Source organism: Zootoca vivipara, chromosome Z1 (genome assembly GCF_965207765.1).
Source record: "Zootoca vivipara chromosome Z1, rZooViv2.hap1.1, whole genome shotgun sequence".
NCBI lineage: Eukaryota > Metazoa > Chordata > Lepidosauria > Squamata > Lacertidae > Zootoca > Zootoca vivipara.
The window spans coordinates 11917488-11989576 of record NC_142583.1 but is presented as its reverse complement, the minus strand read 5'-3'; positions in this window follow the sequence as shown (position 1 = coordinate 11989576).

Genomic DNA, 72089 nt, shown 5'->3' with positions numbered 1-72089 from the left:
GATTGGGCGCCACGCGGGTGCCTGCTGGAGGGGGTGGCGGCACTCGGGGCCATGCCCCCACCCTGCGATTGGCACCTGAGCCTGGATGCTCCATTTAGGCTCAGTTTAGGAAGTTGCGGGGGGGGGCGATTCCCCTCTACGTAGCACGCATGTGCAGCGGGATGCTGCATATGCGGCGCTACGTAGAGGGGGATCACACACACACCCCGGCGACTTCAAAACAGAGCCTAAATGGAGCAACCAGGCTCCTGATGTGCTGGGCACGCCGCGCCAGTGGGCTATCTACCTGGAGCCTGGACGCTCCGTTTAGGCTCTGTTTTGAAGTCGCGGGGGGGGGGTTGTGATCCCCCTCTATGTAGCAACGCCGCACCCCTGGGGGCATGGCAATTTGCTGCCCCGGGTGTCGCGTCGCCTCGCTACGCTCCTGCCCTAGATTTCACAAATGGGAACTGGTGTGGTTTCTACGATTTCAGCATGCAAGCGAGGGTTCACAAAATGATTGATTACTCATCCCAGAAACCTGAACTTTAGATCTCTCACAGAAGGAAGGTGAAACCTGACAACTCAGAGTCTTAGTCAGTTGCTGAAGCTCAGTGATGTTAAACAAGCAAGTTGCTTAAGATCTCTCCATGGGAGCAGAGACAGGGAAGTTTATTGAACTGGGTTAAGGACTAAAAAGAAGAGGAGACCACATCACTTGTTGTTGATGAGCAATGTGTTACTTTGTATACTGTAACATTTATTTGTAACCATTTTAAGACTGTTTCCAGTAAAGCTTGGAAATTCATTGTTGTGACCGAGAGCTAATTCATTTTCTACTCTGCACACGATCCAGATCAGTGATTCTGCTTGCACCAACTCTAACACTGAGAGCAGGGAATTACCAGGGTAGCACGCAGGAATACAGTGTTTGGATTTCTGGAGTCACAGAATCAATATTTTCTCTGTGGTCCAAAAAAGGTGCAGAACATATGTGATAATATATCAAATATATTATGCTTGTCCAGTCAGAACTTATTTTGCAGAGGCCTATCAGAATGATCCATGCTTCAACTTTCTAAACCATGGCTGTTTCACTTTGCAGCAAAGCTCCCGAACTGCTTAGACACCTGGCTTCTGCCTCCTGGTTTTGATGGGTTTCATTCCCTTCCAAAAGCTATTCAAAATCAAGGCAATCTTTTTTTTATGACTGACACAGACATTGACTGTATCTACTGCCTCTATTTGGTTTCACAAAGTCATTTGCTGATAGATCACCACAGTCTTCAATCATGTGGATAGTGGCATTTCTGAAAGATCCACTTATCTGCTATCTATTCTACTAAATTAATGGCATTAGTTACAAAGCTTCTGGCTGGAAGGTTTGGGGAATATGGTCTTAGTAGAGCATTAAGGGTTTTACCCTATACATGGTAATATTTCACATATCCACTAAGTATGTTCATTGCATTTTCCCTTCTTGCTGGATGATCACTCATTTGTTTGAAAATCAATAGTTGCCTCATTTCTATTTCAGGCTCCTGTTACTTGTCTTAAGGCGCTCAGCATCCATGGATGGGGGCCGCCTTATCTGCAGGACTGAAAATATAAAGGCTTTGAAAGCCAAGGAGATTTTATGTTAAAATAATTAGTAGTCAATTTCTTTGTGAGAAAAAACTGGGAAGTGGTAAATGAATGTGAAATCAATCAGCAGGAGGGGAAATTAATCAGCAAAGTTTCCCTGAAAAGAAGAAATTATTTATAGTTCTTACAGCTTCTATGTGCATGTCTTTGTGTTAGGAAAGAAAGAGAGAAAGAGAGAAAGAGAGAAAGAGAGAAAGAGAGAGAGAGAGAGAGAGAAAGAAAGAAAGAAAGAAAGAAAGAAAGAAAGAAAGAAAGAAAGAAAGAAAGCTTTTGAGCATTTAAAATGGAGGCTTCATCAATTTGGCAACTAGATGTTCCAGGGGAACATCTCAGCTCCAGGCCCCAAGCATGGGTGGACAGACGTGGACCTTCAATGCTACTAAAAATAAAATCCTTCCCTGTTAAGAAGATCTTGTGCATAAAACCCACAGTCTGGAGATATCATGTGTCTAATGTTTTGCTCCTGTGCCAGCAGTGTTCAAACAGGCGGAATGTGCTGTGCTGTGGTAGGCTGCAAGCACAAAGCCATGAAGCTGCAGTGGTTCCAAATTGTCTGGTATTCTGCCCTCACTAAGTGCCTGGCCAAGCTGATACAGTCATACCTTATGTTGCATCCGCTGCGGGTTGCGTTTTTTCGTGTTACAAACACAGTGGACCCGGAAGTGTTTACTTCTGGGTTTTGCCATGCGTGCATGTGCAGAAGCGTTCTGCGTGCTTCACGCATGCGCAGAAGTGCTCTATTGCATGCGCGAAAGCGTCACTCAGATGGAAATTCCCAGGTTTCAAAAAAGGTTATTTATGTATGCCACGACTGCAGCCTGTGTTTTGTTAGCCCCAAAACGGAAAACGAGCGAGGTCCCAACTAAAGAAGAATGGCAACTTAAGCAGATGGAATACAGTATGAGCAGCTTGTGGACCTAGAATATAGAATATAGAATAAGAAAACAAGAAGAACATACGTTTAGAGAAGATTGGAAAATGTTTATTTAATATATGGGGGGGAATTGTGTACACTTGAAAACGTTGGCAGTGTTAAGATAAATTCAACAGTGTAAATTACTTTTGATGGATATAATTATGGAATACTGAATGGTTTAGTTTATGTGAAATATGCAGGGATTTGTGATATGCAAAATGAACCATGGAAAGAGAAGAAGGGAAATCATTGATATTTTAAGGATGTTTAAATGAGTATTCTAAATTGTAAACAGAAAAATTACACACACACACACACACACACACACACAATGTAATAATACAAGATCACAACATCATTTTTTTAAATGACAAGCTAAACACTAAACATCATAGCAGGTCAAAGAGACATGACAACTTTCATATATTTTGCACTTTTAAGTTCTATCCTTATGCTTAACATTGGGTGGTATTCAGTGTAGTCCCATTGAAATGAATGAACATGGCTGTTAGGTCCATTAATTTCAACAGGACCACTCTGAGTAACATGTAGTTCAATACCAATCATCATTTTGCTAATGCTCAGTTTGCTTGAGTCACCTGACTAGATTTTAAATCAGCTTCATTCAAAGGCTGCTTTCAAAACATTGGCTGTGCTTGAATAAAATGCCGCAGTTACTTATTTTCTCCTAAGTAAGGTAGAAAAGGCTAAGTGAAAGAGCAATTTCCTCAACGAGTTTACCCTCAAATGTGTAAATATGACCCAGGAAATCAGACTCTGCCAATCTGGAGCCTGATTAGTAGATTCTCAACCCCCTTCCCTTGAGTCTGCAAGGATAAAAAAAAATGTGGCTTATACTGTCACTCATTTGGACATCATTCTCCCTCTTGAAAAAATGTGTGATCCATGTGGCCGCATAACATTTTGGGATCTCTCTTTAAGACTGTCTATATTTTTCGATATTTTCAGAACTGAAGTGGTTGATTTCATTGTTATGTCTAATTCTCTTATATCCTTTATCTATAGGGACCCAGGTGGCGCTGTGGTTAAACCACTGAGCCTAGGGCTTGCTGATCAGAAGGTTGGCGGTTCGAATCCCTGTGACGGGGTGAGCTCCTGTTGCTTGGACCCAGCTCCTGCCAACCTAGCAGTTCAAAAGCACGTCAAAATGCAAGTAGATAAATAGGAACCGCTACAGCAGGAAGGTAAACGGTGTTTCCATGCGCTGCTCTGGTTCGCCAGAAGCGGCTTTGTCATGCTGGCCACATGACCTGGAAGCTGTACGCCGGCTCCCTCGGCCAATAATGCGGGATGAGCGTGCAACCCCAGAGTCGGTCACGACTGTCTATAATCTTAAACCCATACACTGGAACCTGATTGCTCATACGTCCATAGTCTATGGAGAGGTAAGGAAACAACAAACTGGAATCTGCCCGGTAGTGACCAGGAGAGTTTGCTAAGATTTCTTCCCATCCTAGGTGGAAAAAAAACCCAGAAGTTGAAGTTCTCTCACCACTAGCAGCCAGTTCTGGGATGAAAAGGTGGTAACAAACCCCACAGCCAAGAAATGATGCATGAAGCCAAATTGCCACAGCATCAGGCTAATAATATCCCTTCTCTCTCTCCCCAAAGTGCTCATTACTGTTCAAAAAGTATGTGTTGAAGCACAGATTACAAAATAAACTGGAACATTAGGGATTTTTTAATTGCATAACGAAATTCAAAAATCACATAGGTTGTTTTTTTTTGCTTGTTAATACTGCAAGATGGTTCTTCATTTCTTTTTCTTTTTATCCCAAACCTAAAACAACAACAATGGTAGTAACATTAAAGTGCAAGATTGTGGGGCCGCATTTAATTCCAGTTTCAATGTGCCCTTGAGCTTCACTATCTATAGTACTTTTGGAATATATTTTCTAGATACTCTTTAAGCAAAGATTAATGCTACAGTGCTTGACTTGACAATCATGCAGAGTCAATTTCAAGGAACTTATTATGCGCTGTAACACTTTGCACATGGAAATTGCAGCAAGTTGCTGAGTCCTCAGAAGCCTGTCAGCACAACCAGGCATTTGATCTAAGGCAAATGCTGCCAGGCTGAAGTAATGTTACCCTAGTTTGATATGGAATATAAATAAGAGTACACTTGATCTAAAAATAAGAACAACGGCATGAGATTTGCATTGAACTTTTCCATGCATGAATACTATAGTCTGTCTGGGGAAAGTGAGGAGAAAGGCAGACTTTGTATTCTTCTATATTTATTTGAAGTTTTAATGCAAAAGAATTCAGCTCAGAAAAAAGAAGAAGCTACAAAGCACTGGAGGGAAGAAAGGTTTGCCCAAGCTTTGGAACATATGTTTCTATACTATCCACACACCCCTTCCTCTGAGGGACTAGCATCATTAGATATCAGGCTTGGTTAGGAATAGGTCGTCTGTGGTCAACACAGAGCCAAACTTGAATAACTGCAGATCAGGAAGGAGTGAATAGCTGTTGGACCAAGAGTCAGGTTATTAGTCAGGACCACAATACCTCAAGGACTGCCTCTTTCCATATGAACCTACCTGAACTCTGAGATCATCTTCTGAGGCCCTCCTTTGTGTGCCTCCTCTTTGAGAGGTCCGGAGGGTGGCAACACAAGGACGGACCTTCTCTGCAGTGGCTCCCAGTCTGTGGAAGGCTCTCCCTAGGGAAGTTCACCTGGCACCTTCATTGCACACCTTTAAGTGCCAGGCAAAAACGTTCCTTTTTATCCAGGCCTTTGGTTGATCTGTTTGACACCCTATGCCCTTTTAAAATGTGGCTCTTTTCTGATGTGTGTGTCATAGCTGCCAAGTCTCCCGCTGAAAAATCTGGGATCAGCAGCGGCGCGGCACTGGAGGTCGCTTCTGCTCTGCCCGATTTCTGGTGCCCAGACATGGGCAGAGTGGCACCCAAAAGTGGCAGCTACCTGGCAGGTAGGAAATCCGGGGACTTACAGAATTTTTTTCTATACGGGATAACAGCGGGAAACGGATTAAAATCCAAGGGTTTCCCGTGAGAAACAGGAGACTTGGCAGCTATGGTATGTGTGTGTGTGTGTGTGTGTGTGTGTGTGTTATTGGGTTGTTGTTTTTATTCTGATTACATATGTTGTGATCTTTTCTGTGAACCGCCCTGAGACCTCCAGGTATAGGGCATATAAACTCAAATAATAATAATAATAATAATAATAATAATAATAGCCAGAATAATAATAATAATAGCCAGAAACTGCCTGTTAGAATAGCCATGTATCCTACTTCACTCTATTTGAAGAAGTCCTCTGTTTAACAGACTATCTGGCCCCAGTCCAATTTAATGATAATGAAATTATCCTGAAAAATTGGATAATTTCTTCCACCTTCTAATACATAAGCAGCGGAGATGTCAACCCAATTTTTGCAGCCAGCAAGTGGGACTACAGAACTGGGGCAACATTTTCAGCCTAGCTGTAGTCCAAAAATTATTTGGAAACTTAGATTCAGGATGCAGGCAAGACACCTGCCTCCCAGCAGCTTTTTCCTCTTTCCTTTCCTTGGGGCTACTGAGATGCTGGAGCTATAGCAAGCAGCGACACTGACATTAGTGGCCCCTTCAGGTGTGTTTCTATTTCAAGGCATGGAAAGGCATGAAGAGCAATTTTTAAGGACCAGTACCAAGTCTTTCATTGAAACCAATGATTCCTCCCCGAGAAGTGAACAAGTGTGGAAACAGAGAATTTCTGCTTTCCTTTTTCTTCTTCTTCATAGGGGCAGTCTGGCATGGTGCTGAAGTTAATTAGACATTCATTTTTTTACTCTTCAGAGGCTTGAAACATGTTGTGATTAGCTATAGCTGTTTTCTATAATTAATGGAATGAAACCCTTTAAACTCTTTTATAGACCTTGTGCACACAGTTACACTGTGAGGATTCCTCCCCCACCCCATGATTGCCTCTCCCAGACTTTGGGTTATGGGGTGGCTATTTCTGCAGCTTTGCTTTTTCATATTTTTTTTAATCAAGTGGGTTCAAACTATTAGTTATGAATCTATTCTCACAGTGCCCTGGCTCATACAAAAATAGCCCAGGGGTTATTTCCACTAACCTGTAAATAATAACCACATGACTTGGGGCTCCCCTGTGAACGGCCAGTTGAGTGGTGGTCCTATTCACATGGTGGGTTGTACAAATGGGGATCCCGTGGAATCAGGTTATCTTATTTCCATGTTTCCTTTTGGTCTATAAGTCCCCTCCACAGCTCACAAAGGGCAATACCACTTGATAGTATTAAAACAAGGCAACAAAATATCACTGACAACAAATGTAAAACAGCAGAATGTCAATAGAACCATAGAACTGGCAGGGACCCTGAGGATCAGCCTGCAATGCAGGAATAGGCAGCTGTCCAATATGGGGATCCAACCTGCAACCTTGGCATTATCATCACCTAGCTCTTCATCACCATCATTTCAAAACTAAAACCCAAAGTCACCTGCCTTGCCTAAGAGGGGAAAAAAATGTTCCCAGGAAATGGTCAGGAAATATTGGTCAAATGGTGTGATGAAAGCGTCGGTCTCATACCATGCTATTTCAGCACTGCTTCCCAGTGAACACAAATATTTATATTTTACTCATTTTTAATGTATATTGGGTTGGATCCAGACTGTTAGTCATACATGCCCCATTGTTTTTAATTAGAACTAACATAATCTGGACCAAGGCCATTTCATTTCTCTCCTACCTTCCCTCCATGGAGTTTAGGGGAGTGGACTTGATTCTCCCTCCCATTTTATCCTCATAACAATTGATTGGTCCCAAGTCATCCAGTCATCCAAGATGGCCACCGGGCATGCGTAGAAGCAACTTCTGGTGCCGCTCTGCCCTATTTCCGGTGCCCACACATGGGCAGAGTGGCCCTGGAAGTTGCTTTACACAACTTCCGGTGCCGCGCCACTGCTGATCCCACATTTCTCAGTGGGAGACTTGGCAGGTGTGGGCGTGTGTAACTTGAGGTACCACTGTAATGCAAAATGGATTAATCCGTTCCAGACTTTTAAAAACAACCCTTAAAACAGCAATTTAACATGAATTTTAGTATCTAACGAGACCATTGATCCATAAAATGAAAGCAATCAACAATGTACTGCAGTCACACAATCAATCAATCAGTAGCTGAACTGGGTTCCACACAGTCACAAAAACAGAACAAAAAGTGCCATAAAAACTAAAACTCAAAATAAATAGCAAAAACAGACAGACCTCAGCATAATACTCAAAACAGAAGCGTGGCTCTCAAATCGGAAGTGTAATACTCAAAAATGGAAGTGTGGCACTCAAATTAGAAGTGTAACACTCTTACGGAGCATGTTTGGCTTCTGAAAAAAGTTTACAAAGGAACACTTACTTCTGGGTTTGCAGTGTTTGGGTTCCAAGTTGTTTGAGTTCCAAGGCGTTTGAGAACCAAGGTGCCACTGTATGCATCCTATTGTAAGCTTAGATTTTTTAAAAAATAAATGGAATTGCAATTGTTAAAAAGAAAGAAAAGGGTGCATTTAAATTTCAATTGAACAAAATTTCTCATTCTTGTTCTGCAGCTGGGAAGAACTCATCTGTCCTTGAGCCAGACTATCCCTGGGTATGCGTAAAAGAACAAACGTTTTATCCCTGCTCCCTCCTGCTGCCTTTCCTCCTGCTGTTTGCTTCTTTCCTACCCAGGCAGGATGGCTGGTTGGGATAAGGAGTCTGCTGCAATGGCTTCCTGCCCACAGTTCCTGCTGCGGCCACTGCTGTCCATGTACTATTTCACCACTAACTCAGAATAGGGGACTTCTTGTCTCTGCTAAGTTCTTCTTTCCTCAAAATTTGTCCAATTCTCTATGTGGCAAAGCCTCCAAAAGAAAAAGAAATAAAAGAAAGAGAAAGTTCCAGTTAGGCATTCCCACCACAACTAATGTGAATTCATCCATTTAAAAAGTAACACTATTGACTGAAAAGTCACATGAATTGAAGCCTTCATTTCAGTGTGAGCAATCAAATCTCATAGCCTCCATTTCTCCGATGAAAATGGGGATGTTCTACTTAATAATAATAATAATAATAATAATAATAATAATAATAATGTTATTATTTATACCCTGCCCATCTGACTGGGTTGCCCCAGCCTCTCTGGTCAGCTTCCAACATATATAAAAACACAACAAAATATTTAACATTTTAAAAAAGTCCCTATACAGGGCTGCCTTCACATGTCTTCTAAAGTTGTATAGTTACTTATTTCCTTGTCTCAGGGTTCAGATAACTCCATAGCCTCCAATATTTCTCTGATGACAATAAGGACATCCTAAGGAAAAGCAGGACATTCTGGGATCAAATCAGAAACTTGGACAGCTTCTGTATATCTTGGACTGTCCCAGGAAAATAGGGACACTGGGAGGGTCTTAAGCATTTGGAGTGTACAGTTAAGTATCCAACCACCTTTAACGATTCTCTAATGCACACATCCTGGCAAGAATGGTTAGTGTTGTTTTCCGAGTCCCCAAGCAGTGTCACCCCTCTTAGCTGCCTCTCAAGAGTCCTGGGAAATAGATTGAGACCCTTTGTTGACGCTGGTCTGAGGTTGTTGTGAGATAACATTATGGCCAGGTCACATCATTGGCACAGGTGATTTGCAGTGATTTCAAAGGGGATATATATTATTGGGGGGGGGGCTGTGCCTGAGGAGTCCATGTTGGAAGTGAGACTTGAAGCCAGATGTTCTAGACCAGGCACTTCCAACTCCAAAGAGACTGCGATCTACTCCCAGTATAAAATAACTGGCAGTGATCTACCCATTGTCACTGGAGGGAGGAGGAGCGTGCGTTTTTTAGGGGGGATTGCCCAGAGTTGTTGAGCTTTTTTGGGAGGGGGTATTGGCCACAGCTGTTGAGCTTTTGGGGGGCAAAGTTGTTCAGCTTTTGGGGGGTGTGGTCAGAGTTTTTGAGTTTTTTTGTAGGTGGTGGCTAGAGTTGTTGATCATCTACCAGGATCACATAGCCGATCTACCTGTCGATTGCGGTCGACCGGTTGGACATCGCTGTTCTAGATCAAAGGACAATTCTGGTTGATGCAAGTTTTGGCCCCCAATCTCTGTCCTGTGAGATATGTCTATTGAGCTGAGTTATTGACTTTATTTCTAATGGCCCACCCACCCACCTCACTGCCATACTTACTGACACAATTCTTAATGGCTGGGTTTATTTTAACACCAGTATGAGCTTATTTTGTTCTGCTCAGAATCATGATTCAAAGAAATTTGGCTTCTGCAATAGAATATGCTACACCTTTTGCCTCCCAAATCTGTGGATATTAATTCTTCTCACCTTTCAGTCAAAAACTTCAAATCTCAGGTGTTTTGTGTTATTCTGTGTCTGGCTAGACTGCATCTAATTCTGCCTGCCACTTGATTAAATGTAGCCTATTGAGGAGTAAATTTCATGACTTTAACTGAGGTAGGGAACTGTAAGAACTAGATACTTATAAAAAAAATTCTGCAAATTGTTTTCTGGCGACTGGTGCTGACTGTTCATGCATGTCTAGTCATATAATCACTTGAGGACCTGGAATGAACTGAACGGTGAGGTAGGGGATGGGGATTCAGAATTGATATATCTCCTGAAAAGTCTGCTTCTGGGCAGAACAAATTCACTAGAGATCTGAAAGCTCAGAGTTGATCATTGAGGCCAATTAAACGAATTACTGTAGAAGAACAGAAGATAATTCATGAGTGACATCTAATCTATTCTAATTTAATTGCACAAAAACTTAATGTGGGTAAAGCTTTAGTGTCTCACATGTGTTGGGTTAGTGAACAGCATTCAAGGAAATGATCATTTATATTTGATTTTCAGGTTTGCATGATACTATTGATATTGGCTCTCTTTTTATTAATGGATATGGTTCATAGCTTCGGCAGATTCTTACGTTATTTTCTCCAGGCATGTAGACTCACACTCGTATTCGAAAAGGTGTGTGAAATGAAATGTAAGAAGAGGAATGCATATATAATCTGATCCAATATTACTTATCAGAAAATTGATTCCCTTTGTGACCATTCATTCATATGGAGGCCTCACTTTTGTGATTGTTGCCTTTGCTTTGTTTGAAGAAGAAAAGGCACACAAACTGGGCTTATGCTCACATGGAGGACTCAGTTAACACAGAAAAAAGATATATGATAAAATGGGTGTGAGAAAACAGGAAACAAAGGAACTGGATTTGGGACAATTTCCATTCTGAAACAATTAAATAATTTTAAAACGCTCTTAGCAATGGTATTTAATGTCTTATAAATCAAATTAATATATAAGTTAGATCAGGTAAATGTTAGAGATGTGGATTCAATTAAGCAAATTATATGCATATCTTTTAGAATTGTTCTCAAATAGAAATATTCTGGAAATCCATTCTGGCAAATGTCTCTGATATGTTAGGATACCTGGAACCTAAAACATGTCTGCTTGGTTACCTAAAAGATTTTATTCCTGAAAATGATCAAGAAATAGTGTTCAACCTTATAACTACTGCTAAGATTATAACAGCTTAAAAATGGGGGGGGGGGAGCTTATTGCCTACCATATCTGAATGGGTTGAGAAAACATGGTCTATAGTAACTATGATTAAGCTAACTTATTACAAAAGAATACATATAAACCAGTCTCACAGGTTGATGGGAAAATGGGCATTTTCTGTAATGTTTTGTACAAAGTTCAGCGATAATGTCCAACCGTAAGCTGCTTTCAACCTACTCTAGTGGCATTTCTTAATGTGCTTTATCTTTGGCTGCTTTTGTTTATTAATAAAATAAAATTTATATGAAATACACACACACACACACACACACACACACACACACACTAAATACTATATGGATGCCTGGAGGAGAGGACCACTCATCAACTATGCTATTGCAGTGCAACCTCAGTGTATGAATTGCTGCTGCCTGTAGAATTAAATCTGTGATGGTCCATTCATAAAACCAAATCATCATCAGTGTTGTGCAAAACATTCTTTGATAGTCTGCAGACAGAGACTTTTAGAAGTAGTGAGAAATCAAGTAGGTGTTCAGGTTTTTTAAAAAAATGTATTTATCCAGGTTTTTAATTAGTTCTGCATTTTAATACCTTTGCAGTCCTGCATTCTGTACCATCTTCATGTACCCAGCACCAGACACAGTTTCTGGACAGTTTTCAAGGGCAGGTCAACACAGAGCACAATGCAGTAGTCTAGCAGTGAAGTGCTAGAAGTATAAGCTGGCATATGAAACATACATTTTATGAGTTATTTGTAGGGCATTACAAGAGCTTGTTCACCCTTGACTATGGACAAAATTGGGTCCGAACTGTAAATTGTATTTTTTTATTTCTTTCATCTACAGCTGAAACAAACCTTTCTAATACAAACTTTCATTTTATATCATAGAGATACATACATTAATGCTGCTTGACAAGATATGTATAATTAATGCCTTTAAGGTCAATGTCATCATTCAGGTCTCAGCTCCCCCCCCCCCTCATATGAATCTTACCAAACCGCCTTTAAAATATTCCTCAGAATGGTTTTATATCTGCTTGAGAGCAGTAGATTTCAAATGGTTTTGATTTCTTTAAATTTTGGTACTAAATGATGCCTTATCACATGGGTAGGCAAGCTAAGGCCCGGGGGCCGGATCTGGCCCAATCGCCTTCTAAATCCGGCTCACAGACGGTCCAGGAATCAGCGTGTTATTACATGAGTAGAATGTGTGTTTTTATTTAAAATGCATCTCTGGGTTATTTGTGGGGCATAGGAATTCATTCATCTCCCCCCCCCCCAAAAAAAATGGTCGGGCCGTCCAAAAGGTCTGAGGGATTTCACTGAGAAGATGTTTGATGAATTTTCTAAGGTATGGACAGGTCTGGTGTCATCACCCAGTGTATTCGGGTGGTTGGCAGCTGTAAGCAGTACCAACTGGAGCCGCATGAAAATGCAGGTGCTGTTAGCCGTGCTGGGGGGGATCAGTGTTGGTGCCAGGCTATTTTGCACCCTTGGCAAGGCTATCTAATCAGACCCAGTGAAGGCAGTGAAGGCCCTGTGTGAGTGCCTGGAGGCGGTTGGAGGATGGATGGTGGCTAACAGATTGAGGTTGAATCCTGACAAGACAGAAGTACTGTTCGTGGGGGACAGGAGGCAGGCAGGTGTGGAGGATTCCCTGGTTCTGAATGGGGTAACTGTGCCCCTGAAGGACCAGGTGCGCAGCCTGGGAGTCATTTTGGACTCACAGCTGTCCATGGAGGTGCAGGTCAATTCTGTGTCCAGGGCAGCTATCTATCAGCTCCATCTGGTACGCAGGCTGAGATCCTACCTGCCTGCAGACTGTCTAGCAAGAGTGGTGCATGCTCTAGTTATCTCCCGCTTGGACTACTGCAATGCTCTCTACGTGGGGCTACCCTTGAATGTGACTCGGAAACTACAACTAATCCAGAATGCGGCAGCTAGACTGGTGACTGGGAGCGGCCGCCGAGACCACATAACACCGGTCTTGAAAGATCTACATTGGCTCCCAGTACGTTTCCGAGCACAATTCAAAGTGTTGGTGCTGACCTTTAAAGCCCTAAATGGCCTCGGTCCAGTATACCTGAAGGAGCGTCTCCACCTCCATCATTCTGCCCGGACACTGAGGTCCAGCACCGAGGCCCTTCTGGCGGTTCCCTTGTTGCGAGAAGCCAAGTTGCAGGGAACTAGGCAGAGGGCCTTCTCGGTGGTGGCGCCTGCCCTGTGGAACACCCTCCCAACAGATGTCAAAGAGGAAAACAACTACCAGACTTTTAGAAGACATCTGAAGGCAGCCCTGTTCAGGGAGGCTTTTAATGTTTAATAGATTATTGTGTTTTGTTTTTTTGTTGGAAACCCAGCCAGATGGGCGGGGTATAAATAATAAATTATTATTATTATTATTATTATTATTATTATTATTATTATTATTATTATATCTGCATCCTCCCCCACCCCCAAATTGCCAAGTTAGATTTTCAAAAACAGAGAGATAGCAGAATCAATGACTGCATTCTCTATTTTGTATTCCCTCCTCTGTTGCGCAATGGGTCAATGCCTCTGGCTGTTAACAAGAAGGCTGGTGAATCAAGCCCACCCAGGGCTGGCTATGGACAGGATTCCTGCAGTGTAGGGGGTTGCATTAGAAGACCCTTCCAACTCTACAATCCTACGATTCCACGATTCTCTGTGGTGTAGAAAAAATGAAAAGCACAAAACTTGAAACTTGATTTATTTTAAATTGCAAGAATAAGTAATGCAGCAATCTTTGATTATCCCTCTCAAATACAAGTAAAATGTTTAGGCACACAAATCATTCTGAATAACCTCATGAACTGTGATGTTAAAATGTGAGTCTTTCAAAAGTTTCCATTTCCGGCAAATCAACACCTCGCTTTGCCTGTCTTTTCCTTTGCAAATGTTGCCACCAATTCCTACGGGTCAAGTGCTAATGCATGGGCATGTTCAACTAATATAGTTGCCAAGCCAACTGGTCTCTTTTTGCAACATCGTTGAGCATATGTAACTTGTAATAAGTTTGAGCTTTGAGTAACTGCGTTCAAAATATAAAAAAGCAGAATATTATCATAAATTTAATAAAATGAATGCCAGATGCAGAGTGTGGTTGTTTATTGGCACCTTAGGATGCAATGGGGAGAAATTTAAGTCTTCCCACCTACAATCTGAGCAAAAATGGCCCTTCCCATTAATTCCCCCAACATTTGCTAGGTATAGAAAGTGAGGCATCACTAAGAGAAGTGGAGGGGGGGTGGAACGTAATGCAGACAAGAATATTGAATGAGGAAATCTATTCTCCCTTGCTTGAAGAATCAGAAAGCAAACAGAAAGTGGAAATGAACCCCAGTTTCTATACACATGAGGGGAAGTATGAGAGCTTTCTAGGTAACTTCTTATGGGAAGATGAGGGAATAACTCTTAAAATCCCAAGAAGGATTCTCTATTAAACTTCTTATATAGCAAAACACATGCCCACACATGATATAGTGAGCCACTCACAGTCAGCAGGCTGGCTCCATAATTACTTAATTAGTTATTCAACTTAATTGCTTAATCCCTTCTGGCAACGCTTAATTGCACTTGGTTTCTTAATTTCGCAATGCAGGGTAGCTTACAACTAGAATGCTCAGTCCCTGCAGAATTATTATTAGTTCTATCCCAGTCTGAACAGAACAACTTTATGCTGTTTTTGATACAGCCCTGCATCTGTTGTGTGATAGTGTCTGAAACTTCAAATTCTACTATGTAACTCTCTGGGCAGTGATTTCTCAGGACTGAATGAGAATTCTCTTGCCTTCATCCTCATCCTACAGTCTTATCTTTTTTGACTTTGTTCCTACATAGGCTGGTGTAGCTCCAGACATGAAGTGTGAGCCCTGATGTCATGGGTCAGCCAACACCCCAAGATTGAACACACATAGAGGGCATGGAAGAGGGGGCCAGCGAAGGCAGGATGTGCAGAGGTGCTTCAGGGCAGCAGGAGGAGACTAGCACTGAGAGTAAGTATCACCTGAAGAGGCTTGCTTTGGGAAAAGTGACAGCAAGGGTGGAGGGTGCCCTACTCCAAGTTGCCAGAAGACAGCAGCAGCTGGGACTAGGGAATGAGCACTAGGGAATGACTGGCTGGAGAATCGCCAGTGGGCCTTGAGGAAGAATGGTGGGAGCCACCCCCTCCCCTGATTCCGAATATTCCAAGGAACAGGAGGACAGCATAGATTTAGAATAGTGGTTTGCAGAGGGGCATAGTGAAGAAGGCAGAAGCTGGGAAATACTGGATGGGAAACAGCTAGAAGAAGAAGAAACACTGGGAGAGAAAAGGTTAACAGATTCACAGTCCTTGGACAGCATTCCTCCACCGCCCTCCCCAAAGTCGAGAAGAGCTCAGAGAGTTTCAGAACAGAAAGCTCAGAGGGTACAAGCTCAGATTACGAGACTTGGGGCTGGAGGTGGAGGTGGAACTTCCTTGGACTTGGACCACCCCCATCTCAACCCTGCACCAAACACCAACCATTACACCTACCATATGTGCTTGCCTTGGATGGTGGGAACTCCAAACTGCATGGAAACCTTTGTTCATATAGCTGTACACGCAAATGTACACAAGTGTTCACAAGTAGATGCCAAGACTTGTTGGGGGCCACCATGCTGGGGTAAGTCTAGTTGGCACATCCCTGCTTCCCCTACTGAAGAGGGCTTCTGTGAAGATCATTTCAAATCCAGAAGTAGCTGTTTCTCCATGAGTAAGGCATTTGAGTGCACCAGCTTTTTTGTGTCTGCATCCAATATGACCTTAAGAGATTGGAGCACTGGGCCAAAACTAACAAAATGAATTTCAACAGGGGCCTGATGACTGAAGATGAGACAACAGTGTGATGCAGCAACAACAAAAAAGCTAATGCCCTTCTAGGCTGTGTCAACAGAAGTATAGTGTCCGGATCAAGAGAAGTAATAGTACCACTCTGTTCTGCTTTGGTCAGACCACACCTGAAGTATTGTGTCAATTTCTGAGTGCCACAATTTGAAAAGGATATTGACAAGCTGGAATACGAGTAGAGGAGGGAGGCCAAGACAAACAAGGGTCTTATGAACCAAACTTTATGAGGAATGATTGACAAAGCTGAGTATGTTTAGCCTGGAAAAGCAAAGACTGAGAGGAGATATTATAGCCTCTTTCAACTATCTGTCACATAGAGGATGGAACAAGCTTGTCTCCTCCTGCTCTGGAAGCTACGACCCAGACCAATGAATTCAAGCTACAAGAAAGGAAACACACTGAGGAACTTTGAGACAGTAAGAGCTGGAATGTACTCCTTTGGAAGGTGGTGGGAGTCTCCTTCCTTGGAGATTTTTAAGCAGAGGTTGGATAGTCATCTATCAAGTATGATTTAGTTGAGAATCCTGCATCATAGGATGTTGGGCCTGATGACCCCTGGAGTCTTTTCCAACTCTACACTTCTGTGATTCTATGTGCTGCAGCCCAGAATCTCCTTGAAAGCAGTGAGCAGGGACTCCTGGAAATCCATCCCATCATGCCTTATGACTCAAATCCAAGCGATAATAGAATTCACCAGGGTTTTGCTTCGGGAGCAAGGGAAACAAATACTCACGGGACAGGAGAAACTGCAGCACACTGGCTGGTAATACTGAATATCTGTGTTGTTAACATGGTTGCAACTCAAGTAGTCCCTACGAGAGTTGCTGGATTCTATAGATATTAGTTTAGAAGAGGTAACACTCCAAGGGCCTCTCCACCATATGGGATATATATTTCTTGTGTTTACACTAGCCATTTTGAGAAATCCACATTATTCCACTCCCTTTTGGCACACAAGTCTTATAAAGAGTACCCTCCATCTCCATTTATATTTTAATAGGGTCACAGACTATGTGCAAGAGGCATCCTCAAGGTACAATTGTTCCATATTGGATACTTACTGTATATTACTGTGCACCCGGGCACGTTTTTTCTACCCAAAGTTACTGAGATTTTTTTAGGGGGAACAGCCAAAGTTGTTGAGTGCTGGCACAGGGCCCCAACCTAAAGAGCTTCCAGAACACACCAAAGAGGTGCCAGAACACACCTAAAAGGTGCCAGAACTCAGTTCTGGTGACTTCCAACTGGGAAAAAGCCCTGCTGTGCACATATATCCCCTAGGAATGTCTGTTGATAGAGATGTTTTTAGTTGAATAAGCATCTGCTTCTTCAGTTGATTAACTAAAGGCATTTTTCAAAGAGGCGTAAAAACCACAACCACAACTCAATACGGGTACTATTGAGTTACTGAAGGTAATGTGAGAAAACTTACAATTTAATAAACAAGGTCAACACCCATTTTTAAAAAGGAAAAGTCATATTTAATTTTTTATATTGCATTGCATTTTACAATAACAGAACCACAGCAGCTTCCAAAATTAAAAAAGTGCGCTCTTAACTTTCAGCTTTATAGTTAAAGTTCATCCCTATGTTCTTGTCAGCGGATCTGATCTATCAGTTAAAACTTTGCAGCCTGTAAGATGCTGCAGGTCTTGAACCAATCTGAGCCAGGCACTACACCTGTGTGCACATTACCATTTACTCCAGCAGCCCAAGTGCTGCTCCTTGGCGCTGCGATCTAAAACCACCGAGCCTCTTGGGCTTGCCAATCAGAATGTCAGCAGTTCGAATCCACACGATGGAGTGAGCTCCCGTTGCTCTGTCCCAGCTTCTGCCAACCTAGCAGTTCGAAAGCATGCCAATGCAAGTAGATAAATAAGTACCGGTGCGGCGGGAAGGTAAACAGCATTTCCATGCGCTCTCGTTTCCATCACAGTGTCCTGTTGCACCAGAAGCGGTTTAGTCATGCTGGCCACATGGCCCGGAAAGCTGTCTGTGGACAAACACCAGCTCCCTCGGCCTGAAAGTGAGATGAGCACTGCACCCCATAGTTGTCTTTGGCTGGACTTAACTGTCTAGGGGTCCTTTATCTTTGTCTTTTACCTTATATGTAGCATGAGCCTCAATCCATATGTAGCCTGCGGTTCATTTATTTATTTCATGACGGTTAGACATTGCTTTGTTAAAAAACACAAACAAAACTCAAAGCAGTTTACAATTACTCCTGCTTGAGCCGGTCCCCCTCAAACTAGTTTCTATCCAGCTTGAAAACATCAGATGAGGTGTGTACACTTCATACATCTGTTGCAATGTGCATATGACTTTAACAGGAGTTCAGTATGGGGAAACAATGTACATCAAGGGAAGACAGACCTGCCCCCTTCTCTGGTGCATAAAGCAACATAAAGCAGGGGGAAATGTCAATATGGCATGATGGTTAAAGTATTGGACTACGACCTGTGAGACCGGGGTTCAAATCCCCACTCAACTATGAAGCGCACTGGGTAGCCTTGGGCCAGTCACCATCTCATAACCTAACCTACCTCACAGGGTTGTCATGAGGATGGAACGGGAGGAAGAGAAGCATGTACTCCACCACCTTGTGCACCTTGGAATTTAACGGTGGTGCAGAAATGTAATAAATAAATAATAAAATGGACAAATAAAATGACCTCGCTCTGCTTTATGTGAATAGCCTTTCTTCTATGCATCAGCATGATGGCTGCTTGCCATCTCTCAGCAGTGACAGGCTGGAACAAAAGAGACACAGAGAGGGGCTTTTTACTGTTCTTTGAACCCAATGGATACAGCCAGGTCCGCCTAGGACGTGAATTCTTTGTGATCCCTTCATCTCAGTTCGGGTTGTATATATGTGTAAATAAACCATGCTGCGCATTATTCCCAAAGGCAAGCACAAAACTTGGGACCCCTGAAGTCTCTCAGACCAGCACGTAGCATGTCACAATATGGAAGAGGCAAGTCTGCTTCTGGAATGCAAGGCTGTATTCTGTAGGAAGGAGCTTGGATGACTGAATGCTCACCCGTGGGGAGACCCACCTCATAACAATGAATGCCTAGAATGTTGACATGGTTGTGACATAATCTGCATACATAACTAAGGTTTTGGTTGGGCATAATGTGTTTTTTTTCAAGGACAGAGGATAGATCTAGTACTTGAAAAGCAATTGGCAAGTGGCCAACTGCAGCAAGTCCTGCCCCATTGCTGTACTTTTCAGGATCCCTATTATACCTGCTTCCTTTTCATCTGCATTTATCCTCCTCCATAACAGGAGCTTGTGAAAGAAAGGGTTATATGAACAAGAGGCATATTATTCTATTGCCAGTCTGGGTTTATGCTGAGGTTTGCTCTCCGTTTTTGCTTTGTTTTTGCTTTGGTACCACTTCATACTACAAATAAAGTAATCACTGCTAAAGCATGGGGAAGGAAGCCAGCACCTGGAAATAATACAAAAGTATGTGAGCAGTGAAAGACAAAAAAAATTGAACATCTCTCTGTTACATGTGCCCATTTTCACTCAGATTTGCTTTTGTTTATCCAAGAGAGAAAGAGCTGCTATTTTTGGCCAGAGATAGCACTGTACGCCGTAAACTCATTACACGATGTACAATCTTTTGCTATCAATTCAAGGTGTCATCTTATCAAAACTCAGCTCCTTGCCTAGAGATTCCATCATGTTCTTTCTGATGTCCATTACCATTTTTATTTGCCATCATCAGCATCCCCGAGGCAGCCAAATTATAAGGAAGGAAGAAGTTTGTGATTGCGGGACCTCGGGGTCATTAATGCAGCCCAGTATCAAAACCTAGCATCAGTTCATTGAACAGAACTGTAGCTAACGAAACATAAATTGGGAGGATTTGTGTAGATGAGGGGCAAATCATGAGAGAAGGCAATCACTGTGCAGAAATCTGGGATTACTTTAAAGCTTTAGCAGGCAAACATGGAACAGCATAAAAACAACGGGTTTTTTTCTGGTTATTTCATGAACTGCTCGGTACCAACTCTGCTTTGCCCCCTAACCTACCATCTTCCCACCAGTACTTTTTATCTTTTTTTTGAAAAAAAATTATGTACCACTCTTAAAACAAAAAAAAATAGCAGGGCGGTGGACAACTTGACAACTTAAATTAGTCAGCTGAAACATAATTTTCTAAAAAATCATCTGCCATGTCAAAGATCAATAGAAACTGGTCGGACGCCCAGCAAGAGATCCTGAATCTTGACTAACTGACAAAATATCAGGACTGGCTGTGCCTGTTGGATTTCACAGAGAGAGTATTCCTCAAGGTGGGTGCCACCAGGGAGAAAGCCCATCTCCAAGTGCTCATTAGATGAATATCTGTAGGACACAGCATAATCAATTCATCCGATGACTACAGTAGCTTGGTAGATCTATATGGGGTTTCTGTAATGTTTGCAGCACGGATTAGAAACCTGTGGCCCTCCAAATGTTGTTGGACTACAGCTCCCAACTCCCCTGACTATTAGTCATTCTGACATGGGCTGCTTGGAGTTGGGAGTCCAAAATCTGGAGGGCCATAGGTTCCCCATACCAGTCTAAAGCAGCTGCAAAGGTTCCTCCACTGCCACACACACACACACACACAGAGAGAGAGAGAGAGAGAGAGAGAGAGAGAGAGAGAGAGAGAGAGAGAGAGAATAGATCCAACTAAAGGACATATGGAGGTAAATGAAAATAATAAAGCTGAATCTATTGTAGTCACACTTTAGATAGATAGATAGATTCATTGCAGCTTTAAGCTCATATATGTAGTCACGGTTTCTGAAACAATGTGTGACCTGAAATACAGGTACCCTTCAGAATTTTCACTTAGCTGAATTTTGCGATGCAGTTTTCCAACCAATGTTTACAAAAATGCACTTATTAGGGGGAAGTGTGCATGAAAGTGAATATTTTAAATGAAAATAGCATCCAAAATTTGATAGTATTAGGGGGAATTGCTTGCAAAAATGTGTACATTAGTCAAAACTGCATATTAGATGTATTTATGAGGAGAAATTTGCACTAAAATTCAGATATATTTTGGTGATTTATTTATTTATTTATATTTATTTGATTTTTTTTTTAAAAAAACACAACAAGATAGCTAATTCCCGCAAAAATATGAAGAATGAAATTTAAGATTAGAAAAGGAGAAACTGAGAGAACCGGAATGGAAATATCATTTCACCCCCCCAAGGACCAGGTATTTAGCATCCACTACCTCACATTTTATAGGGACACGGGTGGCACTGTGGGTTAAACCACAGAGCCTAGGGCTTGCTGATCAGAAGGTTGGTGGTTATAATTCCTGCGACAGGGTGGACTCCTGTTGCTCGGTCCCAGCTCCTGCCAACCTAGCAGTTTGAAAGCACGTCAAAAGGCAAGTAGATAAATAGGTACCGCTACAGCGGGAAGGTAAACGGCGTTTCCGTGTGCTGCTCTGGTTCGCCAGAAGTGGCTTTGTCATGCTGTCCACATGACCTGGAAGCTGTACGCCAGCTCTCTCGGCCAATAATGCGAGATGAGCACCGCAACACCAGGGTCGGTCAAGACTGGACCTAATTGTCAGGGGTCCCTTTACCTTTACCTCACATTTTACACCCACACCACCATCAGCCTTCCCATTTTGCAAAATTAAGAGATGTCTAAATGTTTCAGCAAGACTCTTTAAAGTGTCAACTTTAGCAGATGAGAGGTGCCATTTGGGTTCTGCTTCTGGCCAGCACCGCCAAAGCAGAATTCATCCTATACCTTAGTGCCTGCCACAACCTGTTCTCGCAGTCTTAACATCTGTTCTAACTTAACATCTGAGTTCCAACCTTGATATTGCCGTTTATCGGTCTACTTTGTTATTTAAATTTATTTATAGGCCACCTTGTTCACAAAAGGCAGGACAAAGGGAGAACATTTCTTTCTTTCCCAGCCAAATGTGAACTTCTACAACATGGCTGCCTGTTCAGAACTGGTAAAGGGATTTGGAACCTTCTGCCCTCCAGATGTTCTAAAAACTAGTGGAAAATGTAATTCGGACAGCGATTCCACACACTGAGCATGGACTTCTTCAGCATGCAAAAGCCTACACATGAAGGTTTTCCATACAATCTGGAATCCTGACTGTCAGATGCCTACTTTCAACAATGAGGAGGGGGAAGCAGCATGATGTGGGCTGGAGGTAGGGCCAGCCCCAGATTCCAATTTGCCTTTAGTTGTGTGGAGCCTTCTTCACACAATTAATGTACAAAGAGGGCCATGACTTCTAGTTTGCTTAGGCCCTGCTCCCCACTGCCTCCTGTGTGGGACCAACTGTCATCAACATTCTGTTTCCTGTCAAATATATATCAATGTCATTTTTGTTTGGTTCACCAAGTTGTGTTCTTCTGCATACTAATGGAATCTTTTGCATATGTGCTAGCCACTCTCTATTTTTGGGGTGTGTGGGGTATGTGTGTGTGTGTGTCCATTTTCATATCTAAGCTCCCCTGAACTATATATGAAAAAAAAATAGAAAAATTGTCCAGCAGCACATTAGAGACCAACTAAGTTTGTTTCTGGGTATAAGCTTTCGTGTGCATGCACAGTTCTTCAGATACACTGAAACAGAAGTCAAAAGACCCTCATATATAGTGGGTAGAGTTTTTCTTAGGAGGGTAGTAGGTGATTGATTCAATGGGTATGGTAAACCTGTTGACGATTGTTAACGACTGCAATTAGTCCTACAGGAAAAACATTAGGGTGTTCTGGGAGGAAGTTTATAGGGAATTAAAAAAAATAGTGAAATACTCCTTTAAGAAAAAACCGGAGATTTTCCTATTAGGCATGTTAGGGGAAGATATTAGGCCACAGGACAGATGTTTGATAAGTTATGCTACAGCAGCAGCAATGCTATTAATAGCAAAAGAATGGAAGTCTCAAAAGGTACCAACCAAGGAGGAATGGCAAATTAAAGTAATGAAGTATTGCAATTTGGCTATGAAATATGAAGAAGTAAAGGGAATAAAGAAAGAAGATAGTGTGAAAAACTGGAAATCATTTATGGACTATATTAAGTGCCAGGCGGAAAAACCAAACCTATTTCAGGACTGTTAATTGCTCAAATAACAACAAGACAGAGAGAGAGGAAAAAGAGAAGAGAGAGGGATAGGACACAAAAGGAAAGAAGAAGGAAAATAGGATAGAAAGAACGCATAAAAAGTGTAGAAGATCAGCAAAATAAATGGTATGTTGTTGAAAAAGAAATTAAAAGGTGCAGACAGAGATAAAAAGGAAAACCGACAAGACAGTTTAGTGAAGGTTGAGAAGAAGGGGAAGGGGTGGGGGGATGGGGGGAACTCAATAAAACAAATTGGTAAGGATTTGATGAATTTTAACTGTTGATTAACTGTATGGAATTTCATGTGTATGCATTATTTTTATTTTTTTGTTTTTTGATATACATTTTTTTTCTTCTCTACATTTGTAGATCTTGTGTAATGACTCGTAATAATCAAATAAAGATATATATATATATATATAGGAAAAAGCAAGGGATAGTGTGCATATGATTAGCGTATGTAATGAGACAGGAATCCAATCTCTCTATTAAGACCAGGTCTCCCCTGAACTAGTTATTAAAGGGACATTTCTCTTCTACGATGTTCTGTTCTTTCCTTCACCAGTCCATCTTCATTGGGGTTTGCAATCAGTTAGGATAGGACTGGAATTCTGCAGCTGATCATAAAATATTCTTATGTAGAAGCATGTTCCACGGAGTTCAATAGTACTTACTCACAAGAAAGTACGCATAGCATTACAATCATATGATAATTATCTAAAAGTCTTGAGTCTCTGGCACGGTTTATATCACCAAAATCTGTTCTAATCTTCCAAATCATCACAGCAAGTAAACCCTGTGATTGCAAGGCAATATGATGATCCCTCCTGATTGATCAGGCTTTTTGCTTTTGCTTGTAGTGCCAGCTACTGATGTCATGGTTCTTTCCACTCTAGATTTGGGTAGCACATACCTCTCTTCAGAATCATGAACTTTGCTGAACTGAAACAGTTTCTCCTATCAATTTATTTCCGGTGCCTCTCCCCAAGATGTTTATGTGCTTTTAATTTCTCAGACAATCTGCTACTGCTATGGACTCCTCACACGTACGAGGAAAGTTAAAATTAAAGCCTAATAGTATCATCTGACAAAAGTTTTCCCTCTAAGTTGGTAGCTATCTTCAGCAAAGAAAGGGCAAGTCTGATGGTACCATGACTAAATTTCCATCTGCCACCATTTCTTAAACATTTGGCTCCCTATAGGCTAAATTTGGGAAATAGTAACAAATGCTTTTAATATCCAGTTCAGTCTTCTCTTGTCTCTTAAATGGAGCTGTGAGAAATGTCAAGAGGATAAATGTAAGAATTAGCAAACATTTTTACCCTTTTGGAAACCCTGTGTCTGATCTTGTAAATGCAGGCAAAAAAAAGGGGGGGGTTGCTGCTTTTGTAAGGCAATCCTGCTAAAGTGTTTTGACTTACTATTTTTGTAGACTTCTAGCAGATAGTGCTGTCAAAAAATAATATATCAAATATTTCTTAAAAGCATACCGTTCCCAAGCAGACTCTGTAGAGATGTTTACAAGCAAACTGACAGACAATTAAATATCATTGTTTGTGGAAATAATTTCACCTGGAGGAAGATTTGTAACAAGTTTGTGTTGTTTTCTAAGTGGGTGTCGGTGTGTGAGAGAGTTTAGTTAAGGAAAATCTATTGGCAATGTACTAAAAAGCAAATACCAATATGAAGATTAGATCCTGTACATATTGCTCCTGTAAGCTCTGAAAATAGGAATCAATATTTCCCCCTTTCCTCTACCTTTTAGATATAGGAAAGCTGCAATATAACCGAAATCATTTTCTGACAAGCAAATCTTTATTGCATTACCCACCCTGGAATATATCTATAGGATTTTTTTTCTGAGCTGGAAACAGTAATAACCCAGAGAAGAACATTTCAACTGTGTTATCCTGTCATCAACATTTCAGGAATATTTTCTAGAAAATAAAATTGTATTATTGTTTGGGCTGCTGCTGTTGTTTTCTCCTCTCTTATTTGGAAGGGTTTTTGTGATTGCTGTGGGCCATATCATTGCAGCCTACACAATGCACATTTTACAAAGAATACAGGATTATATGCACTTAAATTTTATTTGATGGGATTAGGTCCTCCATGTCTCATTTCCCCTAAGTCTTATTGGCCAACAAACAATGGGGCTCTGCAGTTCAAGGCAAGTTTGGTGCTTTCATTTGCAGATAAGTATGACATCCAGCCTGCCCCATCTTCCTTCACTTGGGAATGTAGTAAAGAGGCATGTTTCTAGCATTTGTCTAAAGCTGTATAGTAGGCTCCTTGGCAAGGGAAAGCCACAATGTAGGGGCTTCCACAGAGAATGCCACTTCCCAAAACTTCTGAGGGTGGTGGAACAAAAAAGAAAAAAAAAGAAACCAGAGGAACTCAAGAGCAAAGAACATATGTAGGGAAGGAGGTGACCTTCTTCTATGCTCCTCCACATGCAGTTGCTGGATGAGCTTGGGCTAGTCACACCTCTCTGAAGTCTTTCAGTCCCACTCACCTCACAGAGTGTTTGTTGTGGGAGAGGAAGGGAAAGGAGAATGTTAGCTGCTTTGAGACTCCTTAGGGTAGTGATAAAGCAGGATATCAAATCCAAACTCCTCGTCCTCCTCCTCCTCCTCCTCCCCTTCTTTCTCTTCTCTCAGATATTTAGGACTTTAAGCACTAGTGTGAACACCTTTAATTGGGTCCAGAAATGAATTGGCAAGCAGTATGCAAGCCACCACCTCACATCCAGACACAGTTCTTTAAATCCGCAAGTAAGAAGGCAGCCATTGCTTCCTTAACCGTGTATTATCTGCCCCACCTCTGTAATAAGAAAGAACCACTATTGTACTACCAATCTTACTGTATGTTTGTGAAACATGGACTACTTATAAACGCCATCTCCAACACCTCGAAAGATTCCATCAACAGTGTCTCCTGAAAATTTTACACATCACTTGGGAAGACCGGCAAACTAATGCCAGTGTACTGGAAGAAGCAAATATCACCACTGTCGAAGCAATGATTCGTCAACATCAGCTTCGTTGGACTGGTCATGTTGTGCAGATGCCTGAATTTATCATCTTCCAAAGCAACTACTCTATTCAGAACTTAAAAATGAAAAGCATAATGCTGGTGGTCAGCAAAAGAGGTTTAAAGACTGTCTCAAGGCAAATCTAAAAAAAAAAGTACTATAAACACTGACAACTGGGAAACACTGGCCTGTGAGTGCTCCAATTGGAGAACAGTCTTTACCAAAGTTGGCATGGGCTTCGAAGACGCTCAAACTCAGGACAAAAGGGAGAAACATGCTAAGAGGAAGGCATACTTGGCAAACCCTCACCGTGATCAACTCCCGCCCGGAAACCTATGTCCCCACTGTGGAAGGGCAAGTGGATCCAGAATTGGCCTCCACAGTCACTTAGGGACTCACTGTTAAAACCGTGTTTATGGAAGACAATCTTACTTGGCTATGAGTGATCACCAACGAAGAAGAAGAATATGCCAGGGGTTCGATTTCAATTTAGGACTTTTTTTTTTGGCACAGTAAATATAGCAATAAGCAACTTCAGGAGGGGGCAATTCAGAGCAGAGGAGCCAAGGATGTTCCACTAATCTTTTCTTTGTTCTAGGGTGATTCCCTGCTCTCACATTTCAAAATACATGTTTGGAAATGGAATAGGGGGAGGTGACTGGATGTTTGAGGCTTTAGACTGGAGAGGTTGCAGGAGGGGAAAGTGTTGAACAAGTTTATGTACCTGTGGCAGCTGCTCAGCTCTTCCTCCCCTTTTTCTTTTTCCTAAGGAAAGCACCTGTCAGGCTTTCAGTATATACACATGCAATGTAGTGTATAGCTCCACCTGCAAATTGCAGCATATATTTCCTAGTGTGTGGGTGCGTATACACACACACATACATATTCCCCATTCATCATTATCCGCACACACTGTTCGCCTAACATAATTATCCCAAACAGATATTTTTATAATAATTATCTTCTTAGGAATCTTTTTGCTACCATACATCTTATAAAACAATTTTCTAAAATTAAAACAGAAGTGACAGTCTTAATGGTCTAGTTCATAAATTGGTGAACTAAGTGTTTCTATTTAAATAAATTATCTAAGTACATATAATTTTAAATGCAATTATCCTCACAAGTCTGGATTGCTTTGGTTTCTCGGTATAGAGAAGTTCATCCTCTGACTCCCTTCAGTCCCAGTGACTTTTAGGAGGACTGCATAACAGAAGGAAGGATTGCTTGGCAAACTGTAACCTTAGGCTCTGGTCAGGAATTAGTCTCTTTCTTTGGGCTGGGGGTACTCTGTGTGTCTGGAGGTGTTGTGAGATTTAGAGCAGGAGGCCTTGCTCAAATTCTTCCAAGCAGAATCAAATTTTCATCTTGGGAAAAGTTATGGAGGGAGGATTTAAAATTTACAGCATGCTCTGCGTTGAAGGAGAACTATATGAAAATAATGCATCATTGGTACTTAACACCTACAAAATTAGCAAAGATGTATAGAACTGCTTCAAATGTATGTTGGAAGTAGAAGGGAAAAGAAGGCACATTCTACCACATGGGGTGGACGTGCAAGATAACAAAAACATTCTGGGAAACGATATACAATGAGTTGAAAAGAAAATGTTTTAAATAACGTTTGTTTAAAAAAAGAAGAAGCTTTTTTACTAGGAATTTTAGATGCAGAGATACCAAAGGAGCAGAAACGATTATTTATGTATGCGACGACTGCAGCACAGATACTACTGGCCCAGAGATGCAAAGAAGATAAAGTCCCGACCAGAGATGAATGGCTGATGAAGATGTTGGAATACAACAAAATGGCGAAAATGCCTGGGAAAATCAGAAACCAGAAAGATAGAAACTTTAAGAAGGAATGGATTTTTTAATGATTTACTTAAGAGAACACTGTAAACAACTAAAAACTTTGGCAGGGTTTGAGTAACGCTTGAAATGTACTAAAAACTAAGGTAAAAATGGACTATTGAAAGAAAAATAGAGAAATTCTGTGATGCAGCAGGAAAAATTTGATAATGGAAACTATGGAGGGGTGGTGGGAAGTCTAAGGATTCAGGGAATGATTATGATTAATGTTTGAATTCTAATGTAGAATGTAGAATATAAAACGGAATAAATAATAATAATAAAAAGAACCAAGGCTGCAACACCTTCTGATGGACTTTTCCATCAGAGCCACCTGTAGCCTGATACCCATCCCTGGCCCATAATGTGAGTCCTTTGCTCCCTGGGGGACACGGTAGTCATTGGCAAATAATGAGTGCAGTAGGAACCTTCGCAGCCTGCTACCCCATCCTGAGCTCGGGGTGACTGTAATTTGTCACTAAAGTTCGAATTAAATAATGTTTCCATGGTATCCCCATGAAGGCTCAATTCTGTTAACAGCAAGAGCATTTAAGGAACGCAATCCAAGGGAAAACCAACTACTTATCTCAAGAGTACATTTTACCCCACACCCCTGGTTTCTTCTACAGAAAACAATGCCCCAAGAGATTCTTCAGATGATGTGAGTGTGTGTATGTCTGTATAATCTTGTAGTTAAAGCTATAGCTATATTCCGTATAGCTATATTCCGTACGATACCATCTCAAGCACAGTTGTCTGAAGCAGTTAGAAGTCAGACATTGTTAAAAACATCATTCCTTGAAGTAGTTTTCCTCAGTGTTAATACATTTATAACTGCATCATTGTGACTCAGGGTTATATCTAAGGTCCACAGGGCAATATCAAATAATACAGGGAGCTTTTATGTGGGCACTTATCATTGTGTGTAATAAAACAATTTGATCCAAAGTGAGTGTGCCCCAAGCAAACTTTCTCGTGGCACTGACACATGAAATTGTATTTCTTCACATTAGTATTTATGGATATGGAAATATAACTATCCGTGGATGTTTTATTACGCTGTTAAGTTGAATCCTGCACTCATTTGGAGGGGCATAAAATACCACAGAGGGCTTGTATACAAAGTTAAGAAGTAAGCTCTTTCATGTAACCTCAACCAGAAGAAAATGAAAGGGGAATGATAATCTTTGTCCCATCCCAATGGAGATTATGGTATTATTCAGATACTTACGAACGAAGTGATTCAACTTGCATGATAGAGGTACATTTAGACAGCTCAGCATGCACCAAAACAATGTTTCAGTCTGTTGTTCGATGAGGGAAGGCTTCTTTAAGGGGCCATTGAATGTATGGATCTCCACTTTTGTGTCTGTTTTACTCTCTGTTGGTTGTATGGTAGAGGAGAGGGATTTTGCTTTTCTTTTATATGTAGCAATGGGTGAGGAACACCCCACTCTAGTTAAGGTAAAGGACCCCTGGATGGTAAAGTCCAGTCAAAGGCGACTATGGAGTTGCAGTGCTCATCTCGCTTTGAGGCTGAGGGAACAGCCGTTTGTCCACAGACAGCTTTCTGGGTCATGTGGCCAGCATGACTAAACCACTTGTGGTGCAACAGAACGCTGTGACGGAAACTTGAGCGCATGGAAACACCGTTTACCTTCCCACCACAGTGGTACTATTTATCTACTTGCACTGGTGCGCTTTCGAAGTGCTAGGTTGGCAGGAGCTGGGACCGAGCAATGGGAGCTCACCCTTTTGCGGGAGTTCAAACTGCCGACCTTCCAATCGACAAGCCCAAGAGGCTCAGTGGTTTAGACCACAGCACCATTCGCATCCCTCAACACCCCACTCTAAAGAGACTCTGAATGCAAAACCCAGATGGCCAATCCCCCACTCACTGAAAGGGGAAAATCCTGGGGGTGTGCAGTGGATTCAGACAAATTCTGGACTTAAGCAGACGACTTGGGTCAGACTTAGTTCAGGCTTGTCTGAACTAAAAAGGGATCTCTCTGAAGAGTCCAAAACAGAAACAGGGCCCCATGAAGGGATTTCGGATTTAGAGTTTGAATTCCCTCTGCCCTCACAGCAGATAGCATATCTGCAAGCAAGCAAAAAACAAACAAAACAAAACCAACCCACAACACCCACCCCACAAAAACCCCGAAAACATTTCTTACCAAGTTATAATGAAAAGAACTAAGGGGGGTGGGAGGTCTTCTTCTTCTTCTTCTTCTTCTTCTTCTTCTTCTTCTTCTTCTTCTTCTTCTTCTTCTTCTTCTTCTTCTTCTTCTTCAACCAACAGCCATAGCTTCCAATTACTGAAAATTATTTTACCAGGGCTGCACCTATTTGCCTGCAATTTGGCTTTATATACTCTGAAAGCGCTGTTATAACTGCAAATCCATCCGATTTTAGTAAGAATACATACATAGCTTTCCCCACCCACCCCCACCCCTGTTCCATCAAGTGAATGGAAGAGGTACACAGCTTCATTTTTTCAAGTCAGGGTTGGGACCTGAAACAAATTGGGCATTTCAGAGGAAATTTTGTTCTTTTCTGAAATGCTGCATTAGAATCCATATGAAGTTTTGAGGTTTGTTCACACCCTGAGAAAAGCATTAGCTTTGTGAAAGGGGATAACCAGCAGCAGGGCAGATGGTCAGGAGCAATCCCATCTACCAGGCACGCAAGGTAGCTCTCAAAATTGAAATGATGCTTTTGAGCATTCTTAGAAATAATATTTGGGATGTATAGTTTCATGAACTAGGTGCAATTTTGCTGTCTGCAGAGGTCTGCATTAATAGAGGTGGGTAAACTGAAGTGCTGGTGGCAGAGAAGAAGACCCCAGCAGGACTGAAAAGGGAGTGCCCAAGACTCCAGATATTTCAAGGTGGGAAGAAGATACCTAAACCTGGGATCACAGAGCAGAGGGGGAGGGGAGAAGAACTGCCCTCATATTTGGCCAGGGTTAGTCTCTTACTGTTCAGAATTAAATCCTACTGAATTCTATGAGGCTTATTCGATGAGCAAATAGGATTGCAACCTTAGCTGCTATGGAGTTACATACCGAGAATGTTTTCTGATGTGTTGTGCAGTTTTGTGCAGTTTTATTGCCATTGTTTTAGATTCTAGTTGAGTTGTTGTTGTTGTTGTTGTGTGTGTGTGTGTGTGTGTTTGTATTACTCAATATTGCAGAATTCCCAAAAGATAGACCACAGGCAATTGTATTTCATCCTACGGAGCTTTACTGCTACTGAAGGCAAATGAGCATAACATTCACAAATCCAATACACTCAAGACTGGCGCTGTCCATAAGAGATCCAGTTGCTTTTGTTTCAGAAACAAATGTGTGTGAATTAAGGGAAAATTAGGAACATAGCTGATAATTATAGGTTCATTTACAGGTTAAATTTATATGCTTAAATATGCTTTGATTATTTTGATTTTGGGTATGAATGTATGTTTGAATGAATGTATAAATTCTGTATGATTTTTGTTGATTTTATATGATTTTGTATATTATCATTTCTATATTATTATTGTTTGTTTGTTTTGCTTGTGAGTGTATTTTAATGTGAATTCTAATAAAGTTATAATTTTAAATTTAAAAAGAGAGAGCGAGAGAGAGATCCAGTTGCTTAACTTAACTTAAACTTACAATAACTTATAATAAGTCTAAACCACATACTATGTACAGAACAGCACACCAGAAGGAAGAGAGGAAGTGAAACCCAGGCTCCTTCTGGCTCCTTATTATAGTCAGCATGACTTGACAGAAGACATAACAGAACCAGTTTAAGCCAGCTGTACTCAGCTTCTCTGAAGGAATAACCCAAACATCATGAACCTTCTGCTTGTTCCTTTCACACATAGAAGCTTCCAGAACTCTCTTGAATTAATTAGAATAGGAAAGAACTCTACACATCAGATCAATACTTTCTGTACTAAAAAATGCAAAGTGACATATATATATATATATATATATATATATATATATAGAGAGAGAGAGAGAGAGAGAGAGAGAGAGAGAGAGAGAATGAGACAGAGACAAAGAGAGACAAAGGGACTGTAAGCCATCAAATGAGCAACAATTGCCATTGAAGTTTGTGAGAGGGAGATTCGTAATAAGAAACAAATCATCCACAAATGATTTTCCTAATGTGATTCTTCAAGGCCATAACAGAGTCAAGTTCTGAACTAGGATGTTCCAAGTGCACAACTCAGTCTCTGAGCCACAATACTGCAATGCTAAAAGGCCCCAAGAGTGCATTAACAAGTGAAGTCAAGAGTCAGAGCACCGAGGTTTCTAAGGCTTCAATATTCCGGGCAATTCAATGACTATTCTCATTGCTTTGGTGGCCTCATTGTACGCAGTCACTGTATCATCCTATTAGATTTTCCATAACAAAAGGCACTGTATGACCATTATGCCACTTACATTTTTTTTTCATGGTCAGGAGGCACAATGAAGAAAGGGAACCTGGCAGCACACACATTTAAACATGTGAATCAACGAAACCAGCCGGCTGTGCTGCTCAGGGGCTCAGTGATAGGAGGGACGCTAACATTCTCTAACATGAAAACGCTACTCAAATGTAATGCAAATGACATTTGCTCTTTTATAAAGCAATCTTGGGATGTAAGAGAAAATTGCCGGTCTGAGTTACCTACGAACCATCAAAAGCGTATTTCCTCTTCACTTAATATCAAAGGGGGAAACTTAACAGTGCAGCGGCATTTCATTCAGAGCTTTTCAAACCAGTCGGCACTGCCCTGAGCTCTCGAGGAAAATATGTTTGGATGAATAATTCCCATTCGAGGAATTCTTAATGCTCTTCAAATGGTTTGCTCTCTGCAGACAATGTAAACAGCGAATAATCCCCCTCCTACTCTGCTTAAGGAAATAATAGCACCGCCAGCTAGAGGCACATTCTGGAACTGAGTATATATATGCCCAGGAAAGACCCAGGAATGTTAAATCCAAACAATATCAAGGTCCCAGATTTGGCAGGCTCAGAAGCTCACAATACTCCAGCCATATCCTTCTAATTCCCCACCCCTGCTTGAATCCTTAGCTCTTTTGATATGCCAACAGAAGATATGCCAACAGAGAAGATAAAGGTAAAAGGTAAAGGGACCTTGGACAGTTAAGTCCAGTCAAAGGTGACTATGGGGTTGCGGCACTCCACTTGCTTTCAGGCCGAGGGAGCCGACGTTTGTCCACAGACAGCTTTCTAGATCATGTGGCTAGCATGACTAAACTGCTTCTGGCACAATGGGACACCGTGATGAGTGCCAGAGTGCACGAAAATGCCATTTACCTTCCCGCCATAGCAGTACCTATTGATCTACTTGTGCTGGTAGGCTGGGACAGAGCAGTGGGAGCTCATCCCATCATGCCGATTCGAACCGTCAACCCAAGAGGCTTAGTGATTTAGACCACAGGTGCCACCTGTGTCCTTCACTATATGAGAAACTGTAAGTGACTTACATATATGATTGCTTAACAATTATTCCAACTGGAGAAGTATTCAGGTTCCAAGTTATTCAGGGCTTTCTACAGTAACACCCTGAATTGGGCCTGGTAACATATACAGGTAGGCAGTCAGCACAGATCCCTCAAAATATGTGTACAGTAGTACATTTCTAAATGAAGGCATCCACCAAATCTCTTGTGGCATCATTGCACTGTTAGCTGCAGTTCTGGTCTGTCTTCAAGTGTAGCCCTTTGTACAACACATTTATAGTAGCTGTGGCAGGGGCTAGAATCTATCTGTGGATGTTTACATTGTGAAATCTGCTGTAGCACTACATCCTGCAACTTCTCCACCATACCTATCCACTGGAAATTTTGCAGAAATATTCCTTTTAACCAATGCACCAGCATGGCACCACAACATTTTTCTATTACTTTACTAGCCCCCTTCAGTTTGGATAAAGTCTCCCAATTTACAGGAAACACCTATAACTAATTTCAAAATGAATGCCTGTGGCAAGCACTAGTAAACATATGAAAAACAGTCACATGAAGACAATAGACAATAAATAGTAATAACAGATAAATGGGCTTGGGTGGCATTATCCTAACTGCACAATGAGTGCTTGTGGCAAACACTTGTGTGTATGAGAAAAAAGGCGAATAAAGACAATAAGTTAACGTTAACAACAACAACAACATCACCATCATCATCATCAACAACAACAACCATAAGTGGGAAAAAAATCTCTAGGCACACACACTAAGGAATAATCATAGCTATAAAGGGCTGAATGAAACATAAAATACAATCACTCCAGTCTACACATTGTCACACAGAAGCAAAATCCTCAGACCTGAACTGTAAGGGGAAAGGGGAATATATTGTACTGTAATAAACAGAACACGCACACTTGAAACAACAGCAAATACAATCAAAATGGAATGAAAGAACTGAAGAAGCAAGTTAGATAGCAATTGGAAAACAGTGGGAAAGGAAGATAAGCCTCCAAAGTAGAAATATTTCTAACATTACCAATCTGTTTTCTTACTCCAGCACCCTCTAAGCATTCTTCCCCAGAGCACAGATAAAAATCATTTCCTCCCATTAGAAATCAATTCTCCTTCGTCTCTTCCAATCCTGGTGTCTTCCTTAAGCTTAAAGGTAAAGGTAAAGGTAAAGGTCCAGTCGTGACCGACTCTGGGGTTGCGGCGCTCATCTCGCGTTATTGGCCGAGGGAGCCGGCGTACAGCTTCCAGGTCATGTGGCCAGCATGACAAAGCCACTTCTGGCGAACCAGAGCAGCACACGGAAACGCCGTTTACCTTCCCGCTGTAGCAGTACCTATTTATCTACTTGCACTTTGACATGCTTTCAAATTGCTAGGTTGGCAGGAGCTGGGTCGTGTGGATTTGAACCGCTGACCTTCTGATCGGCAAGCCCTAGGCTCTGTGGTTTAACCCACAGCGCCACCCGTGTCCTTAAGCTTAGATACGTGTTTTACAAATCTGCTGCCTTCTCCAAAGCACCAGGATTGGAAAGGGCTAGTAAAACAATTCCCTTCAATCACAAGGAAGAGGTGTCAATCACAAAAGAGCCCTCCAACCGTGATTCTGGTGTTTTCCGTATTAGAGAACATAAGTCTCAATTTTTCAAAACTGCCCCCATTCCCCTGACATTTTTCCTTATATGGTAAGTTTATACTGCCCACAGATACTTGTCTGCAGCATTCCTTTGATGTCCAAGTTACCAAAGTGCTTCAGATGATTCTCACTTGGACTTGGGGTATCTTGTAAAGATCTTGCTTCACCTTGAAAAGGTCAATAATCTCTCTGAGGCACCCCACTTTGACTTGGGATCTGAGATTCCTCTAAAACTGCAGCACATCCTTATTTCAGACCTACTTTGCTGTGTGTTGGGAATAAGCCCTCTGGGAACATGAAAGACTGGAGGGAATTATTCTGTTGTGTGATGGGAACATATTTCCTCTGTATCCTGGATCTATTATGCAGAGAAACAGGTTCTTGCAGGTGTGGTTAGAGCTGGCTCAGAAACTAGCATGTTTTACCAAAATACACAATATGAATAACTTTTAGGAAGTGTGGGTTTTGTAGCAGATTGCCCCTGTAAGATATCTTAGAGGAAGTAATGGAGATGAGCCCAGAGTTCTTCCAGAAAAAGAGGCTTTATTGAGAAAGTAATAAACATAAAAGACAAATTGCAAAGTAAATTACTGAAGCCTTGTCCCAAAAGGGAGGCAGGGGTTTGTAAGGAGATGAGGCAAGTCAAGAACGGCTGCACGATGATGCATCCAGTGGAAAAGGCAGGAGGAGCATAATGAGCGAGGAAGCTGACAAGAGAGAAAGAGAGAGAGAATAGAGACGGAATAAAATATGGACATATTTTAACTCTGCTTCCTTAAGATCTATTCAAAAACATGTCAAAGGAAAAGGGAAATAATATTCACAATGTCACTGTAAAACTGAAGAGGGCAAGAGAAGGAGTTCCCCAGTCACAGAGAGGCTGTAGGGCAGGCATCCCCAAATTGCAGCCCTCCAGATGTTTTTGCCTACAACTCCCATGATCCCTAGCTAACAGGACCAGTAGTCGGGGAAGATGGGAATTGTAGTCCAAAACATCTGGAGGGCTGAAGTATGGGGATGCCTGCTGTAGGGTGATGGGGTGCAAAGATGAGCAACCACAGCTGGGAATTCCAAGAATCTGTCCAACAGTTTGCCTGCCAGGAAGACGGGGGTCTTGGAATCATTGCTAGTAAGTGTTATGAGATCTCTGAGTTCAGAGGTCCAGAGCAGGGAAGTCCCAAAACCAAGTGGGCAGAGTGTCTGTCATCAGGACAGCTCTAGGACTGCTCTGCTCTGACTCTAGGAGTCTCAGACCAGCTACACCTAAGAAAGGGGAATCTTTCTTGGTCTGGGAGGGAGTGTTAAGATATAGTGCCATCAGTGTGCACAATACTTTAGAGCAGGCATCCCCAAACTGTGGCCCTCCAGATGTTTTGGCCTACAACTCCCGTGATCCCTAGCTAAGAGGACCAGTGGTCAGGGATGATGGGAATTGTAGTCCAAAACATCTGGAGGGCCGAAGTTTGGGGATGCCTGCTTTAGAGAGTAACAACTCAGTGCCCTTGAAGAGAATTTAGACCAGGCATCCCCAAACTTCGGCCCTCCAGATGTTTGGACTACAATTCCCATCATCCCTGACCACTGGTCCTGTTAGCTAGGGATCATGGGAGTTGTAGGCAAAAACATCTGGAGGGCCACAGTTTGGGGATGCCTGATTTAGACAGAGGTGAGAGGCAGCAGCAGGCTAAATATTATCTTCCGGAGGGAAACACTCAATTTAAAACGTGACCTTGCGTTATAACTGTGCACCTTTTTTGGAAGTATTTAGAACTTTGTTGATAAAAGTGGAATTGGCAAGGTAGAGTGTCTTGTGTGAGTTCCTGTATCCCACATTATGCTTCTCACGGCTCATGTGAACAGAGTTCTTTAAAGAAAAATGCAAGTCAGCTGCTGGCGTATTCTTGGAAGTGACTCATAGGAATATTGTATTCATGATGAGGAAGTGAAAATGGATGTTGGAAATAGAAGGGCATGAGTAAAAGTCACATCTGTCTAGCAGAAACTTCAACGGTTCCCTCAACGATGGTTTTCTACATGCAGATTGCAAAAAACAACAACAACCCACCACTGCCTAAATACAGCCAGCACCCATGTGAGCAGGCTGCACCATAAGCATTGCAGATACGGTTGTTAGTGGAGTCACAGGGATAGCAAAGCATAGGTCCAAGGCATAGATCCCCATGTTGTGGTTCTCATGTTATGTCAGGATTCCCAACCATTTTAGGTCTGTGGATACATTTGGAATTTTGAGACACTATTACCAGTCAACATCTGCCATGAAGCATGGCTAGTCACAAAATGACTCTATGGGCACAGATGTGAACTCTGGATTTGATAGTGGGTTCTGAGTATCTCCAGGCAAAAATAAATAAATCAAAAATCAGAAAATATAGACCTTCATTTTGGCATGACAGTGGCATGATACATCTATGGGTTTTTACGGTTCAGTGTATGGCTTTACATTGCCCCCTGATAAGTTCCTATGAGGATTAGTGTCTCAGTTCCATATTCAAGCTACTTAGTTTGAAGTTTTTTGTTGCCTTCTGCTAGTAGATTGTGTGCATTTTGAGGATGTTTCATAATGTTTTAACTATTATGTATATGTAGTAATTGTTGTATTTCTACGCTGGAACCACTTGATGAAGAGCAGAATAGAAAGGCAGTACAGTGGTACCTCAGTTTATGAACATAATTGGTTCCAGAAGTCTGTTCATAAACTGAAGCGTTCATAAACTGAAGCGAACTTTCCCATTGAAAGTAATGGAAAGAGGACCAATCTGTTCCAGACGGTCCGTGGAGTACTTAAACTGAAGTGTTCATAAACTGAAGCGAACTTTCCCATTGAAAGTAATGGAAAGTGGATTAATCCGTTCCAGACGGGTCCGCGGAGCACTCAACCTGAAGCGTACTTAACCCGAAGCATGGGTGTAATTGGTTCCGGAAGTCTGTTCATAAACTGAAGCGTTCATAAACTGAAGTGAACTTTCCCATTGAAAGTAATGGAAAGTGGATTAATCCGTTCCAGATGGGTCTGCGGTGTTCGTAAACTGAACATTCATAAACCAAGGTGTTCATAAACCGAGGTTCCACTGTATTTTCTAAACATGTAAATATTCCCATACATGATAGTGTCATGCTTATGGTACAGCCCATGGATGAGCTGTACGGAGGAAATTGGAGTGATTCAGTACATGGATGATGAATACCCATAAATATTCACCCCTCAGATCTAGATTTTTGAGCTATGCTGAGTCGCAAAGCATTGGATTATGATTTTATGGTTCACCAGTCCTTAGGACTCTACCCTCTCCAGGCCTTGCCTTTTGCTGGCCTCACTCCATGCTCTCCCCAAGTGCTTTTGCCTGGCTGGAATGTGTCTTTTGCACAAGCAATTGCCTCTTTCAGGATGCAAAGCATTCCCTATCCCTGCTGTAGCCCATGAACATGGAGTTGTGAGTTTGATGGTGGGTTTCAGGTGTCTCCATATACAGAACACGAGAAACCATGCAGGTTCATATAGATCCATTTTTCCCCCCTCCCTGTTCCCGGAGATTGATGATGTTTAGACCCACTTTTTAAAAGTTGGCTAAGACGAGGCCACTTAAATTCAGTGCCTCAATGAGTAAAAAGTTCTGCTCCCTTTCATGTATTTTTAATGCAAGGTGCTGAGTGTTTATCCGTACCCATTAAGAGCAAAAAGCACCCTGACCTAAATGGCTGAAACCCTAGCCCAGTATTTACTCCTCTCTGAATGAAATGCCTGCAAAGCAAACACTGTTTATGTTTCCAATTTACCCAGCATGAGATCAATCTGCAAATATAGAAAGTACGTATCTGTTCTAGCACTTTGTTCTGCCACATCATGTGTAGACCATTATGCTCATTCTAACTGGGTAGTGCAAGGCAATTGGTGTGTACCCTGTTTCTCATATTTTAAGACATACCCATAAAATAAGCCATAGCAGGATTTTTAAGCATTCAAGGAATATAAGCCATACCCCGAAAATAAGACATAGCGATAGGCACAGCAGCAATACCGGCCATGGCAGGAGGAGGAGGAAAAATATAAGACATCCCCTGAAAATAAGCCATAGTGTGTTTTTTTGAGGAAAAAATAAATATAAGACATGTCTTATAATATGAGAAACACGGTATGTAATGTTGTTGGTGTAAAAGACTGCTACAGATATAGAACTTAATAACTGCTGGAAATAAATTGACAGCATGGTTTATCTAGAACTAGAAATTTGTAAAAACCGAAATATATTGAGATTTATAAATGGATAATGTAATTTGTTAGTTGCTAGAACTATGCAGGTGCCATATCCAAGCCAGGGAATATACAAGCCTTACATGTGTGTATACACCATTTGAACTTTTGGCTTTAGGCAAACAAAACACTACAGTCATACCTCGGTTTAAGTACACTTCGGTTTGAGCAGACCCAACTGGAACGGATTTATCCACTTTCCATTACTTTCAATGGGAAAGTTCGCTTCACGTTAAGTATGCTTCAGGTTAAGTACAGACTTCCAGCACCAATTGTGTACTTATACCGAGGTACCACTGTACTTCCAAGGTATTGATGAAACAGTGTCTTTCTCATTGATATTGTATGTACCAATTGGATACAATAACATTTGGGGCAACATATCAATGCAGGGGCAAGGAGTGGGGAGAGAGAGAGAAACACAATGACAAGTTATTTTGCATTAATTATTTTCTCCTTTTGTGATAAACTGCAAATAGGTATACAAAATCAACCCCTTTCACCTCACCATTACATTTTAGAAACTACAACAAATGCAAAATGCGGCAGCTAGACTGGTGACTGGAAGTGGCCGCCGAGATCATATAGCACCAGTCCTAAAGGATATTCACTGGCTCCCAGTACATTTCCAAACACAATTCAAAGTGTTGGTGCTGACCTTTAAAGTCCTAAACAGCCTCGGCTCAGTATACCTGAAGGAGCGTCTCAACCAGGGACGTCTAAAGCATATCGGGCGCCCGGGTGCCATGGTGCGGCGATTCCTCCGACGCGCCCCCCCCGTCCCATTTCCCAGCGCGGCTGGCTGGCGGGCGCTGCAGCGTGGTGGCCCCCTGGCCCCCTGGCGCCCCGCGCCACCCAGCCTTGCCCTAGGGGTGGCCCTGGTCTCAACCCCCCTCATTCAGCCCAGACACTTAGGTCTTGCACCGAGGGCCTTCTGGCAGTTCCCTCGCTGCGAGAAGTAAAGTTCTCATCTGCAGTCATCAATTTGTATGCATTTACGAATACCAGGGATGCAACAATCAAATAAGCAAATGCTCATAACATTGTAGCTTTGATAAGATGACAAAAACAGTTTAATATAGTCATATTCTAATTATTGTTTTTTATATGCAATGTCAAGAGCTTTGGCAATGAGCAGAAAGCTATTCTCATTCCGATACTAGGGCAGCAGTGGTGTTGGACTAAAGGAAATTCATCTAGATCTGCATTGCAAGAATAACTTAGTTCCCATAGTTGTTTTGGCCAATCAAAAGTCAGCATCCAGAGAAAATAATACAGTCATGTGCAATGCAAGAACAGGAGGAGGAGTGTATGGCTTGAAATTAAAGACAGTGGAACTGGTTGACTAGAAAACCAAGGAGAATGGCAAAGAACTTCTGAACCCAAAGCATTGTGCAACTAGATAAATGAACATAATGCAGATACATTCTTTTTAAATGAGACATTGTATGATAAAACTGTCACTGCATTCTACTAATTAACCCTGAAGGTTAGGGTTAAATGAAGTAAAATAAAACCCATGAATACTGAAATGCAGGAGAAATGTTCTAGCCTGGCATTGTCTCTGATATGTTAGTGTAGCATCCTTTTTATCATGGAAGAGAAAAGTGATACAGCCTGGGAATTAATTCAATTCAATACTTTTTTGCGGTCCAAAGACCCACAAAACAATCTCAAAACTAGATACAGTTAAAATGACCAGATAGACAGATGGAAGAAACCAAGGCAGTAATTTTGTTAATAATAATAATAATAATAATAATAATAATAATAATAATAATAATAAATTTTATTTATACCCCGCCCTCCCCAGTCAAAACTGGGCTCAGGGCTCACCAATAAAATTACAATAAAACATTAAAGAAAAAAGAACAATTAGAATACAGGTTGAAATACAATTTTAATTTAAAAAAATTAAATGCAGCCTCATTTTAAAATGGCCCAAATCAAAACCTTAAGGGAGGAGAACATAGGGGTCAGAATGAGTCCAGGCCAAAGGCCAGGCGGAACAGCTCCATCTTGCAGGCCCTGCGGAAAGATGTCAAATCCCACAGGGCCCTGGTCTCCTGTGAGAGAGCGTTCCACCAAGTCGGGGCCAGCACTGAAAAGGCCATGGCCCTAGTTGAGGCCAATCTAACCACCCTATGGCTCGGGATCTCAAAAATGTTGTTGTTTGTGGACCTTAAGGTCCTCCGCGGGGCATACCAGGAGAGGTGGACCCATAGGTACAAGGGTCCTAAGCCTCATAGGGCTTTAAAGGTCAAAACCAGCACCTTAAATCTGATCCTGTACTCCACCATGAGCCAGTGCAGCTGATAAAACACTGGATGAATGTGGTCCCATGGCAGGGACCCTGTAAGGAGCTTCGTTGCACCCGCTGGAGTTTCTAGGTCAGCTTCAAGGGCAGCTTCGCGTAAAGCGAGTTACAATAATCAAGCCTGGAGGTGACCGTTGCATGGATCACTGTGGCCAGATCAGGGCAAGAAAGGTACGGGACCAACTGCTTAATACGGTGGAGATGGGAAAATGCCACCTTAGCTGTGGCTGCAACCTGCGCTTCCATGGAAAGGGAAGCATCAAAGGTTACACCCAAGCTCTTGACAGAAGGTGCTGGCACTAATTGAGCTCCCGCAAGACATGGGAGTTGGCCCCCCAACCCGATGTCATCCCGACCCAGCCAGAGGACCTCTGTCTTCGAAGGATTTAACTTCAGCCGGTTCCCACGGCTCAGCAGATAAATCTAGCCACAGCTTCCAAGCACCAGGGCCAAGGCAGGGTGGCTGTCCATCAGCAGATAAATCTGGGTGTCATCAGCATATTGATGACAACCCAGCCCAAAACTCCTGACAATCTGGGCAAGGGGATGCATAAAGATGTTAAAAAGCATTGGGGAAAGGATTGCGCCATGCCCTCCACACACCAAGGAGTGCTGCGGCGACAACTCCCCGACCTGAGATAAAGGAGCACAGCCATTGTCAGAATGTGCCCTGAATCCCCACGTCGGCAAGGCGGTGGTCTAAAAGTTTGTGATCAACCATGTTGAAGGCTGCTGACAGATCTAAAAGAATCAGCAGTCCCGACCCGCCTTGATCCAACTGTCCATGGAGATCATCTGATAGGGCGACCAAAGCCGTCTCGGTCCCATAACCAGGGCAAAAGCCGGACTGAAATGGATCCAGAGCTGATGTTTCATCTAGGAACCTACCCAGCTGTTTGGCAACTGCTCTCTCAATTACCTTACCCAGGTATGGAAGATTCAAAACCAGGTGGTAATTGGATAGATCTAAAGGATCTAGAGATGTTTTCTTTAAGAGCGGACGCACCACTGCTTCCTTCAACTCCTCTGGGAAAGTCCCCCTGCCAAGGGACAAGTTTTGCTTGTTTGGGTTAAATGACTGAAGAGGGCTACAGTCCTGCAGCAATCTAGGTATGTGCTGCAGATCACACTCCCCATTCAGGTGAAATACCACTACCCTTACTTAAATTGGCATTCCTCAGTGTTTTGCTTGAGGAGAAATACACAAATATCCAAATTTGGAACCCGATCCTGCAAATATATGAAGCCTATATGAAGTGATCAGTGTTTGTATGGGAGGCTGCCTAAAAATCTCATTATGTCCTGTTTTGAGTTGCATTGGGAACAAGAGGGGGAATATAAATGCAATAAATAATTGCTTCAAGGGTTCCCCCTTAATAAATACTTGTGTTTGAGATCGTAGTGCTATAGCTTCCTGTAAGGGGGAGTACCTCCCCCTCTCATCAGAAGCAGCTCGTCCCCAAGCAGCCATGAAAACACGGGGTCTGAAGGGGCTAGTCAGGAAGCAGAGAGAGAGAGCCAGGTCTCTGGCAGCATGGGAGAGCCCCTGCTCCACAGGCGGGAAAGGAGAGAGATGGAAAGGGGGGAGAGGGAAAAGACGGAGCGCAGACCCTTCCCCCTGGCACCGGAATTAAGGAGGAGGAGAAAGGGGAGGAGATTTGCTGTCCCGAGACTGCTATGTTGGTCCAAGTCACGAAAAGGGGCAGTGCCAGATTCTGGTTCGGAATAAGCAGACATGTTTCCAGCACCTCGTTACACTGTAAATAGAGTGCACCAATAAAGACTGTTAAAAGACAAGCATGTGGAAGGTCGTTATTCTAGAGCAGTCGCAACAACCTCTGACACTTCCCATCAGCATCTTCAAATATCTCAAGGGCTGTCACATGGAAGAGGGAACAAGCTTGTTTTCCCCTACTCTGGAGGGTTGGACTTGAACCAATGGCTTCAAGTTACAAGAAAGGAGATTCTGTATAAATATACTGAAAAACTTCCTGTTTGACGGTGGAACGGTCTCCCTCAGGAGGTTGTGGATGTTCCGTCCTTGGAGGTTTTGAAGCAGAGGTTGGATGGCTATCTGTCATGGATGGTTTAGCTGAGATTCCTGCATTGCAGGAGGTTGGACTAAATGACCCTTGGGGGTCCCCCTCCACCTCTATAATTCTATCATCCAGATAGCCACAGTGATCAGAATGTTGGACTGGATGTGTCTTTGGTCTGATCCAGAAGAGCTCATGTTCTTAAGTTGATGCATGTCTTTATTGCCAAGTTAGTTTTGTTTATAAAGCACCTTAGGGTAACATCAAAAATAAAAAAGGTCAGAACTTTTTTTTAAAGGTTACCACAGTGAATACCACATCTTAATGCTCGTGAATGTTGATGCTATGCATCCTAGTCCAAACTGTCATTAAGGATTACAGAGGGCTATAGATCACCTTTATCCTGAGGGTGTGAACTAGGATAGAGGCAATCAGTTCAGAGAGATTTGGCAAGGGGCAAAATGTTGGAGTGGAAATTACTCTCTTGCTCTGGGGAATCTTGAAACCAGAGATTATAAGATTTAGGTCAAGATTGATGGCTAAATCTTACAAGCCAAGTCATCTTCAAATGTGTGCCCAAGTGATTGGAAAAGCTAGTGTAAACTAAGACACAGTTCCAAAGCAATTTTTTGAAACAAGGCATTCATTAAACTTTTGGCATCATATGAACTGAAGGTCTGATGTTAATAGCAAATACCTCAGCGATCTCTTTCCTGGACTGTCTTCAAACTATTCCTATTGACCACGTATTATCAGAGAGAGATAAATTGTGCATTTTTATTATCTGTTAATTACTTCTCCTGGCTTGGTCCAAAAGAAGGTGACATGACTTGACCTTTGAGGTCTGCCACAAGGCTTATCAACCCTGGCATGTATTTGAGGTGCACAAACCGGTTTAGTGAGGTTGTATTGTATTTCTGAATGGGGGAATTATTCACAGGAGAAACATCAATATTTATTTCATTTAGCCAACCTCAAGTTATTTTTTGAGAAATCTGCCAGTTTCAATACTTAGTGACTGTTTTCTGAATTGTTTAGTTTAACCCAGAGCTTGAATATTCTCTGTGGCAGTGATGGCTTTGGTTTGTTTGTTTGTTTGTTTGTTTTTGCTTACATTCTCACTGCATCATATGTTTTGTGATTTTAAATCTGCATCAACAGTCATTTTCAAGTGTATATATATTGCTTTAAACATGAGCATGCATTTTGCAATAACAAAGTTGTGCATGCAAATCATGTAGTGCCTATGCATTTTCTGGTCTGTTTTCTGGAACAGTTCTGAACAGGTCATCTTAGCTTTGGCAAGGATGACTGCAAAAAGGATCGCTAAGCACTTATGCTGATGTAAAGTGCTACACAAATATAATCTAAGACCTGCCTGCCTGCTACACCTCTCTTGATACCAAGGACTTACTTTCTCTCACTTGTAGAGCTGTTGCTTCCCCTCTTGTGGTTCAGATGTTGTGAAATAACAGAGTGGGAAGCCTAAAGCTATGCAGCTGATCCTTACAGAGGACTTCAGAGACCAAAAAACTCTAATTTTAGGCCAATTAACAACTTCTGTTTACCTAGAGGACACTAGCATTTACTGTACATACTGAGAGATTTTACTTTCTTGGGCTCCTTGATCACTACAGATGGTGACAGCAGTCAGAAAATTAAAAGATGCCTGCTTCTTGGGAGAAAAGCAATGACCAACCCAGACAGCATCTTAAAAAGCAGAGACATCACCTTGCCGACAAAGGTCCATATAGTTAAAGCTATGGTTTTCCCAGTAGTGATGTATGGAAGTGAGAGCTGGACCATAAAGAAGGCTGATCGTCGAAGAATGCATGCTTTTGAATTATGGTGCTGGAGGAGACTCTTGAGAGTTCCATGGACTGCAAGAAGATCAAACCTATCCATTCTGAAGGAAATCAGCCCTGAGTGCTCACTGGAAGGACAGATCCTGAAGCTGAGGCTCCAATACTTTGGCCACCTCATGAGAAGAGAAGACTCCTTGGAAAAGACCCTGATGTTGGGAAAGATGGAGGGCACAAGGAGAAGGGGACGACAGAGGATGAGATGGTTGCACAGTGTTCTCGAAGCCACCAACATGAGTCTGGCCAAACTGCAGGAGGCAGTGGAAGACAGGAGTGCCTGGCGTGCTATGGTCCATAGTGTCATGAAGAGTCGGACATGACTAAATGACTAATCAACAACAACAACATATATATATATATTGCAGTGGGTAGCAGCATGGGTTTATGCTAACTACCAGTGGTGTAGCAGGGGGGCAGTGCCCCAGCTGCAAACTCTGGGGGAAGCAAACCAGACACCCCACACAAAGATCCCTGTGGTGCCCTGCCTGGCTCCAGCAGCGAGGGCTGGGTGAGCGCAAAGGGTAAAGAGCACTCTGAGCAATCCCCACCCAGCATGTGAGAACCCGCCCATCGGCAGGAGAATATTAAAAACAGTACAGCATCAAACATTAAAAGTGATGAGGGAAGTGATGAGAAACCATGTCTGCCAAACCATGCCCATCAACTCCCATCCACTCCACACACAAACTGGGATGATGCTTGTATACAAATGAAAATAGTGATGACCTAATCCAAATCTTTCACAAAAGCTTGAGGATCGCAGTAGACAAAAACACAGCTTTTGGAGCATGTTATTCCAAAATGACAGCTGCATATTGATGAAGCTGTGTGCCAAAACATCTGAAAAATCAGCAGCTTTACTACAATAAATGGCAACGAGAAAAGGCCCTAGTGATAAGGAGTTCCCTAAGCTAAGTGTGCACAGTGTGTAGAATTACTTTCTGTCCAAAAAGAAAACATTTTCTCTGCCAGATTTTTCCCAGCCACGAACAATTCCCCTTGGGAGTTATTCTCCGAGACATGAATAATTCTCTTGAGGAGAAGGCAGCCCTTGAAACTTCATGTCAAAGCCCGAGATCTAGGGAATCTCCATTGGTGCTCTGATACCTTCAACAGAGCTGGTGCCCCTCCCTTCATAAGAAGGCAAAGTTCAACTGGGAAAAAATGTGAAGCCTTAGGTCTGAGAGTTACCAGTTCTCAGAAATAAAACTGATCATGATAGTGTTCTCATGTAACAACTTTAGACAGTCGATATATGCAAGGAAAGTTTGAGGTCAAGGAAATGAAATACTCTCAAGCTAAATCCAATAGCTTTACTCCACAGCAATCAATGAGACCATTCTGGAAGAGCTGGCTTGAGGTGGGAGTCTACTGATAGGAACAGTGTACTTTAGCTGAGAGGTTTGTTTTCTACTGATATGAAAGGCAGATATTTTGAGAGGTTTAATTTTCCTAGTAGAAACAGCTAGAGGGTACATGCTGTAGTTCACAAGCTGAGCGAGTCTGAAAACAAAAATATCCTTGGGTTTTGAAAAGAAAAGCTGGAATAGTGGCTGGTTTTTGCCCTCTAAAACATCATCATCTTAACACAATATATGGGATGGTATTCAACCAATTTTACTCAGAGCAGAGCCATTGGAATTAAGTGACATGACTAAGTTGGGTCTATTAATTTCAATGGGTCTACTCACTGCTATTTTTTCTAGAAAAAAAGGTGCTGAAACTCACCATGAATGCTTCCTTTGCTCTTTTATAAAAGGTAAAGTTAAAGGATGCCTGGACAGTTCAGTCCAGTCAAAGGCGACTAGGGGGTTGCGGAACACATCTCACTTTCAGGCCGAGGAAGCCAGTGTTTGTCCACAGACAGCTTTCCGGGTCATGTGGCCAGCATGACTAAACCGATTCTGGTGCAACAGAACACCGTGACGGAAACCAGAGTGCACAGAAATGCTGTTTACCTTCCCGCCACAGCAGTACCTATTTATCTACTTGCACTGGTATGCTTTTGAACTGCTAGATCGGCGGGAGCTGGGACACAGCAACGGGAGCTCACCCCACCACGGGGATTCGAACCACCGACCTTCTGACTGGCAAGCCCAAGAGGCTCAGTGGTTTAGATCACAGCGCCACCTACATCAATGGTAATGACAATAATCACAATGGTGCTATACTCTTATTGATGCAGCCCAGAATTGCATTGGCTTTTTTAGCTGCTGGATCACACTGTTGACTCATGTCAAGTTTGTGGTCTACCAAAAGGATCTAGGAGTCTTGGTAGACCACAAACTTGACATGAGTCAACAGTGTGATGCAGCAGCTTAAAAAGCCAATGCAATTCTGGGCTGCATCAATAGGAGTATAATATCTAGATCAAGGGAAGTAATTATACCACTGTATTCTGCTCTGGTCAGACCTCACCTGGAGTACTGTGTCCAGTTCTGGGAACCACAGTTCAAGAAGGATACTGACAAGCTGGAACGTGTCCAGAGGAGGGCAACCAAAATGGTCAAAGGTCTGGAAATGATGCCTTATGAGGAACGGCTTAGGAAACTGGGTATGTTTAGCCTGGAGAAGAGAAGGTTAAGGGGTGATATGATAGGTAAAAGGTAAAGGGGCCATTGACCATCAGGTCCAGTCGTGTCCGACTCTGGGGTTGCGACGCTCATCTCGCTCTATAGGCTGAGGGAGCCGGCGTTTGTCTGCAGACAGCTTCCGGGTCATGTGGCCAGCATGACAAAGCTGCATCTGGCTAACCAGAGCAGCGCACAGAAACGCCGTTTACCTTCCTGCCAGAGCGGCCCCTATTTATCTACTTGCACTTTGATGTGCTTTCGAACTGCTAGGTGGGCAGGAGCTGGGACCGAGCAACGGGAGCTCACCCCGTTGCAGGGATTCGAACCGCTGACCTTCTGATCAGCAAGCCCTAGACTCTGTGGTTTAACCGACAGGGTTAAGGGGTGATATGATAGCTATGCTCAAATATATAAAAGGATGTCATATAGAGGAGGGAGAAAGGTTGTTTTCTGCTGCTCCAGAGAAACGGACACGGAGCAATGGATTCAAACTACAAGAAAGAAGATTCCACCTAAACCTTAGGAAGAACTTCCAGAGAGTAAGAGCTGTTTGGCAGTGGAATTTGCTACCAAGGAGTGTGGTGGAGTCTTCTTCTTTGGAGGTCTTTAAGCAGAGGCTTGACAGGCATATTTCAAGAATGCTTTGATGGTGTTTCCTGTTTGGCAGGGCGTTGGACTTGATGGCCCTTGTGGTCTCTTCCAACTCTATGATTCTATGATTCTAGGTGCCAGAACTGAGTTCTGGTGAGTTCTGGCTGACAGTTGACTTTTTCCTTTGTGGATAATCTGGGCACTGGGTTTAAAGTCATGTGGATTGGAAGATGCATAAGTGGATTAAAAATATGCTGCTTGTAACAGATTTTGACAGAAAGCTCACTTGATTTTGAGCATTTAGTTTAAGGCATGGTCTATTTCTTTAAAAAAATAAGCCATTCTCCACTTTTCAAAACCAATTTTGTATTCATATTTCAATTATAAGTTGATATAGAGTGTCACTGAAGTGAGAACAAGTGCAGTTTATATAAATGAGATTGGGACATAAGTGGATAAGAGAAATTGCTGGGAAACTCGGGTTAATTAATATAGCTTGATATTGAAATATATTCTTTATGTGCAAGATCCATGAAGGATGTTTGGCTGTTTATGGTGTAAAAGCATAATGTGATATGATCAATGAGGTACTCTACCTTGGAAAAATGAGATTGCTCCATAATTATGTCTTAATCATACGCTGTAGGAAGAAAGTTTCCCCAGCCTGCCTTTCTTCTCTGACTGTGATCACTTGCTAGTTGGGGCGGGGGGGGGGGGGGACCAGAAGCTTTCTGAGAAAATCCATTAGCTTTATTGAAACATTTTGTTGTTCCTCAAAATTCACCTCATCTTTCACCTGAAGGGAAACTCCCAAATTTTCACTTGAATTTTGTATTGGGTGGTCTCAGCGACCTAATGTTGACTTCCCTTATGATTCCTGATATTTATACTCCAAATATGCTTTAGCTTTCACATTTGGTAAATTTTTATCTGACAATGTCTGTATCTCATCCAAAGTCTCACCTAACTTAATACAAAAGTGAAATTTGGAAGAATAGTTGTTGTTGTTGTTTAGTCATTTAGTCGTGTCCGACTCTTCATGACCCCATGGACCAGAGCACGCCAGGCACTCCTGTCTTCCCACTGCCTCCTGCAGTTTGGTCAAACTCATGTTGGTGGCTTCGAGAACACTGTGCAACCATCTCGTCCTCTGTTGTCCCCTTCTCCTAGTGCCCTCAACCTTTCCCAACATCAAGGTCTTTTCCAGGGAGTCTTCTCTTCTCATGAGGTGGCCAAAGTATTGGAGCCTCAGCTTCAGGATCTGTCCTTCCAGTGAGCACTCGGGGCTGATTTCCTTCAGAATGGATAGGTTTGATCTTCTTTCAGTCCATGGGACTCCCAAGAGTCTCCTCCAGCACCATAATTCAAAAGCATCAATTCTTCAGCGATCAGCCTTCTTTATGGTCCAGCTCTCACTTCCATACATCACTACTGGGAAAACCATAGCTTTAACTATACGGACCTTTGTTGGCAAGGTGATGTCTCTGCTTTTTAAGATGTTGTCTAGGTTTGTCATTGCTTTTCTCCCAAGAAGCAGGCTTTTTTAATTTTGTGACTGCTGTCACCATCTGCAGTGATCAAGGAGCCCAGGAGAAGGAACCGGCAAGCCACTATCCCTGCCAAGAAAACTCCATGGACAAAGACAACAGGCACACACACACACACCCTTCATGGATCACTGCCTTGTTGTGGCAAAGGGGCTTGAACAACTCCAAGAAGCTATGAGCTATGCCGTCGTGCAGGGCCACCCAAGATGGACAGGTCATAGCCAAGAGTTTAGACTAAATGTGATCCACCTGGAGAAGAAACTGGCAAACCACTCCAGTATTTTGCCAAGGAAACTCCATGGACATAAAAAAGGAGAAGCTTTGAGAAGAAAGTGAGAGTTTCCAAGGCATGCTTTGGTTCATGGGGTCACAGAGCGTCGAACACGACTGAGACGACTAAACCACAACACACACACACACACAGTGGTACCTCGGTTTAAGTACACAATTGCTTCCAGAAGTCTGTACTTAACTTGAAGCGTACTTAACCTGAAGCAAACTTTCCCATTGAAAGTAATGGAAAGTGGATTAATCTGTTCCAGACAGGTCCGCGGAGTACTTAAACTGAAGGTACTCAAACCGAGGCGTACTTAAACCGAGGTATGACATATATATATATATATATATATATATATATATATATATATATATAACATTTCAAAATATTATTTAAACAACCTTAAATCAATGACTTCCCTTCTCTTTCCGTAGTTCATTTTGCATATCATACATTCCTGCATATTTTACATGAACTAAACCATTCAGTAATCCATTGTTACATCCATCAAATTTACTTACTGTTGAATTTATCTTAATGCTACCAGCATTTTTAAATGAACACAATTTTCACCCATATATTCAGTAAAAAAATGTCTTTAAACATACATTATTCTTGTTCTCTTATAGATTCCTAATGGGGTTAATAAAGTTGTGACCTTTATACCCCAATTCAAGCTTCACATTTTCACCCTGGGTATGGGGACAATCTTGCCACAGACCCTCATCATATCAGCATAGGGTTGTGACAAATATATTTCAACTCCAGAATAGTCCAATAAGGCAATGATCTCAACTGTACAGACATTTTCAGAGCTTTCAGCATTACAGCACATCCATCTCGTAAAATGTAGTTATAAATAAATTTCACACACAGGAAACGAAGGCTCCCTGTACAATATTGACACGTGAAAGAATTCTATAATACAATGGAACGTTATTTTATATAGAACTTCAATTCAGCAGCAGTGCCGTGGAACGCTACCAAATTTATCCCACCGTTACATTAACAGCTGAAAAGCAAGAGCTCAAAATTAGATGAAAAACAAAGAAAACTTCTAACAAAAGGTGAAAAGAGCTAGTGCTGCTTCAAACTGTACTTTTTGAACTCAGGTACAAAAAAAAGCACTCAGGTTTAAATAGCAAGTTACGTGCTTGGTGCCTTCAAATGTGAGTGGCAAGCATACATTTAAATGGCCAGATTCTCCTCTCGTGAAAGACAGAAGCAAGACAACATCAGAATTTGCTTCTAGGTTTATGGTTGTTATCAGCTTACATCAGGTGTTGTGTCCAATGGGGCTTCCTTCCAGGTCAAGATGGTATAGGAGAGAGATGATGAACCTGGGACTCTCCAGATGGTGGTAGATCAGAACACCTGTTACTTTGGAAGATTAATTGGGATAGAGATATGAGACTCTTAAATTGCACGAGAAAGAACTAGGAACCGCTTTCCCTCTTTTCAGTGGCTTCAAGACTATTTCTTTATCACCTACGCCTGTGCTAATCTGAAAATAACTTCCATTGATAGGACTAGAGATGTGGGGCATTCCTCTGAAAATGTCATTCATCTCATTAGCAGTTTTTTTAAATTCTGCTCAAATTTCTATTTTAGGCAAATCGGCCTGGAAGATTTGGCCGGGCTGAAACACTTCACTCGGCTTGGATGTCGAGGAGTGGTGTATCCTTCGTGAAGCATATTACCTGCTTGTTTGTATATCTCTCCCCCAATCCCTCTATTCAATAGACTCCAAGGTGGTGAATAAGATGCATAACAAATGATTGATTTCATAAGATACAAAAATATATAATTAAACTACACCATTAACAATAATTTGAAGAAGCAGCTAGAATAATGCAGGAAGCTAAAGCACTGCACAAATAAACATGCCTGGGAAAATAAAAGTATACTAACCAGTTACCAAAAATGTTGCAATGCAAAGGTTGGTGCCAAACACCTTTTTCTGGGAATGCACCACTTCAATTTTCCTTATATTAAGGAATAGTTTCAACTTTTCAAAACAAACAATGGTTTCAGAAATTGTGAGGTATTGGGGTCCATTTAGGTCTTTAAGGAGAACTGTTTTATTATTATTATTTATTAAATTTGTATACTGCCTTTCATCAAAAGATCTCAGGATGGATTACAGAATAAAAATACAGAATAAAACCACAAAGTACATAATAAAAAATGAGAGCATAACAAACCGATAATCTCCCTCGCACGAAAGGACATAGACTGTTTATCAGCCAAACACCTGGGAGAAAACGAATTTTTTTTTCCTGGTGCCTAAAGATATATAATGAAGATACCAGACAAACTTCCCTAGGGAGAGCATTCCACAAATGGGGAGCCACTTCAGAAAAGGCCCTTTCTTATGTTGCCACCCTCCGGATCTCTCCTGGAGGAGGCACATGAAGAAGAGCCTCAGAAGATGATCTCAGTGTCCAAGTAGGTTCATATGAAAAGAGGCAGTCCTTGAGGTATTGTGGTCCTGGACCATTTAAGGCTTTATAGATCAAAACCACACTTTGAATTGGGCCCAGAAACTAATTGACAGCCCGTGCAGTTGGGCCAGAATTGGCATTCTATGCTCAAAAAGGCTTGAGCCCTGGTGAGCAACCTGGCTGCCGAATTCTGCATCAGCTGACGTTTCTGAAACACCTTGAGAGGCAGGCCTAAATATAATGTGTTGCAGAGTTTACAAGAGTCAACACCAGTGAAGACTGGTCCACTGAGCTTATTGGGGCACAGCCCTCCCATTGCAAATATAATACTTTTTTATAAAAAAAAATCTCCTCAAAATCCAAAGCTGCAATAGTCTTTCCTATCACACACACACATTTTATAATTCCATGAACTTGCTGAGGTATTTTTGTCAATTGCTGGACAACCAGCTCTCTGCAGCACTCAGCCAATCCTGATCCCAAAGTTGAGCTATGGCAAAGAGGTCCCTCCCATTGAGCAGCAGGAAAGTCACCCCTGGTAGGAAAACGCCATCTGTTGTTACTAATTGGACATCTTCATGATGGTGTCTATGTGGTAATTCCATCTCCCATATGAAGTTATAACGATGGAGGAATGTTAGGAGTGGATCCACGCTTTCACCATATAAAGAAGCTTAGGACGCAAGTAAATGCCTAGATCTTAAGAAATATGTAAAATCCACCTTGTAATTTTTTTTAAACTAATCATTAATTTTTTTTCAGCCCACCTACAGCATTCATATGTTTCCGATGATGGCCCCAATAGAACCCCACACCTCCAGCAACAATATCATTTAAGAGCATGAGATCTTTGATCACATTCAGTGACTTATGACTCATGACATTTCTAAGGTATTTTTGAATACCTCTCTAAGGTCCTGTAAAGATCAGAACACTGGATGCAATGTGGCTCAGGAGAACACATAGCCCTTTTATCCTGAAGACTTTGATTTCTGCTATGTTAAATGTCATGCAAGAAAATCACTTTTGGGGAATAAAATGTATATTATGGAAACAGTATGTACAATGAGCTTTTATAGGGGGAAATGTAGTGGTTTCATCGGGGAGAGATAATATTTTGTTTCTGTTCTCCTCCCTGACTGCATCTCAGTCTGATAAACTAGTCCATTAATCGGAGCAGAATTGTTAGAATGAAGCATGGAAGAATCAGTTCTAGGTTTCGGGTAGGGACTAAGGAAAAACCTACTAGGGTCCCTCTTTACTGTTGAAAGAACAGGACTAACAAGCCGACTAACAAGCGGGTGGTGCTAAGGGACGCGGGTGGCGCTGTGGTCTAAACCACAGAGCCTAGGGCTTGCCAATCAGAAGGTCGGCGGTTCGAATCCCCGCGACGGAGTGAGCTCCCGTTGCTCTGTCCCTGCTCCTGCCAACCTAGCTGTTCGAAAGCATCTCAATGTGCAAGTAGATAAATAGGTACCGCTCCAGCGGGAAGGTAAATGGCATTTCTGTGCACTGCTCTGGTTTGCCAGAAGCGGCTTAGTCATGCTGGCCACGTGACCCGGAAGCTGTACGCTGGCTCCCTCGGCCAATAAAGCGAGATGAGCGACGCAACCCCAGAGTCGTCCGCAACTGGACCTAATGGTTAGGGGTCCCTTTACCTTTACCTAACAAGCCAACAGATCTGAGGTTTCGCATATCCATCCTTAGCCTTATGTTCTCAACTCCTTCTGCCCACCATAGCTGCCAAGTTTTCCCTTTTCTCACGAGGAAGCCTATTCAGCATAAGGGAATTTCCCTTAAAAAAAGGGAGAACTTGGCAGCTATGCTGCCCACTTCCTTTATTCAGTCTGAACTCAAGGACCACAGGTATCATGAGTGATCTCTCGCCTTTCTCCAAGTGTTAAATGGAGTCTTTGTGAGAAACTGCCTCCTCTGAACTTTGTGGGAGCCCGGTGAAAACTCAAAGTGGCTGCACAGTTGACCTGGTGGGATCTCATTGGACCTGTGAAGCCCCGCAGGTTGCAACCCGTTCAACCTCTGGCACTGGCACTAAAACCTCTATTGTGCGGGAGATGTTTCTGCAAGAGTGCAGTGTTATATTCTGCATTCAAATGGCAGGTTATTTTCCAAGGCCTTCTCGCTCACTTACATAACCTTCCAAATGTTCTGTAATTGTTAGGTGGCAAGTGGCAAGCACTGGCACAAATTGCATGTCACAAATATTTGGAAGTTACTAAATAACATTGAGAACAATTGCCTTGTAATTTTCTGGATTTTAGATCTAACAATATCACAGTTGTTTACAAGAGAGAGAAAAAGATAGCATATAATTACTGCCTTTACATAATATTTATCATCCAACAGGATCCCCATGTCAGTGCTTCATTCTCCATGTATTAAGCCTCATTTTCTTGTCAGCACTGAGACTTCTGTTCTCGTAGCTTATCTGCAATGGAACCTCTGCTGCCATTATTTGTAGAACTGCCATCAAGCAAACAGTTTCTGAAGTTGGCAGGAGCACAGCTAACATTCGATTGGGCGAGGGTCCCCTCTTAAAGCCCCAGCATAACAAGGAGATTGTGGGTGTGGCTGCTCTGTGCATTAGGCCAGTGTGTGAAAGGGCTAGTCTGTGCATCTCCATGCATTCTTTCAACTCATGAGCTCTTAATTGCTTCCATACCCAGAAAATATGATTCACTTAATTTTTATTAAATAATTTTATATATTAATATTTTTATTTGATTTTACAAGCATAGAGCTATAACAATGCCAAGTAAATATCCACATTTAGAGATTTCTCTGAATCACTAGACTTCCCTCCACCCCCTCCATGGGTCTTATTGCCAACATTTTCAACTGCATATTATTTCAATTCCTAATAAGAAAGCTTCTGGGTTGGTTTGTTGGTTTGATTGATTGATTGATTGATTTATTAAAAAATCAAACAAATAAAAATATCTTTATTATGGTCAAAGACCAAAGAACAGATTGTAGCAAGTATGACACTGAAGATTGAATTATGTTAAAAAAGATAAGATTGCAATCCAATTCACAAAATTGATGCTTGCATTTAAAATTGAATTTTAGCCTTTTAAATTTTAAAATATTAATTTACTAGATCTCTGCTATCTATTATCTTTCCTTCAGGGATTAAAATTAGATCTCCGTTGCTGACACCACTGCTCGTCTTATTCTTGTCGCAATGAGACAAAACTTTGCAATGGGCCTGGTGATCTCTGGATGGAGATGTCTGGTGTAAGCCTCGTCTGATCTACCAGGTAATTTCCTCAGTATCGGTTCAATCAGCTCTTTTCTAGAGTCGTTTTAAAAAATTAAGGTTATTCTGAACTACAGTGGTACCTCTACTTACGAATTTAATGTGTTCCAAAAGCACATTCGTAAGTTGAAAAAAGTAGTAAGTCGAATCCCATAGGAATGCATTGGGAGAAAAAAATCGTAAATCGAAGCAACCCTATCTAAAAATCCGTAAGTAGAAAAAATCCTATCTAAACCGCATCCAAGATGGCGGACGGGGCTCTGTTCATAAGTAGAAACATTCGTAAGTAGAGTTATTTGTAAGTAGAGGTACCACTGTATATATAATTTCCCAGAATGCTTTTATTACTTTACACGGCCACCACATATGATGAATCTTAACCATGATTCTGGGTTCAGACAATACACTAAACTGCATTGACTTAGCAGCTATCCTACATTCCACTAAAGAGTTTGGTAGATTCTTGACCAGAGTTCCCCATCAATGGCGTGTCCTCAGTTCAGTTTGGAATTATAAAGGCCATTTGCCAGATGGCATGTACATTTGAAGAGCACTCCAGTCTTAAATGATGCTTCCTAATTCTGAGCTTGGAGACTTCTGTTCTATAAACAGAGCATGAATAGAGTCCACATTTAAAGTAAAGCAAAACATCTGTATTTTAGAAATTGCAAACAATGATTAAAAAAAATATTCCCCAATTTACCTGTACAGTGGATCACATTTTATCACAGTGGATGCAGATGGACATAAGCTTAGATTAGAACATGTGGCTTGTTTCTACAATGGTGTTGAGCCTCTTTATAAGCAAACACTTTTGCCAAGGCTGACAGAAGTGAAACACCTTCGTGCTTAATTATCAAGTGACATAAATTCAAATGTCATTTGTAATTTTTAACAGTTAGTCGTCAGCGAGATTCATTCTGCCAGCACCAGGGCTGTTGAACATTGGAAGCAGGATTTTCACAAGTTAATGGCCTGCCCTTTTCTGACAGCACACCAGACTTTTCACGCTATTAACTAACACTTTGCTTCACTCAGCCACTGAACTGTTGACAAGAGCACTTTAGCAAGTCTGAACAGCAGAAAACATCAACTAAATCAAAAGCAAGTTTGGCAGGAGACAGACAAATAAGAACAAGGAAGAGATTCACAGGGAAAAACATTCCAAAATTAGGTTTTTTTTTCCTACCCCCAAACAGACCCTACTTTCTGTAAACTTTACCAAAGGCTCCAATTTATTTAAGCTCCCACCAAAAGTAAAATTTTTATATTTTCTTTAGGAGTAGAACATTCTACATAGCTGAATAAACTGGTTAGGATATACTCTCTTCACTGGTTTGGGGGGTCTTGCTAGTTTTTAGCATCATTCTCTTCTTTGTCTCCACATTCCTTGGTCTCATTCATTCACATTGCCACTTAATCCAATCGGCTGTAGTGATCGAAGCATTTAGCTCGGTGACCTCATTGATAAAATCAGGTCAGCTGTTGCCACAATCACAATAGTGTTATGTGCCACCCCGGTCTCGAAGCAGTGCGAGATTCCCGGGGTCCAGGCGCTCACCCAGGATTCATGTTTCCTTTGGAAATGAGGCAGAGTGGAGACTGTGGTGTCTTTATGATATATGGTTTATTTACACATATATGCAACCTTAGCCTGCAATGGAGGGGCTCTCAGCATTACACTCCAAGAGAGTCTTGCTTCTCCCAGAGCAGTATGTTTGGTTCTAGACAGACACCAGCCATGGCTTTCCTTCCCTGATTTCAGCTTGCTGCATTAAACAGGCTGCCACCTTTTCCTCTGAGCTCACATCTCAGCCAACTACAGTCCTAAACAACTGCTCTCCTTCTATCCCGGGCATTTGTCTTCCTAACTAACTCTGAGCTGAAGGAGGGGCTGCTCTCTCTGGTGAGATTCCTAATGGCTCATCACTTTCCTTTTGTTCTCCTTAGTGGCCCATCCCAGGCAAACGCCTGAACACAGGAAGGCAGCCTGGCTTGCTAAATCCAGTGTCTGGCTCACAGGAATTAGAAGGTGGGTCCAGGAATTAGAAGGGAAGTCTACGTACCCCACAAACTCACAACAATAGAATTATGTAGTTTGGTGGACCAGTGGGGCCAAGGGCAGTGAATGTTTTGCAGAGAAAAAGAACTGGAACAATATGAACATATGAGTACTGAGAATTGTCCAAATTCAAGAGATGCTTTTTAACACGCACCAAGGTATGCAGCTTTCATTCAACACTTCAATTAACCTGTTAGAGAGAGACTATCTTGACTAGGTGATGTTCACCACCTGCTTCTTTTGTGAAAGATTTCAGGATCCTCTGCTAAATCCTGTGGCTCAGTTTCAGCTGAGTTGTAGAAGAAGTAAAGTCCTAAATCAGGGGTCCTAAATCAGCGGGCCGGAGGACAGGGGAGTGCGCGCCCGTGCACATGCGCACACGCGCACGGTCGGGAAAAATCGCCGAAAATCGCTTGTGTGCATGCATATGGGCCTCCCCCGACCCGGAAGTGCATCGGAAATGACCTCTTCTGGGTCGGGAGAGGCCCATACGCATGCGCACAAAGGATTTTCGGTGATTTTTTGCCGATCTTTAAGATCGTCGCCGCGCCGCGCGCCGTAAGAGCGGGCGGCGGCAGCGGGCGGCGGGGGTCGTTGCGGGCCGGATTGGGAGCATAGCTGCCAAGTTATCCCTTTTTTACAGGGATTTTCCCTTACGCTGAATAGGCTTCCTCACGAGAAAAGGGAAAACTTGGCAGCTATGATTGGGAGGCCAATTGGGCCGCATCCGGCCCGGGGGCCGTAGTTTGGGAACCCTGTCCTAAATGGTTTGACCCTTCACTGCCTGAGGAACTGTCCGTCTTGTTACAAACTTGTGCAGATCTGAAGGAGAGATTCTTTGAGGTCACTGCCCTTTGCAGAGAAGAGGCCTGCTTGATATGCATTTATGAAAGGACTTATTTCTGTGTCACTCGCAGATTGCGGACTACAGTGTCCTTGAATGTGTAATTGGCTCCCACATTCTCTGATTTTTAAAAAAAGGTGTTAGGAGACACATATCTGTATTGCAATTCTGACATTGTTTTTTTATTATTATTATTATTATTATTATTATTATTATTATTATTATTATTATTATACCACCCTATACCCAGAGGTCTCAGTGCGGTTCACAGAACAGAATCAAAAGGGGAGCCACTGCAGAGAAGCCTTCTTGTGTTGCCCCCCTCCAGACTTCTCAAGGAGGAGGCACATGAAGGAAGCCCTCAAAAGATGATCTCAGTGTCTGGGTAGTTTCATATGGAAAGAGGCGGTCCTTGAATTATTGTGGTCCTGAGCCATTTAAGGCTTTATAGGGCAAAACCAGCACTTTGAATTGGGCCCAGGAACTAATTGGCAGCCAGTGCAGTCGGACCAGGATAGTTTTAATACTAGCGTTGTTTGCAATGTTTTAAAACATGCTTTATTGGTTCGTTTTAATATGTTGCTTTTATTGTTTTCGATATTTTGTCCACTGCTTTGGTGGTGGACAACACACAGCCAGAAAGGCTGTAGAAAAAACATTAAAATTAAATAAATAAATAAATAAATAAATAAAGAAGTTGATGAACCTAAGAATTGCCTTGACTGTTCAGAGTAAGTTCTATCAACTTTAGCACTCAATTCCCTCAATTGTGAATGTTATGCCTTTGGATATCATACTCTCAACAGGAGGGTATGAAAGTGAAGATGATCTCCCGCTATTTATTTTTAACATTTCTAGCACTCTGATGTGAAGAGCTTTTAAACACTGAGGTTCTGTTGAGTAGTCATGGCTAATAGCAACTGACAGATCTAGACCTATTTTACATGAAGTTATTTTGTTATAAATGCCCTGGCAAGCAGGTAAGAGAGAAAACACACTCCCTTTTTACAAGCTGGTTGGTTAATTCATAGTTGTGCCAGCTTATGCCGGCGACCTCCAAGGCTCACAATGAGTCTTACAAAGCGGGCAGAGAGGACAATTCTTCCCATACTTTCACGAAGACCCAATTAGGCTATGTAAGGAATTGTGGGAAGGGCCTTGGCGACAGTGCTAATGATGAATCCCTATTCCTTGCTGTAGGGTGGAAATGCACCGTGTCTTCAGGTGTTGTTGGACAATTCTCAACAGCCCCAGTTAGCATGACCAATGACCAGGGATAATGGAAGTTGCAGCTCAACAAGATCTGGAAGGCAGCACTATGTTAACAATCCCTGCTGTAGGACCATTGTATAAAATTATTAATACAATTATTATTTAATAATTCTTAATAAAAATTACTGATATACAAGTGGTTGGGGTGTATGGGGTGTTAGGGGAGGGGCAGTACTTCTTATAGAGGGGCATGTTGTGCTCCTTCTGGGGTAGTTTGTCCACCTTTGGTCCCTACCCTGCACTCAGCTCTCACCTGTGTTTCCTAGAAGCTGTCAGCATACGATAGCCACTACACCACAGGGAATGGCTTGAACCGGCTGGCTAAACCAGGTGGGGGTAGCCAATGGGCCTCAAACCCTTGATGACTTAGGGACTTCCCCTGCACACGAAGACAGGCTCTGGTGGATACAGTGGACAAGACCAATAGTGGGTCCAACGCATAGCTGCCAAGTTATCCCTTTTTTAAAGGGATTGTCCATTATGCTGAATAGGCTTCCTCGCGAGAAAAGGGAAAACTTGGCAGCTATGGTCCAACGGTCAAGAAGGCAATTTCTACACATGGTGTAGAGGGAAGTGAGGGGCAAATGGGGCTCGTCAACCTGGGGAGGTAGCCCATCTAGGAGAAGGAAAGCTCTGATCCTAAACCTCTGTTGCCTTGTGGGATCTTTTCATGAGAAGAAAAGGCCTAAAATGGCTGGATGGTGCCTTCCACACCTCCTTTCCAGCAACTCCTGTTGTCAAGCTGGTGCCAAACACATTGCTCTGATTTCCTTTGGAGCACATCAGCCAGGCCAAGAGGGAGGTCTTGTATTTGCGGCAGCCCAGGTCCTCCATAAACACTGCATAGGCTTGCACCCGGAGGAGGTCACTTTGGTGCTGTTACCACAGTAGTTTGACTTCACTCCATTGCCTTTCAAGACCCAAAGATGTCAACAACAAGTGGTACGCCATGATGCAAAGCAGCCTTAGGCAACCAAAGTGGATTCAGCAGCCTCCTCCTCATTCTCTGCCTCAGCCCAGCAGTAGATTTCAGATCTGGCCTCCACATTCTGCTTGGTTGTCACATCAAAGCAGCCATAGGATAGTTGAGAGACGGGGGGGGGGGAGGGGGCACACTTTAATTTCCCCTCAATTCATTCCATTTCACACCATATAGAAATAAAGTAGTGCATCATTTAATGCAATGTAGTAGTAGGAAAGTGAAAAATGAGAGAAACATCTCAATGTGGAGAAATCAACATTTTATAGAAAGATCTTCAAGTGGGAATAACAATTTTCAGATACATCAAGAACAAAAAGGACATTTTATTTATTTTTTTGCATTTCCAGCTAGCACACAGAGTTATTCTCTGAAATAGGATGCCGTACTAAATATACCTGCATAAGTTAATGAGAGTTTTCTCTGTAAGAATCAAACTGACTGCTAGCTTATTGTGTTTCCCCTTTGCCTCTATTGCGTGGAATGTGATGCACATTTCTTTTATGCAAAGGGAAAGTTCATTGTGCCATGCACTGCTATTTTGTATCACACAACAGGGTGTATGGGGAGTTAGGGGAGGGCAGTATTTTTGGTGGGAGCCATTCTGTGCTCCGTCTGGGATCGTTTGTCCGCATTTGGTTTCTACCCTGCACTCAGCTTTCACCTGTGGCTTCTAGAAGATATCAGCATGCGACAGCAGCCACACCCTGGGAAATGGCTTCAACTGGTTGGCTAAACCAGTGGAGGGTAGCCAATGGGTCTTTAACCCTCTGTGAGTTAGGAACTTGTCTATCCCCTGCATGTGAAGACAGGCTCTGGGGGATTGAGCAGACAAGACCAATTATGGGTCCAGAAAGCAATTTCTGCATGTGCTGTAGAAGGAAAAGATGGTGCAGATGAGCCTCGTCAACCTGGGAAGGCAGTTCATCTAGGAGAAAGAAAACCCTGATCCTAAATCTCCACTGATCTGCACTAATTCATGGGAAAGCATCTGGGAGTAAACCCTGAGGAACAATCCATGCTTGCTGACATGCAGGACATCTTCGGGAGAAGGAAGGCTAAAGAGCAAGCCTTGTGCAAATCCCTAAGCATGCATACCCTTGAAAATATGTTGACCATGTTTATGCTTGTGAAATTCTGAGACTGGAGAAGAGGCTGGGTGTGTAGAACAATTCCTCAGTAGCTTATACCTGCAATGTATATGTGCAGAATATTTTAGCTACTCCATGTGATTATTGGGACGTGGATGGTGCTGTGGTCTAAACCACTGAGTTCAGGGCATACCTGCCAAGTCTCCCGCTGAAAAATGTGGGATGAGCAGTGACGCAGCACCGGAAGTTGCGTAGAAGCAACTTCCGGGGCCGCTCTGACCATGTGTGGGCACTGGAAATAGGGCAGAGCGGCCCCGGAAGTCGCTTCTACGCATGCCCAGTGGCCATCTTGGTGGTGGCTGCATGGAGGCCCTGTGGCAGGTAGGAAATCCGTGGGATTTCCGGGATTTTTCTCCATTCGGGAGAACAGCAGGAAACGGATTAAAATCCGAGAGTCTCCCACGAAAAACGAGATACTTGGCAGCTAAGGCCTAGGGTTTGCCGATCGGAAGGTCGGTGGTTCGAAGCCCCATGATGGGGTGAGCTCCCATTGTTCGGTCCAAGCTCCTGCCAACCTAGCAGTTCGAAAGCATGTAAAAGTGCAAGTAGAAAAATAGGTATCTGGCGGGAAGGTAAACAGTGTTTCCTTGCACTGCTCTGGTTTGCAAGAAGCGGCTTAGTCATGCTAGCCATATGACCCAGAAAGCTGTCTACAGACAAACACTAGCTCCCTCAGCCAGCAAAGCGAGATGAGCGCTGCAACCCCAGAGCTGTTCGCGACTGGACTTAACTGTCAGGGGTCCTTTACCTTTACCTTTATGTGATTATTATCGTAGGAAACAATCTGATTAACTCAAGAGTCTCAGTTAATTCTAAACACTCATTTATAGAATATATTAGATTCTTTTATTAGAAGTTCACAGTCCCCAAATATGGTTTGGAATGCAGAAAGGCATTCTGGCAGCAACTATTGATGTGATTTGAAAGATCATTGCCATGATTAATTTATACAGGGCTTTTCCGAAGACCTCAGAGCACTTTGCATACATTAGACCTGCACTTTTTCTAAGAGCAGAGGCAGCCACTCCAATCCAGATAGTGTGAGTGTGTGTACACACACACACACACACACACACACACACACACACACACGAGTCCAGAAATTTAGTCCCAGTCAACCACTGTTCTTCAAAGTGGGGGAGGGGGAATGTTTTCTTAGAAGATTTCCCAACTCAGTTGGTTTTTGGAGCTTCATACTGGCATGCTAGAACCAGTTACCAAAACAACAACAACCAAAAACAGTACGGTACAGTAAATTGATACTAGAAATTGTGGATGGCCTTTATAAATTCATCATTGCAAAGGGCACCAGAAACACTGCCTCACAGTCATTCTAAGCTTGGAAGAACTTCAGAAACTCTACATAGACAGTTTGCCCATATCATGTTGCAACCAGGTTTCCCCTTCAAGTTTTCAACATATTTGACAGGGCGGCAACAGGACCATTGATTCCCAGGGCACTTTCACAAGCACTTTCTGTGTCACATCTGGAGGGAAGCTTGAGCGAATGTTAAACTTTTCAGATGTATGACTTGAATGGGGATGACAAAGAGATACTGGGGACCATTGAGACAATCTACAACAGGGGTAGCCCATTTGATTCCCTCGAGGCGCTGCTGTTCCTATTACTGGCTGCGTCTGATCGGAGCTGCTGTCTCACAACATTTAGAGGGAACCATGTCTGTTTCGCTTAAAGTAATTGGCTGCCCTTTGATCTAAAAGAAGGTATGTATAGTCTTCAGTATGAGAATTAACATTTTTTTTACTTAATGTCCCATTGTCAGTTGGGGTTTTGCTCAGTTCCTCATTTTTTTTCCAATCTTCAATTTAGTTCTCCACATTTGCACATCAATTTGCATTTCAAAAAAAGCTTGTCATGATAATTGGTCAACATTTTGATGCAATTTCCTCCTAATATACACACTTTTGTGTGCATTTTTTGCAAGGATTTCCCCCTAAATTAACACAGTTTTGTATGGTCCCTCCCCCCCCCCCACCAAGAGCAGCAGTTACAAAATTGGCCAGATCATCCAGGGTGTCAGGCAAATGTATTTACATTTTCCACAGTTGATATGTATTTACTGTTGCTTACTAAATTCTTCTTTCTTTCTTTTTTGTATTTTATTCTGCTTTGGTAAACGCCCTCGGAAACATTGCTGAAGGGCAGTGTGTAAATCTTGTGAATAAAGAAATATATAAAACAACCCTCGTCTATCTATCTATTTGACCACAATCCCAAGCCCAGTCATAGTGACCTCCTTTATCAGTGGGTGTCTCTAATGCTCAAGTTTCTGGTTTGTTTGTGTTTTTAGAAATCATTATAAACTAATGAGAATGTGAGACAGGGATAACTATTAGCAGTAAAAGAGGGTTGGAACCAAACGTCTTGCTACCTGAGCCAGAGTAGCAAATAGCCTGCCCTCGGTCACCAGTCAAACTTAAGTTATTTTGGAACCTAGAACAAGCAAGCAAGCAAACACAAATATAATCTATATCTATATCATCTATATCTATATCATCTATATCTATATCATCTATCTATCTATAATTTTCTGTTTTACAATTTAAAATACTCAGTTTACATCCTTAAGATACCATTGGCTTCCCTTCATCTCTTTCTGAGGTTCATTTTACATATCATAAATCCCTGCATATTTTACAAAAACTATACCATTCAGTACTCCATTATTGCATCCATGAAAACTTGTTTACACTGTTGAATTTATCTTAATGCTGCCAGCGTTTTCAGCTGTACACAATTATTTCCCATATATTCAATAATTTTTTTCTAATCTTCTCTAAACGTATGTTCTTCTTGTTCTCTTATTCTATTTGTTAAGTCTCCAAATTGTGCATATTCTGTCAACTTAAGTTGCCATTCTTCTTTGTTTAAGACATCGCTCGTTTTCCATTTTTGGGCTAACAAAACATGGGCCGCAGTAGTAATGTAAAGGTAATGTTAGGTCCAGTCGCAGACGACTCTGGTGTTGTGGTGCTCATCTCGCTCTATAGGCCGAGGGAGCCGGCGTTTGTCCGCAGACAGCTTCCGGGTCATGTGGCCAGCATGACTAAGCCATTTTTGGCAAACCAGAGCAGTGCACGGAAATGCCATTTACCTTCCCACCAGAGCGGTACCTATTTATCTACTTGCACTTTGACATGCTTTCGAACTGCTAGGTGGGCAGGAGCTGAGACCGAGCAACGGGAGCTCACCCTGTCACAGGGATTCAAACCGCCAACCTTCTGACCGGCAAGTCCTAGGCTCTGTGGTTTAGACCACAGCGCCACCTGTGTCCCTGGGCCGCAGTGGTAGCATACATATATAACCTTTTTTTTACACCTGGGAATTTCAGTCTGAATTATCCCCATCAGAAAGGACTCTGGGTTTTTTGGAAAGTACTTTTAAACATTTTTTTTCAATTCATTATGGATCATTTCCCAATACTCTTTTACCCTTTTATAAGTCCAAACAAACACAAATATCTCATCCCCTCTCTGACAGTAAAGCTATAACAACAATAAACTAGACTCCTAAATATTTGCTTTCCTGTCATGACCACCCAAAATGTGCTTCCTGAGGTGCCTGCCTCACTCTGCTAATGGAAGGTATGGCCCTGAGGAAATGATTGGTTGTGACCATTTGAACCCAGTTGTCTACTGCCCAACACAGTAAACTCTCCTTTTTTTCTGCTGTGCCCCTATTTTAATACCCACGTTAATTCAATAGGCAGTGTTTTGCCCTAAAAGAAACTTTCAGGGAAGAGCGGGTGCGGGGTGGAGAGACCACTTTTTCAAGTGGAACTGGAACATTTTTGAATACATTAAGACATAAAATATTCATACTGGGGAAAGTAGAGTTAAAATTCAAGAAAGAATGCTGTATAATCAGCTACAGAAGGCTAAAGGATCATATAAATAATCAGAAAACCAAATGAACTTAATGAATAAAGATTTGACACCTACTAATAATACAGCCTATGTGCTCAACTTGAATACCTCATGAACATTTTTAGAGTCAAGTCACAGCAAGACAGATGCCAGAGAATAGGAAAATGAGATGGGACGTAGGTGGGTAATAAGAGACAGAAATGACAGAACAGCCCAAGGATAAAAAGATAGCGGTTTAGCTGTCACTCAACATTTCCTGTGAGATATTAACGAACTCAGAGTGTTGATCACTTTCTAAGAGGTTTCAGCTTTCCCCCCTTTGCCTCAATTAAGATACCCTGAAAAGAACTGATTCAGTTAAACTATTATGAGGCAGGGGAACAAAAAGTTGCTCACTTGCTGAAGTGAAATTTTCAATTAAAGGGAAGTAGATTGAAGGTAAATGTCTTGGGGGGCGGGGGAGAGGAGAACTTCTTACTTATGAGAACTGTGCCGCATTGATCCAGATTGGCAAAAAAGCAGGCTTCCTCCTTTCCTTAGAGGTTTAATTTAATTTACAAGAACAGGCCCATGGAAATGTATGGATGTGTTTATTTGCTTCCTCTTTGCCCATTCCCCTTTCTTCCTCCTCTTCCCATGCCTGTTTTCATGCGCACACTCACATACAATATGCATGAGAATGCAGAACCCACTGTGCCATTTTCATAGATACACACACACACTGATGGATGGTTGAAAGTTCAGTGGTGTTGACTTCTCCCATCCATCATAATCGGCAGTATACGGCCCCCTCCCCACCCCTTGGTCCTGTCACTTTAAAAAAAAAGAAGTTCAGGGGTTGGAATGTTTATTACTGCCCTTCCTCATTGGGGGCCCTTCTGTTCATACTGCTGAATGGAACCTTGGATGTGTCTTGCTCTGGTGGCACTTTGCCTGGTCACACGGGCTGCTCTCACAAGAGTGTATGGGATAGCAATCATCCCAAAGGATCTTGTGAGAAGGAGGAGAGGGTGAGGCCTCTAAAAGGTCTGATCCACAACAGTTCAGGGCCATTTTGCCCTGTGAGCTTCTCACCCATCCTCAGGGCTAGCCATTCCAGTAGAATAAGGAAGACTTACCCTACAGCCATGCCAACCCTGCTTACCTGCTGTTTCCTCAAGAATGTTGCGGCCTGATTTCATCCACACTGCTGTCCAGTTAGAGTTATATTCCTCATTCTCATGAGTCACAAGTATGCCCCTGTCTTGGCAATATATATATTAAAAGGTAAAGGTAAAGGACCCCTGGATGGTTAAGTCCAGTCAAAGGCAAGTATGAGGTTGCGGCGCTCATCTCGCTTTCAGGCCAAGGTTAGATGGTGTTTGTCTACAGACAGCTTTCTGAGTTATGCATGACTAAACCACTTCTGGCTCAACAGAATAATGTGATGGAAACCAGAGCACATGGAAACGCCAATTACTTTTCCGCCACCGCGGTACCTATTTATCTACTTGCACTGGTGTGCTTTTGAACTGCTAGGTTGGCAGAAACTGGGACAGAGCAATGGAAGCTCGCTCCGTCATGGGGATTCGAACCGCCGACCTCCTGATTGGCAAGCCCAAGAGGCTCATTTTTTTATTTTAAAATAGATCTTTATTCAAATAATTCACAAAGAAATACAAAGTCAAATACACAATAACAGAAAAAACATTAAAAATTCGAAAAACTAAGAATCATGAGTCCACTCTTTGCTCTTTGCTACATAAGCTCGAAAGGAGAAGAGCTTATGTGATCACTCTGATAATTATAAAAGGAGTTGAAAAAAGAAGGAAGAAGAAGAAAAAAAGAAAAAGGAAAAAGAAGAAAAAGAGAAAAAAAGGAAAAAAGAAAAAGGGAAAAGGTAAAAAGGTTTGTTTAAAAAAAAATATGATACAGCAACGGAATAATTAATGTATTTAGGGACGCGTTTTGCAAATAATAGGAAGAGTATTTTTTTTTTAAGCCCAAGAGGCTCAGTGGTTTAGACCACAGCACCACCTGCATCCCTTACCCCCCCCTCTCTCTCTCTGGTAAAGCTGGTAGGAGTTTCAAAGCATGAATTTTTTTTTAATGAAACATGTGAGACCTTGTGATTCATTAAAGATTGCTGTAGCTTGCCATTTTCTGGGCAAAGCACACTTACTTAGATACATCAACCTGAGGACAGATGGGAATATGTCCATACAGTGTGCACTAAAAAGCTAGGAAATACAAGAGGTGTACTAGGCAGAGCACAGATGAATTAAGGATTGTAAAATCTAGCTACATAGATGGACAGTTTTAGGTTCTGCTATTTTCAGTGAAAGAGAGTATAGTATGTTTCTCGCCATTTGGGCAGCCCACAACCTCTAGAGCATTATTAACATGTATATGTTGCTTTACTACCAGCAAAAATCACAATGTGGTATTGTTGTCAAAGAAACATGGCAATAAAATATGTACTATAAAAGCAGAACAGCAAGGCAGGTGCAGAAATACAATTTACAAAAGGTTTTAGAAATTAGGTTAATGTGGTACAATATGTTTCTGCAATGTTAGCATAATCTAGTTTCAGGAAGAACAATGGTATTTACGTGTTTCAGACATTAAGAAAACATCTTCAGGCAAAACAAGTATGAGCAATCAAAACTGTCCAAATAGCAGCCTCCAGTTATCTCTCCCCCCCATTGGATCCATAAAATAAATACCAAGTAAAATGTGTATTCCAGATATTCTCTAATTTTCTAGGGATGGAAGTTTAAATTTTATGCAGGACTTAAATGAGAACATATTTATGATATCATTATTATTTTACTATAGTTAGTGATATTCACATTTGCATAAAGCCAGCGCAACTGTTTCACATTTTCAATGGCTTGCATTTTTCATTTCATTTAACAATTTTTTACATTGTTTGTAGGGCAGTTCTCTGAATTAATGCTAGGACATTTGCATTCTCCGATAAATAACACTGTGCATTGTTAAATGGAGCAAATAAAGCTGAATAATTTTAAAACCAGCCATTCTAGTGTTTTGTTAATCATTTAATTATATGTATCTCATTCTACTTGCTATATTTTCCCTAACTGTTTATTTCCCTGGGCTTTGTGATCAATAATTGAACCTGGATTTTTGAGAAATATGTATAAAATCCACTTGTTTTCTTCAAAAATCTATAAGGGTCAACTCTTGGTTTTTCAAAATACATCTAGCACATTTGCATTGTTACACAAAAAAGACATAGATATAGATGTAAATATAGATATTCTTAAAGTGTTTCTTTGTTGTTGTTGTTTAGTCGTTTAGTCATGTCTGACTCTTCGTGACCCCATGGACCATAGCATGCCAGGCACTCCTGTCTTCCACTGCCTCCCGCAGTTTGGTCAAACTCATGTTCGTAGCTTCGAGAACACTGTCCAACCATCTCGTCCTCTGTCGTCCCCTTCTCCTAGTGCCCTCAATCTTTCCCAACATCAGGGTCTTTTCCAGGGAGTCTTCTCTTCTCATGAGGTGGCCAAAGTATTGGAGCCTCAGCTTCACAATCTGTCCTTCCAGTGAGCACTCAGGGCTGATTTCCTTGAGAATGGATAGGTTTGATCTTCTTGCAGTCTATGGGACTCTCAAGAGTCTCCTCCAGGACCATAATTCAAAAGCATCAATTCTTCGGCGATCAGCCTTCTTTATGGTCCAGCTCTCACTTCCATACATCACTACTGGGAAAACCATAGCTTTAACTATACGGAGCTTTGTCGGCAAGGTGATGTCTCTGCTTTTTAAGATGTATTCTTTTTATACCACTTTGTATCCTGTTTAACTTGTCCTCTAACAGAGAGTTTCCTTTTTTCCACAGCCATTATGTGGTAGATGGTCTATATAAAAAACCTGCCCCTTTTCAGTCAAAAAAACCTGACAATTTGGCAACCAGGATGAAACCCTCCCATACTAGTCCTGCTGCCTACCCAAGCCTTCCAAGAATGCTTGAGTCCTAAGGCCCTGATCATTCACAATCCTCTAATTGCTTGAAATGCTTAATCCTAGTGTGTTTATGTGGAAACAGCTAGAGCTAGCCTTAATGTGGCTTGTTATGTTTGGTTCTATTAACCTGAGGAAGAAGAACTGTGTGTTCGAAATTCTTATCAGTAAATTCATGATTCCACTGAAGTTAATGGGAGCTTACCCATTGATTTTAATGGAACCAGGCTTTCACATTAATATGCTTTATCTGAGATGTGCATCAGGAAAACAGGCATTAGCCACTGCCAATATTACATATAAACCCATTTTGTGTATATTATCAGTGTAATTGGATAAGCAAAAAATAGTATCTAGTGCAATGGAGCTTGAAAGGAATTGTGCATGCCGTCTGCTAAAAGCAAGCTATTGTAGCTAATGTATGTTCTAGTATGCATTTCTAGCCTTTATGGCATGTACACACACACATACACAATTAAAATAGAAATGTTGTGTCCCCAGATATTTATGCCTAGGACAGGCATGGAACAAACCACCATCATGACAATTTTCTAATTAAAATAATGTGGTGTGTGTCTATCTATCATCAATCAATCTATCATCTATCTATCTATCTATCATCATTATCTATCTATCTATCTATCTATCTATCTATCTATCTATCTATCTACCATCTATCTAATCAGGCATCCCCAGACTTCGGCCCTCCAGATGTTTTGGACTACAATTCCCATCATCCCTGACCACTGGTCCTGTTAGCTACAGATCATGGGAGTTGTAGGCCAAAACATCTGGAGGGCCGCACTTTGGGGATGCCTGATCTATATTTTCCTAAAATGTATTAATGACTAAAGGTCAGCCAAACTTAAATCAGTACAAAGATGTGATGATGTACCCGCCAAAAGGACAATCATTTCCTAATTATTTCATTAGACTGACAAGGAATTGGAAGAGGTTAAAGGTGGACTAGAGGTCTATGGTGGATGCATTTTATTGGAGGTGGTGCGGCCAGGCACCTTGCACACCACACCCTCCCACTACCCCCGGGTCATGCTTGATTCAGGGGTGGAGGTGCCACAGCCAGGTGCAAGGGCAGCTTCCTCATGTGCCATTGGCCAGAAGAGTAGGTGGCAGCAATGCCGCCCAATTTCTTCTCTCTACCCATGGATGGAGCTGCGACTGGCGGCATTGGACCGTGCAAGGAAGCTGTCTATGCAGCTTCCTTGTACACTGGAGCTAGGCTCCAATGAGTGAGCCTGTCGTGGGGTGCCTAGTTGTGCCCCCTCAAAAAATGTGCCTTGGGCCACTGCCTCCCACACTACACCACTGCCTCTGGCACACACACAGGGAGTGTCTAAATTTTGAAGCACTCATATTCTTCCTTCTAGGAGTGGCTGATATAGGGTTCCTGAGTGTTCCATCTATGCAGCTTATAATGCCATATATACCCCACCTATAGACAACTGGGGATTGACAGCTCAGCCACTTTGCATTTTCTGTCATTTTTTTTTTCATATGGCTTGTCAAGGGTCCATGTTTCCCCATGTATGTCTTGTTGTTAAAAAACAAACAAACGAAGAAATCTTAATGGTTCTGTTCTTAAAAAGTAC